At 44.9% G+C, this 72,089-nt stretch overlaps 1 protein-coding gene and 1 long non-coding RNA gene across 2 annotated transcripts; one reads left to right on the top strand and one right to left on the bottom strand.

Annotated features, from left to right (window-relative positions):
* The first annotated feature begins 30,498 nt into the window (after positions 1-30,498).
* LOC120666132 lies at positions 30,499-50,445 on the top strand. The gene is made up of 3 exons (XM_039945921.1): positions 30,499-30,826; positions 47,384-49,445; positions 49,714-50,445. The coding sequence occupies exons 1-3, from the start codon at positions 30,567-30,569 to the stop codon at positions 50,146-50,148; spliced, it is 2,757 nt and encodes a 918-aa protein (XP_039801855.1). The 5' UTR covers positions 30,499-30,566; the 3' UTR covers positions 50,149-50,445.
* Positions 50,446-53,937: 3,492 nt separating this feature from the next.
* Positions 53,938-54,375, bottom strand: LOC120665300. Its single transcript, XR_005671137.1, has 3 exons — positions 54,334-54,375; positions 54,086-54,259; positions 53,938-54,007 (listed from the first exon to the last, which is right to left on the bottom strand). It is a non-coding gene; the product is annotated as an uncharacterized LOC120665300 (long non-coding RNA).
* Between the last annotated feature and the right edge of the window lie 17,714 nt (positions 54,376-72,089).

Raw genomic sequence — 72,089 nt, 5'->3', positions numbered from 1 at the left:
GGGCCAAGCTCTTAAGCAGTCGGCCCAGGAATTCAAATCAATGTTTTGACTTACGAAAGGGATCCTATTTGCTTCACAGGAGATTAAATCTGTGGGATTTTCATAAGTTCGTGGGCCAAGACAAAAGGATTTTGGATTGGAAGGATGCGGCAGGAGGATGTCTGACACCTGAAGTTCAAAGATTCAGAAATTTACATGTGGTGTCATATTTCAGAATTTAATTTGTTGGAGGCTTAACGAGCAGAAGATAGTTAAAAGGGGCAGGCTGAATATTACCTTCAGACCACAGATTGCCGCATCTTCGATTGCATAATTTGTTGTTGGAGCTGCAGAGTCCGCCATGGTTCAGATCTGCTGACTTGGGATTTGGTCATTTTGCGGGTTCTGGTTCAAATTTTGGATGCTTTGCGAGTCTTTGCTCGAATTTATGGAGCAGGATTCTCGAATTACGCTCGGATTTGAAGTGTCTATTTCGAGTTGGATTCAGAGTGGAAGTGGTGTTCTGTTCTTATGCGGGTTGCTTCCAATTTTGAATTCCGTCGGCTCTTGGACATTAGTAAAGCCTGATGCGATGCCATCGGCTTTTCGGGGTGAGATTCGAAGCAAACAAATGAGATTAAGGGATAATAAACTTCATTAAAAGTTGGATTTTTATAGAGAAGCCGATTTGACAAAGGAAGAATCCTTCGGCTTTACAATACTACTTCTACACTACTACCTACATCAACCGCATGTAGGTACCTAGTACCTACGGCGCTTGGGGCTTTGAGTCGGCGCATCTCCGCCGTCGCTGTCGTCGTCGTCGTCACTGGCGCCATCAAAGGCGCTGCTGCCGCCGTCGCTGCTCCGGCCGCCGCCGCCGCCGCTTTCTTCCTCGCTGTCCTCCTCGGAGGACCCGAGGAATCGGAAGGGCTTTCCTCCCATCGGTTCGTCGCTGCTGGAGGAGGAGCCAATTTCCTCTTCCGAGGAGGAATCGGCTCCATCCCGAGAGGAGTCTTCTTCGATGCTGCCCTCCAACTCCTCCTGGAACAAGAGTTGGAGGTCTTCGCCTTCAGTTTGGGGCTCGTCGTCTTCGGAGGCGATCCCGAAGTCGAACTCCTCTGCATCCCAGTGCAGAGCAGCGAGCGCCTCGTACGCCGCCACCGGGTTGTACTCCGGCGTCGGTTCCCGACTCTCAGGAATGGAGTCAAGGGAGGAGGCAGAGAAGTTTGAAGAAGAAGGGGAAGAAGGAGGAGAAGAAGAGTAGCCGATGGAGTTGGAACCGGAGGAGGAGGAAGTCGCCATGGCTACTGGCTAATGAAGGTTGGGGTTTTCTGTGCTACTTTGCTTGGAGGAAGATGAGTTTGCTGTGAAGAGAGTCGATTCGGGATGAGATTAAATAGTAAAAAAAAATGGAAGACGGATAGGCAGATTCACATTCTACGAGGAGCCAGTTGCAGAGACGTTGTGTCTTCCATGGCGGTTGTTGTGCATTTTAATGAAGCATCAACGGGAAGGTGAAGCGGCGAAGTGGTTTTGGAATTATCATTGCCAAAATCAGGGGGGCATGTGTTATCGCCATAAATTAACAGGGTTAATTTATGCGCCGTAAGCGAGTTGGGCTTAAAGCAGAAGTGGATACTTGTTTTTAATAGTGACCGCATTGAGTGGTCGATAGTCAACATATAGCCTCAAACTGTTGTCCTTCTTCACAAACAGGGCTGGACATCCCCATGGTGAAGCACTCGGACATATAAAACCCTTGTCAAGAAGGTCTTGAAGTTGGATTTTCAATTCTACCAACTCATTTGGAGACATACGGTACGACCTCTTAGAAATATTGGCGGTACCGGGTTGAAGCTCGATAACGAATTCAATATCTCTATCAGGGGGCATTTCAGGAAAATCATCTGGAAATACATCCGCATACTCACACACAACAGGAATATCTTCAATTTTAATTTCTTTTGTGGCATAGGCACAAGAGTTGAAGCACTCTCATTGTGGCAGATCGAGTATAGTGGCTCCTTGATAAGGTGAATCTATCTCAATAGCTCGGGAAGAGATATCTAGTAGTACTTTATGTCTAGTCATCCAATCCATGCCCAAAATAACATCCATGCCTTCTAAATTCAACAAGATCAAATCTGTCTTTATCAAATTGCTACCCAACTTAATTGGCACATGTCTAATGATTTGATTGGAAGCTATCTTCCCACCAGGGGTTGCTATCATGCAAGACCTCTTGGTATGACAAAAATCCAATCCTAACCTTGCTCCAAATTTGGCACTTATAAAGCTATGAGTTCACCAGAATCAAATAATATGACTGCGGGTTTATTGTGGATAGAGAAAGTACCCGACATGACTGGTGCTCCTAATATCAAATTTAACTCATCTTATTTTCAAGCACACTAATACATATCCATGACGATCCAGACTAGAAATCCCTTAAAAAGGCTCATGTAACAATTTCAAATTCTAGGAATCAAATCATACATCATCAAACCATGCATGCACGACCTATTCCCCCTCTCAAGATAAACAATTGCCAACCATTGTTGGGCTTACGTGGTTAGTACGGTGTCATAACATAGATACGGCTCTCCCTATAATATCTAGTCGATAAATTCTAACCGTTCTTAACTTATCGAATCGCGGTTAGTGTACCTGCAGAAGTTTGACAGAACATATATATGCATTGAACCTTTCATGCCCGCACTCATGAAAGCGTCCCCATACATTACCGCTCACTATAGAAGCGGCATCCATGCGTCCAACACTGCATGGACAGTGCTCATACGCTACCGAGGCAACGTATTCACGGTACTTTTACTCCCAATATAATAGACCGATGGTCAATATATTGGCAGTAGCTCAAGTAGGTGTTATCGCCATAAATTAACAGGGTTGGGCTTAAAGCAGAAGTTTAAGAAGGCTTGTAATTCGGCTCCTGTGCGAGTATTTGGGCCATGTATCTTTAGATTCAGTTTAGATTAGAGTCCGTTTTGGACGCGATTAGGTTTAGATTGTTTCCCAAGTCTCCGGACTATAAATATGTACCTTATGTTATTCGTAAAAGAAGAACGTCATCACGTCTCGCAAAACAACAACTTTCGGCGCACCGCCACCCCTAATCTTAGGGTTTCATCCAAGTAAGCGCTATGCTACCCTAATCGTTTCTTGCGATCAGGGCAGCGTTGTTCTTGCTTTTACCTTGGTATTACTCGTACTGAAGCGTTTTTGATGGCGAGTAATGCTAGTTATCCTGATGTTCGTAGCATGGCTTTTAGTAGATCTATCATGCTTTTGTTGCTTATCATCTACGAATATCATGTTATATCTGTGCAAGTCACGTTTCAATCTTATGCTAATTCTTGTTGCATAGAATTACTTGCATGGAGATAACGCCCTGCTTCTTTTATATTTAGTAAATCTAATCTGTTGTGGTTTGCACTTTTACTTAAGAGTTGGTGTGATATCTGCTAGGTTAGGCCTTGCAAACGGGTTGGATGATCCGGTGGAGTATTAGATGCTTTGCCTTAGTCTTAACAGGGAATTGATCCAGGAATCGGCATTAGCTAGTTCTTAGGCCTCTATTTTGGTTAAGGTTTAGTTATTTGGTACGCTCATTAGGCCCAATTACGTGTAGGATGTTCCAATCTAGCAGTGAAGCTTTTACCGTCGTGGATTAGATTAGCTAGATTTAATTGAAGCAGCTTTACAGTTATTTGCTTTATTTATCAATATCCGGATACACACAGATCCAATCTGACACCGGGACTCGATCGGCTCTTTAAAGCCGATGCTAGAGTTGTCCCGGGGAGCCGACCACGGCTCGGACTTATATTTGCACGTGTTGTGTATGCAGGCAAATCGTCGCAAGCACGTTCGCACCTTCCTGATCGGGTATAGGTCAGGTGGCACGCCCTATGTCTTCAGAAGCCGCGGCGTGTGCCAGGATTGCGGGCCGTTGACGAGGGAGCAGTGCCTGCCAGCGCCCCGGTGACCTCCCGGCTCTTCTTGTTGCCTGTCGCTACTCGCCGGTGGGTTTTGACCGACAACAGTAGGTCACTACTTGAGCGCAGCGTTCGGTTCGCATCGCCAACGGGAAGGTCAGACTCCCTCAGCTGACTGAGTACACTTTACTCCCAATATAGTCAACTAATAGTTGGTATATTGGTAGCACCTCAAGTAAGCCACTGCTTGAGGGCAGCGTTCGGCTCGCATCACCGACGGGAAGGTCCGACTCCCTCAGCTGACTGAGGATCCTTACCTTCTTACCTTCGCATAGGTGCGTCGTTACAGAATTCAAAAAGTAGATTTTGCACAAATGTAAGGTTTGACAGAATGTAAAGTGCTGGAAGGCAGATATAATAAACCATACATAGATAGCCACCTGATAAATCCCATAATTTCCCTAGGGCTTTACGCTCTATGCACAATCCTTAACGAAACCAACGTAGTTTTATAAACACTTTGTTGGTCCAATTTTTATACCGAAATCAATTTTTAAGGTTCCAACACCTCTGGTGTACACTTGTAGCTTTGATACCAGCTGTGGCAGAACCACCTGAATTATCCCGGCTCAAGTGCGCTGGCCATCACCCTAAAGGCAACACTGGCTCAAACGCACTTCAAACGGAACAATTCTTGGTCTGTCGGGTAACGTCCCGATACAACCACCGGTTCTCGGATCGAACAAGCATACCCCGGACGATGGCGAGTCCAGAGATATTACAACCATAATTTTACAACACAGGCATAACAGTTATTACAATAAGTTTAAAACATTATTACAGATCCAAACTTAGTAAATCATTATACAAGACATAAGTTTAAGTTCAGAGTTTAAAAGCAGCGGAAAGAAAACACGACGGCTACAACACGTCGCAAAAGGACACCAAGCTAGCCCAAGCAAGGTATCACTCATCGGGGTCATTGCCGACCGAAGAAAGATCCCATTCTACGGACCAGCCAGGAGGCAAAGAGCAGGGGTAAGTCAGACTAGCGATCTGATCCTCAAAACTCATACCTGAAAAAGGTTTCAACAGCAAGGCTGAGTATACTAATACTCAGCAAGACTTGACCGTCAACGGATATACTTAATCCACCTAGCTAGACTATGCAGGGCTTTGTAAGGCTCTGGTTTTCCTTTTGCTGAAAAGCAATAAAGAGTAGGTCCTTACTTTCAAATTTTAGCTTCCAAGATTCTAGTTGATTAACCATTCTATGTAAGCAACTACTATTCAACCATGGTAGAACTTTAAGCAAACATCAAGATTGATCATAATAATGTTACTCTTATTACTCTGTGTGGCAAAGGGATCAAGTAGTCCCAAACCATGAGAAGCGGACGATTCGAATCGAATTTGTTGACCTGGCCAAGCAGACCTAACACACACGTTTGGAACACCGTCGGGTCGTTCCCAAACAACCGTTGACCTTTAATTCCGGCTTGTGGATAGGGTCACTATCCCCGACTATAGGGCACCAACTTCCTCCCTACACCCGTAGTGTTGCGCAACATAAACATAAATAAAACCTATCTCTAAGAGAGACTGAAAGGTATATCCACTCCCCGGTCCGATCGGCTACTAGACTTACCGCGTACCATATTTACGGCATGTGGCTAGTACGTTAAGAAAACTTAACCACCGCTACCACACACCGCGACCTTAGCAGAATTCATCAACTCAGACGGGGTCTCACCCAAGGTCATGATATCGAACACGACCCCGTCTGACGTCCTTATATTCATAGCAGAAAGTAAACAAGCAATTCCTATAGAGCTCGCGAGTGACATGCAATCACTCGACTTTTACCAGTCCTATAAGCTTAGCAATTATTCGAACTCAGGTCTAGTGTTCAGTACATAGGTTCCTAGGCTCATGCATCTAGGGTTTCAATTCAAATCCTAAGAACTGTAAATGCACAAGTAAGTAATAACAATAAATTGTAATAATTTGAAATACTGGGTTATGTCCGGGGCTTGCCTTCTCGGTAGTCGCTAGCTAAAACAGCCTTGGGCTCTTCCGAACTTTGGTCCGGGTCTTCAGTCCGTATGGCGGCGTTCACTTGGGCTTCTTGATCAACTCCTTCAGACTCCGGGATCAGCTCGTACGTCCCGTCCACTAGAACAGTCGTATCTATATGTGATGCAAGAGATGACATTACCACATACATATTTCACAATAAAGTTGTAGTCTAACACTAAGTAAACATTCTTATCATCTGGGCAAGCGTTTATAGAGTAGTTATCTAATAACTATTACTACACAAAACAACATGATCAACCTCATAAAATAATTTGATTATACTCACAAAGTAAGTGTTAGTTAGATTATAAAGCATGTAAATCATGATTTGCTAAGAAATGAGTAACTCAACCCACAAACAGAATTTAAATTCAGAAAAATTACCTCAAATAGGAAGTACAAAGAGAAATCTACCCTATAAGTTTCATACCATTTTATGCAGCCAAATAATCATAATAAATCATTTATTCAGACAGCACCTAGAACAAGATTAAATTCTATAGAACAAAAAACAACACTTATGAAGCTCAAACTTTTTCAAAACATGCTTCATAATCCTATGAACGTTCCATAAATGTTTCAGAATTTATCTAGACAAAAAACTGAAGTAATAATTTTGACAAAATTAAACCACATATGATAAAGCTAATTAGTACAGTAAGTTCTATAGTGTTCCTGGATCCTAAATTTTACAGACATGAATACTCGACCAAAGTTGAGTAACACAAAAATTCTCAGAATTTTCTAAGCAAGGAAACTATTTATCACAATTAAAGCCTACTTAACAAGCATTAAATCAAAGATATAGTTAGACAGCGCTAAAATTTCCCAAACTTGGGTAATAGAAAGTCTGTAGTGACATGTAAGCATGAAAAAAAGTTTCACACTCAGCACTTAAACATTTCTACCAGCACAAATAAATTAGCAAAACTATTAGATTTAGGAATCTTGAAACTTTGACCTAGTTAATGATGTAAAGAAGGTTTCAAATTTTTACCAGGTACTAGTAAGACTGGAAGACACAAGTTAGCCAAATCTCACATGAAATTATTGAGTATAACTCTTAGAACAATTAAAGCCTAATTATTCAATTCTTTTTCTTGGATTATAATATAGACCAAATCTGAAGATGTGCATATAACAAAACTTGTAGTTCTTGTAACAAGGATTCCAAAACATTTGGATTTGAGTTTTTCTGATTTTTCTACGAATTTCTAGGTATTTTCAAAGTTTAGCCTAAAAACAAAAGGAAAAGATATGAGAACTTGCAGAGAGGTCCTAGCAAACATACCCTTGGCCGGAGTCAGAGCGAGGGGGAGGGTTTGACCGGCCAAATCCCGGCGAGGCTCGTCGCCGGCGGCGAGGGGAAGGAGACTAGGGAGAAAGAGGATGTCAAGGCGCACCTAATGGTGTGCTTGGACGGGTCTGGGATGGTCGGAGCGAGGTGGTCCACTGCGAGCAGGGCGACGGCGGCGGAGAAGAACGGTGGAGCTCAACGGCGACCGTGCTGCGGCGGTGGATTGGGGGTGCGGAGGAGTCTGGGAGCTGCGCGAGACTCAGGCAGTACTAAAGGCGGGGTCAGCGCGGGCGGAGCGGTTGCAGAGGTGCGGGGCGACGGTGAGCTTCGAGCTCCCTGGTGTTCAAACGGGCGGCGGCGGTGTTCTGGGGTTTTTTTGTAGGGAACTGGCGAGAGAGTGAAGGGATTGGGTTGTGGGGCTTCCAGTAGTGCTGAGGCGCGCGAGAGATGGGGGTCCGGGGCACTGCAGCGAGCAGGCCACGGCGACGGCGAGGTGGCTGCCGCGGAGCTCGATCGGGTGGCGTGCCGAGGGGTGGAGGGTCCAGCGCGAGGGGGAGTGGGTCCAAGAGGTCGCTGGAGTGCCGCGTGGGGCGGTGGGGAAGCAGGAGCTGGCCTGCGGCCCTCCTCGGCGGCGGGCAGCGCTGAACTGCACCGGCGCGCAGAGAAGCAGAGAGGGAGGGAGGAGGAAGAAGAAGAAGGGTGGATCTATTTGCAAATTCAGAAAATTCTAGGGTTCCTACTGTAAATCAACAATAACTTTTAAAATAGGGCTCAATTGAAAAAGTAACCCAACAAGAAAGTTGTTCAACTTTTCAAGATCTACAACTTTGATGTTGTGCAAAAATTGATTTGACCAAAGGTTAAAGAGTTATTTTGAAAACATAGGAAGGATTTTGAATTTAATGGACTTTTGTCTTTTCAATTGCAAATTCACCTCAAATTCAGACTAAAAACTAAAATTTTCTGCCATGTAATGATTACACTGAATTTTACAAATAAACCCTCCACAAAAGCAATATTTGCTCTCCCTATTCAAATTAAGTTATAGAAAGGACCGTGCATTAAATCATATTTACATAAATAACCTTTTATTTTTACAATAAGATCCTTTTTCAAGCAAACTAAGCACATGATGCATAAAATAAATACAATTCTACTATGCAGACACCTAGGGTGTCACACGATGCGCGTTGGGAGGCAGGGCGCCGGGTTCGACACCACGAACCATTCCCGCGCCCACCCCTTGTTGGTGTCGCGAAGCTCGAAGTTGGGGTAGACGCTCCCCTGGCGCAGCGAGAAGGCGGCCTTGCCCACAATGTTCTGACGAACATGGGACGGGTGGCCCTTGAGGCGGTACAGAGCCCGCCACAATTTGAAGTGGGGAGCGATCCCCAAGTACCCCTCGTAGAGGTGGATGAAGATGGCGATTTGGGCGATCGAGTTGGGCTTGAGATGCGTTACCTCGAGCCCGTAGAAGTGAAGAAGCCCGCGGAAGAAGGCCCCCGCAGGCAACGCGAAGCTGTTCTCATAGAAGGACTTGAACACGACCATCTGGTCCGTGTCCTCCGACGGAGACTCCTCCCGTAGCAGCAACGCCACCCGGAGATCTGCTTATCCGAGAGGATGCCACGCTCCACCATGTCCCGGATGTCGCTTTCTTGGAGCGTACACTTCTACCAGAACGACAATGCCGGCGGAGCTTCTCCGGCACTCCCTGAGGTCGAGGATGATGACACAGCAGGTGTGGCGGCCATGGCGATGGCGGCGAGGCACAGGATAGGGGTGGAAATTGCGAGTTACGAGGAAGCCGAGAGCTCTGGAAACTCGCCGAGTCGGCAAGCTGGCGGAAAGCTCTGCAGCGCTTGGGAACAGGCTGGCCACTTCACGCCACCACCCCAGTTTAAATATCGGAGGCTGCACAACGAGCAGATCCGAAATCAACGGCCGGATCGGATCGGGACGAGAATCTTACGGCGGACGGAGCGGGATAAACGGTAACTTTCTTTTTACCGTTGCCCCTGACAGCTCCACTCCTCTGTCAGGCGCGTCAGATCCGCGCGGGGAGATAATGATTGGATGTTTACCGTAATGAGAATATGCTTCGAATATTCCTGAAACGACCCGATGTGTCTTTGCGACCCAACCAGGGCCACAGGGCCCGGACGCCGTGACTTCTCGGCGCGTCTCCGTGACTCTGCCAGTGACCCTGCTCGAGGGCTGGGCGCAATTTACGACCCGGTGTGTCTCCGCGACCCAGCCAAGGCCCCAGGGCCCGGACACCGTGACTACTCAGCGCATCTTCGTGACTCTGCCAGTGACCCTGCTCGAGGGTTGGGCGCCATTTATGACCCAGCGTGTCTTCGCGACCCAGCCAGGGCCCCAGGGTCCGGACACCGTGGCTACTCGGCGCATCTCCGTTACTCCGCCAGTGACCCTGCTCGGGGGCTGGGCGCTATTTACGACTCGGTGTGTCTTCGCGACCCAGCCATGGACCCAAGGCCCGGACGCCGTGACTACTCGGTGCATCTCCGTGACTCCGCTAGTGACCCTGCTCGGGGGCTGGGTGCCATTTATGACCCGGCGTGTCTCCGCGACCCAGCCAGGGCCCCAGGGACCGGATGCCGTGACTACTCGACGCGTCTCTGTGACTCCGCCAGTGACCCTGCTCTGGGGCTGGGCGCCACTTTTGACCCGGCATGTCTCCGTGACCCGGCCAGGGCCTCAAGTCCCGAACGTCTGAACTACTCGGAAAGTCTCAGTGACTCAAACCAGGGCTTTAGGATCAGGGAAGCAAGTTGGATTCACATGTTACGACTATCTCGAGGTAGCTAAGGACCGGTACCCCCAGGGTTTCGTTGTAATAAAAATGTTTGCTGAGTGCTCAGGCATTCGGACCAACAAGAGTTAAAGATCAGTTCTTTGATCCTCGAAATGCTTCTACGAAACCTTCCGAGGCTCCGGGCTACACCCAACGGGTGCGCCCAGGGGTGCATCCCGTTCTGGATCAACAACAATGACAGATATACTTAATGAGCACCGAAGGACTTCGTTCAGTACGACAAGGTTCAACTCGGCCCTCCAGCGCTCGGGGGCTTGACGGAGTTACATCTATGTATCTCCCTACCGAGTGGGGTCCCCGAACTCGGGAGACTACCCTGTTCGGTGACTCGGCTATGACTACTCAGCGTGCAGGACTCGGCTGTGCGCGGAAAGGATCTTTAGTAGATCAGGATGAGAGGCTCCAGCCAGAAGCCCGGATATCTAGGGATCTTAACCGACCTCCTTCCTTGTAAAACAACCCGAGCATACCTTCCTCTCCAAGTCTATATAAAGGAGGCATGGGAAGACCCATAGGGAGTTCCTCTTTTTCACAGCATTCCACAAACCCTAATACAACCCCAAACACAGGACGTAGGGTATTACGCTCATCGCGGCCCGAACCTGTCTAAGTCCCTGTGTCTTCGTGTTACCATCGAGCTCTTGGTCCTGAGATCCCCATCTTGAAACTCTACCGCAGGGTACACCCCTGGTGGACTGGCCGGAATAGCAATCCGACACTGGGCGACTCGACCGGCGGGAAAACCTAGCCTCCACCACCGTCAACCACCCCTTTCCAGCCCTTGCTGCCACCGGAGGAAGCCCAGGTGGCTCCCTAGGACGGTGGCGGTGAGGCTCACGCACAGGAGTGCCGCAAAGCCGCTGTGCGGGGAGGGAGCTCGGCGGCCGGGTGCGGCGCAAGGAGCACGAGGAGGCTACTGTTGGGGCACGGAGACTGACGCCCAGGACGACACTTGGGCCTGGCATGGCCAACGGTGTTGTGGCTCGGCGGCAAGCCGGGCGCGGGGTCTGTTGGCGGCGCTGGCGCTCTAGATCTAGCCTCCTGTGGCCTGGCGGTGGGACCGGTGCTTCGGTTCTCGCCCCCTAAGGCTGCGGTGGGTGCTGCCCATGCGGATCCGACCGGGACCCATCCGCCGGGAGGTGGCAGTGGCGGCGGCGGTCAGACGCTGGGGGCCAGGGCCTGGGTGCCCTGGCGGCCGGTGCAGGCGCCCTCAAGGCAGGGGGCGGTGCCCATGGTGGTGTGGCGGGCACCCATGGCTGCGGACAGGACGTCGGCAATGATGATGGCGGGTGCTTGTGCTTGCAGCGGCGGTTGGCGAGGGCCTCGACATGCGGCGGTGTCACGCAAGCGGTGAGGGTAGGTCCGGTCCCATGTGCGGTCTAGTCGGAGGGGGTGGGGGTCGACGCAGCTGTGCGGCTGCCGCGTGCAACCAGCGCGTCATTGCCCTCTAATGAGGCCTTCATGGAGCGGTGGGACAATGATGTTTGAAGGTGTTGGACGGCGAGGGGTCCAGCTTCATGGCCCGACATTGGCGCTAGTGGGGTCTTGGGCGAAAGTCTTGGTGACGGCGACGCCTTTGGGCGCCACTTTCCCTGCTGGGGGTGTCGTATATCCCCCTAGTGTCGACATCCATGGTGAAAACCCGGTCCATTGTGGATGTTGACGGTCCTTAAGTCAGAAATAAAGCCGTCAATTCCTGCAGCTTTTCATAACATTCAATCATCAAACATAGCTATAGGGCTTATTGCTAACCATTTCCAAGAGTTTTGGTGATTCTTGGTTTGCAGGGACACAAGTCGGGAATAATATGAAAACACGCAGAAGACACAACAGAAATACACAGAACATCGCTGCCTACGTTACACATCCAAAAGAGGCACATTTGACAAAGCAAACGGACCAACCAAGGCCAGGCACCGCGAATCCTGAACAAGGGGCCCACAAGGAGTACACCGGCCAAAAATGGGCCCAAACCGCCTTAGTCTGGGATTGGCCGAACCCATGGATGGGCCAACCCCTTTCTGAGGCAGTTCAAGCTCATCTTTGGCGGGAAGACCCCTCTTATCCACTAGAAGGCGGTTATTAGCGTTCCCACCCTTATCTCACCTAGGAACCAACCTATTAGGACTATAAAAGGGCCTCCACTCACCCCTCTCAAGTCATTCACCATTCACAATTCCATTCACATTCACTTGTTGGAGAAGCAGTGGTAGTAATTCCACTTGTATCTTTAGAGTAGGGAGTGTGCGAGGAGGAGGATCGGAGAAGAGCCGGACTTGTTAGCCTCTCTTCGTCTTGTACCTCGACGGGTACGAATCACTTGAATAATTATCCAGAGTTCATCTTCTGTTAATTTCTTGGTTCAGTATTCTTAAGTTATTCTTTTGTTTACAGGTTCATCGTCCATTCTCGTAACGGATACTCTGGTAGAGGGCCCCTGATAAAGATGGGTTACCCTGTACGCCGCTAGAGTAGTAATCGAAGGATTGGACGTGGTGTCTAGGCCCTAGATTACCTTTGTTTGCCTCGTACTCCACAATGTTGCGGGTAGACCACAGGTTGTGACAGCCCTGTCGGTCCGCTACGAAGCTGCTTCGTGGTTAGTGCACTCCCCCCTGTCCGAGTACGGTGTAGATCTACAAGCTGGAGGTCCCTAACAGTACCTGGGTCAGACAGGTGTCCGAAGTAAACGAGTAAAAGCCTAAGTCTACCTTACCTTGATCCTTATCTTTAGATAAATCACACTACCCAAAGCTCTCCTACCTCTTTTTCTCCTGGGTTACACTAGCTAGAAGATCGTTGCACCTCCGTTCCCTGTGAAAATACGATACCCTGAATACTCTCTAGGTGAAGTGCTACAACGGTATCTTCCGTGCGCTTGCGGATCTTTTCTGTGAACATTAAGAAATACCAACAATCATTTCTGGCGCTGTTGCCGGGGAATGGTTGCTGTAGTTATCTTCGAACCTAGTTTGCCCGTGTATCTTTTCTTTGACCTTTTCCTTTCTTTTACCTTTTCTTTTATTTTATCCTTTTACCATGTCACACCTTTCTATCCACCAATTCCCTATTTCCGAGGATGAGTTCTCAGAGCCATCAACCTCTCCAAAACCTTTCATGGTTTCTGGCTATGAACTTAATCCTGACATCATTGCCATGGTTCGAGGATGAACCTTCTCTGGTCTAGGAATTGATGATCCCTACCATCATTTGCTAGAGTTCAAGGAACTGTGTTTGTACTTGGTAATCCCAAGCATGTCACAGGAAACCTTGAGGTGGAAGTTGTTCCCCTTTTCTCTCATGAAGAAGGCAGAATAATGGTACACTCACAACGTGGGGAATGCGAATGGTGATTGGGAAGAGCTCTGAGATGACTTTTGTCTCTCGTTCTCTTCCTTATCCGACAAAGCATCTCGACGAGGTGACATCCTTGCATTTGAACAATTAGAGAAGGAGTCCATAGGTGCAGCTTGGGCTAGATTCTCACAACTTTTAGCGTCAAGCCCTGACTGGTCTATACTCGATGACATATCCTTGCACATCTTTTACACGGGATTAGACATGGACTCGGCCGACGATATCGACATCGCCGCTGGAGGTTCATTTATGCATAGAACTCCAACAGGAGGAAGAGAAATCCTAGATCACATCTTAGGAAACTCTTCTTTTGTTGCTTATCCTTCCGAGCCCCAGCAGGAGTCCCAATCGCCCCTTGAGAGCCCGTCATCAGCCAAATCCTACCCTTCCACATTCGAAGATTTGTCTTTTGAGCCCTCTCCCGAACCGCGAATATCGAAGGAAGAAGAAATTCAACCTTCGAAGTTCTCTTTTCAATTTGAGGGCGATCCTTATGAAGACCTTAGAAACACCTCGAATTAGCTTCGTTATAGGGGACCTACAACACCCCTTTATCCTTCCAGCAAATCCATGAACGAAGAATGGTCGAAGGAAGTGAGACGCTCCTCCAAGGCAATTCAACTTAGCTCATCTTCCACGACCTTCTATTGCTCTATAGGGGGAAATTCTGTAGAAGCCCTTCATGACTCCACTGCCGAGGCTTGCAACATGTCTGAATTCCTCATGGAGACATTCATAGGAAGCATGCCTCTAGACCCGACCGACATACTCTTTCGAAGTCCTTCAGGACTATTCTTTGAATGTCGGGGGATCGCACGGACAGTGCCGGTCAAGATAGACAAAATTGAGATCAAATTAGACTTTCACATCTATCCGATCATCGATTTTGAACTTCTCATAGGCTACCCTTTAGAAATGCTTCTTCATGAAAAATCATCGCAAGGGAGCCTCAAACATAAATCCGGGGAAACTGCTTTTGCCACTCTTATCTCTTGCACAGAAGATCCAAAGGTGGAGCACCATCTCAACCACGAGCCATTCAAAGAGATGATGCTCGTATCACCGTTCATCTCTCCAAATATTGCTTCTCCTCCCGATCCTTTAAATGAAGCACTTCTGAAGGAAGACATCAGGGAGGAATGGTCAAATGGAATAATAGACTTTGCTGAAGCATTTTGGATTGATTCACCCTCCATAACCATTCCATGTTCGATAAGGGGAATCGCCGTAGAGGCCCAGCTTATCCCTAATATGGAGGGTAATATCATGCCATGGCACTTGGCACACACCCTTTTGGGTAGTGTTTCTTTAAAACCATCCGGCAAGCTTTTTGAAAGTTGTCCCTTTGGACACATTCTTGAATGCCGGGGGGTCGCAAGTTCCGTGCCAGTCACAATAGACAAAATCAAGGTCAGCCTAGACTTTCACTTCTTTGATATCCTCGATTTTGATCTCTCAATAGGCTACCCCCTAGAGAACTTTCATCATTCACCTCTAGGGAGCCTTCATGAAAAGCTTGGGGGAGCCTTCACATTGGACTGTAGTTGGAACTCGGTGCAATGGAAATTCTGATCATTTCCGCGGCAGATTGAGTGTTTCTTCTGAGCATGGTAGCGACATTCTCTTGTTCCTTGAATCAAGTGAATCGTGAGCGCTCCAAACTAGTTTTGAATCAGTTGTGTACATATCATGTTTGGATATTCGTGCTTCTCATCTAGATCATCCCACTAACAATGCATACTGATATGTGAGGCGACAAATATTGTAAATTATTTCATAATGTGAACATCCCATCGCATCTATAGCTTCAATTCACTAGCGACATAGAGGACTCAGACCTATGGGCAACACCTTAAAACTAATTAATCAACATGCGTATATGTATTACATCACATCCTTTGCTGTTTTGTCGTGTGGGCTCTTTTAATTTACTCTGTTGGGTGAGATGAGAGGATGGTACATTTGGCTTTCTCATGAATCATGTAAACCTCTCGGAACAACTAGAGACATTAGGAAACATCTACGACCGGAAAATGGTGGATATTGCTATGTAACGTATCCTTCTTGTGTGTCTATAAATTGAGAAGTTGAGATGACTGAGTGGTGTCATGTTGGAAATTGGGCTGGTCAATTTTATTCAGGATGCTGTTGTTAATCTATTGAATACACTTTTTTTTGTAGAGTAGTGACTTCTTTGCTTTGCTCTAATTTGCAGCAGCGAAACTTTTCAAGTGTGTTTTTCAATAGTATAACTTATGAATTCAAGTTTTCATACATGGATCCAATGCGCTGCTTCCTGCCTTTCTCCATGATGGGAGCAGCTGACACAACACTGTTCCCACTGAATTTGTGCCCACAAATCAGAAATTGCAGTATCATGGAAGAACATTTTCACTAGGAATCTATGCATGTCTAATATAAATTTCTGAAAGAAATCGACAGCCAGATTTAGAAAAGTCCACATGAAGCATGAAGGTTCAATAGGTACAATGCAAATCCTGGCGATCTTTTGTTTGTCATACTTGTAATATCTGTGTTTGCCGTTAAACATTATGTTGAATTCCTTGTTGCCTATAAAAGAAACAATGTTGATGTCTTCTACCTGAGACGATGCATGGTTAAGCACATGCATGTAGCCTCCAACCATTGGAGATATGATTAAGCAACAGATCGATGGTGCTTGTGGGCAGACAAGGATGTCGACATAAAAAAGGCCCACGGTCTTTGTGGAAATAGAGGTGTAAAGCGCGTATTATATATATTCTGACGAAGTTCTCAAAAAACTATTATAACATCATTCTTCTCTGCTCTTCATATAAATGGCTACACTATCCAGTTTCCTCATTCTCCTTTCCACTGCACAATGTAAACACCGTATGATCGGCACACTTTTCTGATCCTGAGCTGCGTGAAACCGACATTGGTAGCTTGTTGCTTCTCTCATATTGAAATTTTCAACAGGCACAATACACTAGTAGATAATATGCATTTAGTCCCGGTCACCTAGGACTCAAATATGCGACCTCTCACCTCGTCTATACTTTCATTACCATCTCATCTACACAACAAATGTAACTTTGAATGAGATGTCTTTCTTTTAAACTAACGCGTGAACCCCTTTAGTCCCAGTTGGAGCCACCAACAGGACTAAAGGCTCTTTTGGTCCGGGTTGGAGCCACCAACTAGGACTAAGGTTCATCCTTTAGTCTCGGTGGGTGTTACGACCCGGGGCTAAATGTTCAAGACCTTTAGTCCCAGGACTAAAACGTAAATTTTAGTCTAGAGGTGGCTCCAACCGGAACTAAAGCTCCCCGCCACACTCTAGCCGTTGGACCTGGACTAAAGTCTTCATTGGTCCCGGACCCAATGACGGCCGGGACTAATGGGCTAGACCAATGACCCTTTTTGTACCAGTGATATATTTCTCCGGTGGATGAGCATGCATATATATATATATATATATATATATATATATGAATGAGTGGGAGTCACACGAAGGCACACATCTAACAGTGGTTCAACCATGGTTAATTACAACCATTGTGCATGCGCAAGTACTTCAGCTTCTGTTGACATTGTATCACTGAACAAAGACTTTCCTTTTGTCCTTTAATCAAACAGTTGAGACACTCATTCATAATACAACGTTAACTTGTTTTTATTTTTCTAGTGTTTCTAATGCAATGTGATTTTTATTATTTTTATATATATTCATAAACCGAAGGCCATCAGTTTATTGACGAGCGATCGAAAAAACTAATTTCATCACTACTAGTTTCATCCTGTGAAGTGAGACTTGCTGTGGACTTCCAGTAATCTCCATTTACTCGTGTATGCTCCAATCCAGTATTCTCCATTTTATCCAGGAACTTCCTGCAGGATCTGTCCGCCTGCCTGTGGCTTGCTTTATTATTTATATGTGCGTAATATGCAGTTTCACGTGGATCAATAATAATGAATAGATATAATAATATGAAAGCATTTGCCAAAGGACACATGTCACATGTGTTCATCCGCTTAGTGCAGGATGGTGTTGTTTGCTACTGTCTCTCCCCACATGCTAATCAAAGATGCTAGTTTGTGTTCACTGGTACTGGTTGCTATATAAAAAGAGCAGAATTGCATCCCAGCGTCCACCTGCGGTCTTCGTCATAAGATTAGGAATTCCGCATTATTGGCAGCAAGAAACACACATACAGAACCTGAAAGCTCTTCTTCCAACTCGCTTTCAGAAGCTGAAGTAGATGGATTTGGATGATGATGAAGCACCATATATGTAAAGCTTGTGAAGGAGCGGCATCAGGGAAGTAATAGTGGCTGTTCGGAGAATTGAAACTGTGGCATGCGAAAAGTCGTCGTGTTCCACTCCTAAAGATTGATGGCGGTTGATACTCAATGCATTGGAGTGGCATCCAAGCAAAGGCAATGATAACCTTTTTGTTGCTCTAGAACCGGTCCTTGCGAAAGGACCTGTAGTCTAGTAGTCTAGTGGTTACAAGAGTCTCGGTAGCACCTGAGGTTCTGGGTTCGACTCCTCTTGCGAACGAATATTCTGGAATTTAACAGCGTTGTGCATTCAGTGATAGGCGACGTTCCCTATCGACAGCGAGGCGCCCATGGTGATATCGTCAATTTCGAGGATTTGCTGACTCAATCTTCGAAGATACTTATAGGGGTAGGATTTGCGTACGTGTATTCATAGGTGATTGTGGGTGGGTTTCATTATTTTTATTCTAGCCACACCATGTCGGAAACTTTGGAATAAATAAAGAGAGAAACAGATGCTTCAGCATCAAATTGCGTGAGTTCAAAAGTTCGATGCAGTAAATACAACATTATTTCCATATTGCACTCCAAAGCTGTCGGCCAAAACCATATGATTTCGGTCAAACTGGTACTTTGACTATTTTGGCTCGAATTTATATAGCACATTTTTTTTAGATTACACAATACAACTCAGACACTCACAACGTACGCACACTCACCCCTATGAATGCATCAACGCAAATACTACCGTATGAGCATTTTTGAAGACTGAGCCATCAAATCTTTGAGATTAACGAAGTCACCACAGACGCCTTACTATCGACGGGAACGTCGACTACCATTGAAAGCACAATGACATTAAATCCTAGAAAACTTGCTCCCACGGTGAGTCGAACCTATGACTTGAGGTGCTACTGGGACTCTTATAACCACTAAGCTACAGATCATTTTGCTTATCTAGCACGGCCTTGCATTCAAGTAAATACCAAAATTTATTGAACATGTTAGATCAAGCCATATTGCTATGACATTCCTATAGAAATTTTCATTTCATTCACTTGCTGGAGGTCAAGATCATTGAGATAACAACCACCAACATTCCCCTCTTTGATTGAATATTTTTAATCCAAAAAAGGAAGCCCACACAGGTTACAAGGCAGGTGTGGAGTGATCCATGGAACTGTTTATTTCAAAGTGGGTCACCATGCTACTTTTCAGTCAAGATTTGATTAAAAAAATATTTTAACGTGGCCTATGAACCGATTCATCTACTGATGATATTTTATTACTGTTCTTGTCTCGTAGTACGAGCCAACATAGATTCCTTATTCATATCCGTGTCGGTTTATTTTTCTCGTTATGCATGGGCCAATATGGATGGCTTCCTCTGTAGATTGAGCTTCTGACAGTCTAGTCTAGCTTAGCCCTTGGCATTGCACAAGAACCTATATAACCTGTATATATATATCATCGTTTCTGTTGAACGTTACTATTGCTAGTATAAATAAACGATATCACTATCCACATTTGCCTTTCCATCACGCTTTGTGAATGCTGCATTGTTCATTGCACATTCTGATCCTCTGATTCCTGAGCAAAAAGTAGTAGGAGTACTCGATATCAATTGTAGCTGCTTCTTTGATTTTGAAATTGTCTCCTTGGGAATGAGTGGCAGCAGGAAGGCGTAAATGGCAGTGCCTCAAGATTGTTCGTGTGCGTACGAGAACTAGTGAACTACACAGCAGATGTTCACTCACCTTGTTCTATGGTTCTCCAAACTTGAGAAATTAAAGCTGAGCCACGTGCTTGTGCCACGAAGCCGCACACTGTGTGCTTAAAACGCTGTGGTTTCCTTAGGGCAGAGAACGAAATTATTTAATAAGGGAATACATATGTTTTCATTTCTGATAGCTAACACTACTAGAAAACAAGCCTTAGGTCCACCCCAAAAGTATCAGTATGGAGATGCATACCAGTACTTTTGGGGTCGATGGAATCTATGAATGAGCCTTAGGTACCGGTTGGTATTAGCAACCGGCACCTAAGGCTCTCCATAGATACCGGGTGGTAACTTTTATATTAGTACCGGGTGGTACCACCAACCGGTATCTATAGACGAGCCTTAGGTACCGGTTGGTAACAACAACCGGTACCATAGGCTCTTCCATTGGTTACTTTAAAAGAAAAATATCTCCTTCTCAATTAGAACCACTGTGTAGCTGAGATGGTAAAGGAGCAACACGTGAGGCTAGAGGTTGCGAGTTCAAATCTCAGCCAAAGAGAATATTTTGCATGAATTTTAGAGGCTTAGGTATCGACTATTTTACCCGGTAGATACCACTTTCGGGGTACCAGTTCAAAAAAATCGGTACCAAAGGGCATATGCAACCGGTGCCTTAAGACATTTTTTAGTAGTGTAAGCTGTTCTTTCCATGCCGCCCCGTCTGCAAGAGGCAAGACATGCTCAGCAGCCGGCTAGAGTACGTGCTAGCTAATATAAGGATAGCTAGAGCTCCAAATAATTAACTCCTGCCTTTGAATGAGCGGCATCAGGAATATTTGTTCAAAGGCTAACGTTCACTGCTGGTGTGAACTTGCTCGCTGCAAAATCTCAAGATTATTTGCAAGTTGACACCAAAGAAGTTGTTGTGTAACAAGATATCACAGGATGGCTGCATTTTTGGACATTCTTCCATCCCTTCCTACATTCTTCCCTTTTTCTCCTGTGTAGTTTTTATCTAATTGGACTGTACGTCTAGGTAAACCTGTACTTAATAAGCAAACCAAACAATAATATGATTTCGATATAGTGGTTATACTACATATAAATTTTGTCGTGATACATTAAAAGCATGTTTCACCTCAGGATTCTCACTAAGGATACATTAAAAGCATGTTTCACCGATGTTCGGACCTCCGAACCTTTGACAAGCGGATGGTCCGCGGGTGGAAGTGGATGATCCACTTGGTAATGTTTAATTGCAAAAAAAATTAAAATTATCAAAATGAGATTCGGACCTCCGAACGTTTGTCAGGCGGATGATCCGCGTATGGAAGCGAATAGTCCGCAGGTTGATGTTTAACTGCAAAAAAAATCAAATTATCAAACAAAGGTTCGTACCTCCGAACCTTTTACAAGCGGACGGTCCACGGACTGAACCGGACAGTACGCCTACTAATGTTTAATTGCAAAAAAAGTTGAAATTGTCAAATGGACGTTTGCCGAGGTTCGGACCTCTGAACCTTTGGCAAGCAGATGGCAGCGGATGGTCCGCTGGCTAATGCTTAATTGCAAAAAAAATTATAATTGTCAAATAGTTGTTTGTCGAGATTTGGATCTCCGAACCTTTGACAAGAAGACATCCGCGGATGGCAATGGATGGTCCGCCGACTAATGTTTAATTGCAAAAAAAATTAAAATTGTCAAACGGATGTTTGTCGAGGTTCAGATGTCCTAAAACGGATGGTGCGCGGGTGGACAGCGGACGGTCCGCAGGCTAATGTTTAATTGCAAAGAGGTAAAGAGAGGTAACGATAGCAACGGCCATCTCTGGGACGCCGCACGTGGCGGGAACGTGCACAACATTGCCGAGTGCTTCTAATATGGCACTCGGCAAATCTATGCTTTGCCTAGTGCTTTGTCTATAGCACTCAATAAATAGATATTTTGCCGAGTGTATTATTTATGCCATGTGTTTCTCTCGGCAAACAGCTTGTTTGGTGAGTGCTCGAGAAAATGCACTCGGCAAACCTCCTGACACTCCGCATATAACCGGTTTCCAGTAGTGAGTCTAAGGAGATGGTACCAAAATATGTGGAGCAACCAACAGTAATTTATTTTTTAAAATCATATTATGAATATAAATAAATAAGTAAATAAAAAATACTGGATGGTACGGTCTGGTACCTTCCAAACACCGTGACAAGCCTCACATCCATGTCAGTTTAGTTTTATCGGTAAGCATGAGCCAGTATGGATGACTGTTTAGAATGATAAGGCTCATGAGTCCTGACAGTTCACCTTAGCCCTTGGCGCTGGACCACAAGGGAAACGTGCAAAAAGGTACAAGAATCTGTATTGTGTGTGGAGCCTGTATATATCATTTCGATTGAACATTACCAGTAAGATAAACAAACGATATCACTATCCATATTTGCCTTTCCACTACGCTTTGTGAATGCTGCATTGTTCATTGCACATCCTGATCCATGCAACTGTTTATTTTAAAGTGGGTCACCATGCTACTTTTCAGTCAAGATTTGACTAAAAAAATTTTGTTACGTGGCCGATTCATCTACTGATGATATTGTCTTACTGTTCTTGTCTCGTAGTACGAGCCAACATAGATTCTTTATACATATCCGTATCGGTTTAATTTTGTCGGTATGCATGGATGATTTTCTCTGCAGATTGAGGCTTCTGACAGTCTAGTCTAGTTTAGCCCTTGGCGTTGCACAAGAACCTATATAGCATACGCGGAGCCTGCTGTATATATATCGTTTCTATTGAACATTACTATTGCTAGTATAAATAAACGATATCACTATGACACTATCCACATTTGCCTTTCAAATTTGCAAAAGTGATGGTTTCAAATTTGCGCTATTTGTTGTCTATGGACCAGCGCAACAGGAGAATAAACAAGAATTTTTAGCAGAGATGGCCAATGCATGTTCGAAAGAATCTCTACCGTATATTATTGGTGGAGATTTTAATATTATGAGACACCTGCAGGATAAGAGTTCCGGGGTTTTTGACTTTAAGTGGCCTAATCTGTTTAATTCCGTTATCGAGTCGCTGGATCTCAAGGAGATTGTTATGTCCGGTCGCCAATATACATGGGCAGGCCCGGGAGATGACCCTCTCTTTGAGAAACTCGATAAAATCCTAGTTAATACGAATTGGGAAGATAGATTTCCCCTATCCACGGTTGAGGCTAGAGATAGGAATATTTCTGATCATACTCCCCTTGTTCTTAGTACGGGTTTTTCCACACATCAGAATGGCCAGAGGCCCTTCAAATTTGAGAGGGGATGGCTTATTCGTGATGGTTTTTATGATATGGTTGTTCAAATTTGGCAATCAGAAACCTTCGGAAGTACGCTTTTGGAGAGATGGCAGAATAAAATCCATCGGCTTAGGCAACATCTTCGTGGTTGGGCCCAACATATCTCTGGGACCTACCAGAAAGAGAAGAAAAAGTTGCTCTCTCTCTTTTAGATAGCCTGGATAAAAAGGCAGAAAGTGTGTCTCTATCTGACCAAGAGATTAATTTTAAACACTTTCTAAAAGAGAGGCTAGTTCTTCTTTTAAGAGAAGAAGAACTCAAATGGTATGAAAGAGCCAAAGTGAAGACACTACTAAAAGGGGATGACAATACCATATTCTTCCATCTGGTAGCTAATGGAAAGCACAGAAAGCAACACATCTACCAACTAGAAAATGAACATGGGGTTCTAGTTGGAGATGATCAGTTGAAAGCGCATATCACCCAATATTATAAGGGTCTTTTTGGATCACCTGAGGAAACACATATCTCTCTCATGGAAGATCGAAATCATGATATTCCTCAGGTGACTCACGAAGAAAATGATGTGCTTGTAGCTGAATTTACTGAAGCCGAGGTTAGAGAGGCGGCGTTCCAAATGGAACATAATAAAGCACCCGGACCTGATGGTTTCCCTGCTGAATTTTATTAGGTCTTCTGGTCAATAATTAAAGATGACCTTATGGCTATTTTTTTGGACTTTCATAAAGAGGAATTAAACCTCTTTAGCCTTAATTTTGGGATTATCACCCTCATCTCGAAAAGTTCTGAAGCTACGAAAATTCAGCATTATAGACCTATTTGTGTGCTTAATGTCAGCTTTAAAATTTTCACTAAAGTTGCCACAAATAAGTTAAATAAGGTAACTCAGACTGTGGTCAGTCCGACTCAAACCTCCTTTATGCAAGGGCAGAATATCATGGAAGGTGTCGTTATCCTCCACGAGACCATCCCACGAACTTCATACCAAGAAAAGAAACGGGGTTATTTTCAAAATTGATTTTGAAAAGGCCTACGATAAAGTAAAGTGGTCATTTTTTCAATAAACTCAACGCATGAAAGGATTCTCTTCAAAATGGTGTAGATGGATTGAAGAAATGGTTACGGGAGGGAGCGTAGGGATTAAAGTCAATGATGATATTAGTCCTTACTTTCAAACTAAAAGACGATTACGCCAAGGGGATCCGATTTCTCCAATCTTATTTAACATTGTGGCCGATATGCTTGCACTCATTATTAAGAGAGCAAAGGCCGATGGACAAATAAGTGGGGTCATTCCTCATTTAGTTGATGATGGCTTATCTATTCTCAAATATGCGGATGACACCATCATTTTTCTTGATCATGACCTAGAAAAACAAAAAATATGAAACTTTTGCTTTGTGCCTTTGAGCTTTTGTCTGGGTTAAAGATTAATTTCCACAAGAGTGAAATATTCTGCTATGGTGCTGCTAAAGAGATGGAAGACGAATATACCACCCTCTTTGGCTATAATGCTGGAGAATATGCCTTTAGATATTTGGGGATACCTATGCACCATAGACAATTATTCAATTCTGAGTGGCAAAAAGTAGAAGAAAGATTTGAGAAAAAACTCTCTTGCTGGAAAGCTAAGTACCTGTCTTATGGAGGACGGTTGGTTCTGCTAAATTCAGTACTTAGTAGTCTCCCCATGTTCATGATGTCCTTTTTTGAAATTCCGAAAGGAGTTTTGAAAAATCTAGATAATTTCAGATCAAGATTCTTTTGGCAAGGATCTTCCGAAAAACATAAATATCGGCTTGCTAAATGGGACATCCTTTGTCGTCCTAAAGATCAGGGTGGCTTAGGCATCTTGGACCTCCAAATACAAAATAAATGCCTTCTAGCAAAATGGATTGTGAACTTGCTTAACACTGATGATATGTGGCAAGAGTTGCTGAAGAACAAGTATTTGCGGTCCAAATCTTTAACGCAGGTTAAGGCTAAACCATATGATTCCCATTTTTGGAGGGGACTTATGAAAATTAAAGATGAAGTCTTAACCAATGGCACCTTTTTGATCAAGGATGGAAGTGCCACGCGGTTTTGGGAAGACACTTGGGTAGGCAATATGTCTTTCAAGGATAGGTACCCATCTCTCTATAATATTGTGAGAGATCCTCATGCGATGGTGGCCAAAGTTATGGCTTCTCAACCTCTTAATATTTCTTTTAGGAGAATGCTGTGGGGACCTAAACTGAGAGACTGGTCTAATCTTGTAGCACAGATAGCACCTTTTAATCTAGTGGATGGGTCGGATTCTTTCAGATGGAACTTAACCAAATCTGTGTTATTTACGGTCCGCTCTTTGTATCTGCATTTAATTAATACTCATACCCCTTTCAGACATAAGAAAATCTAGAAGATTAAGGTTCCTCTAAAGATTAAGATCTTCCTCTGGTTTTTACAAAAATTGGTGGTCTTAACTAAAGACAATCTTGCTAGGAAAAATTGGAAAGGCAGCCTGAAATGTGTTGGCTGTAATTTGGATGAATTAATCCAATATTTGTTCCTAGATTGTCATTATGCTAAAGTGGTTTGGAGGATGGTGTATCTTGCTACGGGTCTAACTCAACCCAAATCCATTATACATTTATTTGGTTCTTTGCACTCTAATCAAAATACTAAGATTAGGGATTTGATTTGGGTTGGGGTCGCTTCTCTATGCTGGGCCATCTGGAATACCCAGAATGACATTATTTTTAATAGAATTAAATATAATTCTATTCTGCAGGTTATTTTCAGGGAACGTACTGGCTACGTTTTTGGGCGCAGTTGTAGCGTGATGAGCACAACAAGAACGTACTTTCATCATTGAGCACTAGAATTGAGATGGTCTCGTTGGAGCAGGCTCACGGTGGTTGGAAGCACTTATATATGCTGTGCTAGTTCGTTGTTCTTATTTGTGAACAGTTGTTGCTCTCTTTCATAATCGTTGTAATATTTGGGGCTGTGTATGTCTCTGGACGTAGAGGCCGGATATTTTATCCATTATCTAAAAAAACATTTGCCTTTCCATCACGCTTTGTGAATGCTGCATTGTTCATTGGACATTCTGATCCTCTGATTCCTGAGCAAAAAGTAGTAGGAGTACTGGCTATCAATGGAAGCTACTTCTTTGATTTTGAAATTATCTCCTTGGGAATGAGTGGCAGCAGGAAGGCATAAATGGCAGTGCCTCAAGATTGTTCGTGTGCGTACAAGAACTACACAGCAGATGTTCATTCACCTTTTCTATGAGGCTCATTGTTCTATGACCGCACCTTGTTCATTTCTGATAGCTAGTTCTTCTTTCAATGCCGCCCCGTCTGCAAGAGGCAAGACATGCTCAGCAGCCTGCTAGAGTACGTGCTAGCTAGTAATAATAAGGATAGCTAGAGCACCAAATAATTAACGCCTGCCTATTTATGAGCGGGATCAAGAATATTTGTTCAAAGGTTAACGTTCACTGGTGTGACCTTACTCGCTGCAAAATCTCAAGATTATTTGCAAGTTGACACCAAAGAAGTTGTTGTGTAACAATATATCAGAGGATGGATTCATTTTTGGACTTTCCATCCCTTTCTACATTCTTCCCTTTTTCTCCTGTGTAGTTTTTATCTAATTGGACTGTACGTCTGGGTAAAACTGTACTTAATAAGCAAACCAAACAATAAACATGATTTCGATACGGTTATCCGACATACAAATTTTGTCCTGATACATTAAAAGCATGTTTCACATCAGGATTCTCGCTAAGGATACATTAAAAGCATGTTTCACCGAGGTTGGGACCTCCGAACCTTTGACGGTCCGCAGGTGGAAACTGACAATCCGCTTGCTAATTTTTAATTGCAAAAAAAAATTAAATTGTCAAACCAAGGTTCGGACCTCCGAACGTTTGTCAGGCGGACGATCTGCGTATGGAAGCAGATAGTCGGCCGACTGATGTTTAATTGCAAAAAAAAATTAAAATTGTCAAACCTAGGTTTGCACCTCCGAACCTTCTACAAGCGGACAGTCTGCGGATGGAAGCGGACGGTCGGCCTGCTAATGTTTAATTACAAATTTTTTTGGAATTGTCAAACGGATACTTGCCAAGGTTCGGACCTCTGAACCTTTGGCAAGGGGATGGTCCGCGGATGGCAGCAGACAGTCCGTCGGCCAATGCTTAATTGCAAAAAAAATTAAAATTATCAAACGGATGTTTGCCGAGGTTCGAATGTCCTAATGTTTGGCAGGAGGACGGTCTGTGGGTGGACAGCGGACGGTCCGCCGGCTAATGTTTAATTGTAAAGAGGTAGCTAGCGGCGGCAACGGCCGTCTCATGAACGCCACACGCGGCGGGCACGTGCACAACTTTGCCGAGTGCTTTTAATGTGGCACTCGGCGAATCTATGCTTTGCCGAGTGCCTTGTCTATGGCACTTGACAAATAGATATTTTGCCGAGTGTATTATTTATATCGTGTGTTTTTCATCCTAGTCTCGGTTGTTTGCCAAGTGCCTGAGAAAAGGCAATCGACAAACCTCCTGGCACTCGGCATATAGTCGGTTTTCGGTAGTGAGTCTAAGAAAATGGTATAAAAATATGTGGAGCAACCAACAGTAATTTATTTTTACATCATATTATCAATATAAATAAATAAATAATATTGGATGGTACGGTCTGGTACCTTCCAACCACCGTAACAAGCCTCACATCCATGTGAGTTTAGTTTTGTCGGTAAGCATGAGTCAGTATGGATGACTGTTTAGAATGATGAGGCTACTGACAGTTTACCTTAGCCCTTGGCGCTGGACCACAAGGGAAACGTGCAAAAAGATACAAGATATATCATTTCTATCCATATTTGCCTTTCCACTACGCTTTGTGATTGCTGCATTGTTCATTTCACATTCTGATCCTGACTCCTGACTTCCTGAGCAAAGAGTACGTAGCGGCTATCAATGGATATATATAGCTGCTTCTTTGGTTTTGAAATTAGCTCTTTGGGAATAAGTAGCAGCAGGAAAGTGTAAATGGCAGTGACTCAAGAAGAAGCGTGTGGGTACGAGCAGTACAGCTGAGGTTCACCTTGTATGGTGCTCCATGCTTGAGAAATCTGAGGCACGTGATTGTTCTAAGAAGCCGCACACCGTGTGCTTAGAACGCCGTGGTTTCCTTAGGCGGAGAAGTTGCTTACTAAACGGATACGTAAGTATTCTGATAGCTGTTTTCTTACCAGGCCGCCCCGTCTGCAAGAGGCAAGACGACATGCTCAGCAGCCTGCAAGAGTGTAAGTGCTAGTAAGAAATATTTGATCTTAGGCTAAGTTCCACTCGTGTGTGTTTGCTCGCTGCAAAATCTCAAGATTATATGCATCGACAGCTAAGAAGTAGAAATTGTGTAATGAGATATATCGGAGGATGTGGTTGCATTTTGGACTTCTCGTCCCTCCCTACTTTCTTTCTTTCTCTACTGTCCAGTTTTTCATCTAATTTGAACATCTAGGTAAACCTGTATCTTAGCAAACCAAACAATAACATGATTTCGATATAGTGGTTGTACTACAAATATTTCGTCCTGATAGATGAAAAGTAGGTTTCACCTCAGGATTCTTGCTAATTAGGGATACCCAGCTATATTGTCTTGCTTTGGTACATTTAAAACGTGAACTCAAGCTTGATTTTACCCAAGTCTAGTTTGCGCATGCCAGGGGACAAAAGTTTTGAGATAAATAAAGCACGTTGGCCGTCAAAATACCAAGGATAATTTTTATGTTAACTACCTTTTTGCGAAAATTTATGTTAATTAGTATCCTAAACCATCTATACTTACGCTAAGTCCCACATTAACCACTACCGGACTGGCCGACTTTTCCGAGTGCCGAATACACTCGGCAAAGACCATTTTGCACTCGGCAAAGGATTTGCCGAGTGCGGCACTCGGCAAACCAGACTCGGTAAAAAAAGTGACGGCGAAGACATCTTTGCCGAGTGCCTATTTTCGGGCATTCGGCAAACTTTTCGAGACCAGATCAGAAAAACAGCGTTTAAAAATAGCAAAACATTTTATTTTTATCCGATAACCACACACCAGTCATCCAATGTCGCAAGTTGCGCTATTATTTCGCATTAAATCATGTGTATAGCCTTCTCTACCACTCCACCCCTCCATCACATGTGTCTAGATTCCGTTTTGATTCTCCACATATTATACTAATTCAAGATTAAATTGCTTGTTTGAGGCTCTAAACGAATTCAATTAAAAAAATTTTGATCTACAAAGTTGCATAACTTTTCGAGATCTACAACTTTGATGTTGTAAGTTTTCTGATCCGAGGTCGTTTGCAAAATTTGAATTTTAAATTTGAGATATTCAAACACAAATTTGAAATCCTAAATGAATTCAAATAAAAAAGTTGTGAACTACAAAGTTTCTTAACTTTTCGAGATCTACAACTTTGATATTGTGAGTTTCTTCATCCAAGGTCATTTGAAACACTCCAAAAATTCTAATTCAAAATTCATCCGAGACGCTTTGCCGAGTGTATTTTTATGGCACTCGGCAAAGCCTCTCTTTGCCGAGTGCCAAATAAAATACACTCGGCAAAAAAATTTAGAAAAAAATTTAAAAATACCAAATGGACCTGAAAAATTACCAAAATTTCACGTTAAACAATCCATATTGTCTATTGCTTATATAGGAAGTTTTGAACTCAAACAACAATTTGACCATCAATTTGACTCCAAATCTTATCGGATCCTTCTCAACTCTATGATTCTTCTTCGGTTTTTAAGCACGTACGTGACAAAAGTGTGCGAAACCTCCTCAACTTTTTCCCACAACCTACACATATGATATTATGACATCTTGCCAAATCTCATAATTTTTAGCCTTTGTTTACTATTTTTTATTTTTTAAAAAAAAATCAAAAATTGGTTGTTTGGCGAGTGCCCATCCCTTGGCACTTGGCAAACACCTCTTTGCCGAGTGCCAACCCCTAGGCACTCGGCAAACAACTTTGTTTGCCGAGTGTCTTTTTTTGCCGAGTGTTTTTTCGTTGGCACTTGGCAAATAAATTGTTTGTTGTTTGCCCGAAAAATTGCACTCGGCAAACCCCTTGACACTCGGCGAACTACGGTTTTTCTCGTAGTGAACCAGCGGAAGATCTAGCCATTCACGTTATGGATCCAACTTTAATGGTAAGGATTCGTATAGTATTTCGCAAAAAAAAAAGGATTCGTATAGTAGCCTACCTTTAAAGTAATAGTAAAGAAGAGAAAGAAGAAAGTTAACTGGTCCGAGCATGAGGCTTACGCAAAGCTGTTCTTTCCTATCAGCTTCGCGTCCATCACTATCTCCTATAAATTATAATGTTAAAACCAACAGTATGATTATAGTTTTTATGATGATGTTAGTCTAAGGCATATGCAGTAATATATAGACCGTGAACGAGTTTCTCCAAGTAGTAGATTGATGCTGCTACGAAGTACGAATAGGTGCAAAAAGGAAACAAAATGCTTAAGACAGCACCACACGGATGCCAGCTGTTGATGGCACTAGACAGGCAAAAAGAGAGACACATTCCTTGACAAAAGTGGCAAGCTAAGGATCGTTCGGGGCACCCTAAGGATTAGATATACGCCCTTGTCGTACAAGGTCTTACATGTCTTTGTAATTATATCCCCATCGCTGGATGCCCTTCATGCAGATGCACAAACCTTAAGCTCTCCCTTGGCTCAAACTCGCAAGACAGAGATGGCTGCAGTCACCGCCCCTATGCCAGCACCTAACTCCGGACCTGCGCCATCGCCGGCGAGCGGCGACCATCCATGGGCCGCAGCAGAGAAACGGCTCAACCGCTTAGTCCGCGCTGTTGCTCTCGTGGAGAAGATGGGCAACGGCCTCGGCACGCTGGCCTTCACATGGGCCACCGTCGTCGTGCTCGGTGGGTTCTCCACTGATCTGCGCCAGGATTTTTGGTATGCGACGGCGATTGTCTTCCTGGAGGCTTTCAGGTACCCCACTGTTTGCACGTCATTACGACATTGCTTGAGATCGATTTGTTCGTGGCAATGAATAAATACTATTCAGTTCCAAAATGTAGGTTGTTTTGGTAAATCTATATACAATTTTTCAATGTATCTTGGCATATATCGAGATATATAACAAAATCTACATATCTAGAGTTGCTAAAATGATCTGCAATTTGGAACGAAGGGAGTAAATAACTACCTAGATGCTTTCATCCATGTACGGGTGAATTGTTCTTCTATACATTAGCTTGTTGATTGGTGGGGGTGTTTGATTTGCATTGAGAGATCAGGATCCCGTTTTATATGAAAGATTAGGTGGTCCACATCCCATTATTTTTGGGGGGGGGGGGGGTATGACCATATTTGTCATATTTATGCAAATTATGTGCATACGAGGAATAATGCAACACCTCTATTCTAACGTCGGTTCGGACAGAACAGTGATGGACTATAGCCATGGTTTATATAATGTCAGGTACCTGGGCAAAATTTCATCAAATAGATGGGAAAAAAATAAACTAGGGGTGCAAATGGGTGACCCTTAGGTGCACCTCCTACCCTCTTTAGTTCAAAATTTTATACTAATTTTCCAAATTGAGATATGATTTTGGAGATTTAGTACAAAATTTTGAACTAGGGAGGGTTGGAGGGGCACCTAATGGATACCGATTGGCACCCCTAAAATAAACCATCATTTTACAAGAAAAAAAATATGAAAACATTGTCTGAAAATTTTGGTTTGTATCCCGCAACAATAAATAGCAATAGTTACAGAATCAACAAGTATTTGTAGAAAAATAGAGGAATATTTACTACCTCAACATTTCGAGTCACCCATTGCAACAATGTAATACTATGTACTCACTGTCGAGCCCTTTGAGGGCATACCGCGTACACATAGCACTTTACTTGCACTTTCCTTCTCGTTTGGTATAAAATGGTTATATGAAGGTATAAATTTATTATAAATTTTGTAAGCAAAAATGCATTTCCAAAATTAAACTAAGCTCCAGAAACAAGAAGCCACACAATGACACATGGCAGCATCTGAGCATGCCACATTGCATTATGATATCAGCATGACATCATTAGGAGGTCAGCAGGTGCTGACATCAACACCACCTCTGCTGACATTAATGTTGCCCACTCGGAGGTTAATGGGTCCCACAAGTTAGCTGGGTCCACTGGTCAGTGTCCCTCTCCTCAGTGACAGGTGGTCGCCACACGTCAGTTCCAATCCGGGGCCAAAACAGAGAGAGGCCGATTGGGATAGATTGGCCAGCCCACAAGGAGGCGGCCAATGGTCAAGCAAATAGTGGATTGTCCATGCGTCCAAGGTTGGCCTAGGCGTACGACACGTGTCAGCCTAGGTAGCTGCCTTTGGGGCTCCCATTATGTGTATGCACGAGGTCACGGAGCGTCTAGGATTGGCGCGAGGTTACCTCGTCGTGGTGAGAGCGCGACAAGGCTATGTTGAGGCAAAGGCGCAACCTTTTGGCTGGAATAGGGTGCGCGCCCTCCTCCATAGCTCCCCCTCCTTCTTTTCCCTTCTCTTCTTCTCCCTCGATCCTCAACATTGGTAGAAGAACGGAACAAGGGTAAATCCCGTAGCAGATTAGGGTTTCACTAAGGTGTGCTTGCGGTTTTGTAGGCGGACATGGCTAGGGCAATCCTCCGGTGCCGACATAGATGGTGTTGGTGGCGAGTGGGAGAAGAATGGAGCACGTGGTGTGCATCTCGTGGTCAGGTTTGTGATGTCTAGGGTTCGGAATGCTTGCGGGGTGGCCAATGCAACAAGAACCCCTCCTCGCGTCCTTGTCACTAAGACGAGGAGTTCCAATTGCCGGGCAATTATCCGGCAGTGGAAAAAAGCAGAACAGGGATGCAGTTGGCGCGTTGGTCCCACCAATAGGTGGCACAGTTATTGGGAAGGGATAGGGGAGAGCAGTGGAGCGGCCGAGCATGCTGGCAGTGCAAAGTGGGCCATGCATGCTACACACGCACGTGCAAGGCTAGGCTTCCGTTATTTGGGCCGAGCTAGTTTTGCACTAGGCCGAGGCAGCCTATTGGCTGGCCGGGTTGGCTCTAGTAGTTGGAGCAGTTGTTAGCGGGTTAAGGTTAGCGGGCTAGGTTGGTTTAGGGCTTAGGGTAGTTAGCGGGCTGGGTTTGGGTTTCGGAAAAATTAGACCAGGGTAGTTAGTTTAGTTTGTTTTAGAATTCAAATTTGAATTCACACTTGAAAAACAAAATTTAAATCTAAAATAAAATCCAAATAGTTCACGTTAACATATATTTTATCCTTAATTTAAATTAAAATTTAATTTACTAAAAATTTTACAAAGAGGATGAAGACACTCTTAAATTATTTCTACTTAGTTGCACGTGCACACAAAAATTTTAATATTCACCAAAAATTCATGCACAACATTTTGCAAAAATTATGGTATTGCCATGCCGTGTGTCTCATCCGGAACCACACGTGCTATGTGCCATATCTATAAACACTACTAGAAAATGGGCCATGGGAACCGGTTGGAAATGGCCTTAGGCACCGGTTTTCCAACCGGTTCCCGCCAACCGAGACCAATGGCCTCGCCTTAGGACACCGGGTATTTAACCCGGTGCCTTAGGCACCCATTGGTACCAGTTGGAAAGTCCAACCGGTACCAAAGAGGCTGCCACGCTGACGCAAGGTGGCAGCCCCTTTGGTACCGGTTGGTCTTTCCAACCGGTACCAATGACCTTTTCCTTTTTTTTTCTCAAATCCAGTTTTGTTTGTTATATTTATTACTGTTTATTCTTTTATAATTGCTAAACACACTCAAGCTCTACAGTACTATACATTCATTGGTCATTCGTGTTCGTTTTCAGAGAATATTTGAAACTAACTAAAAGTGAAATGCGAGCATATAATTAAGCTAATTAGATGAACTAATATATTTACAAATTTACAAACATCAAGACATAATGTTTAAAAATATTTACAAATGTACAAGTCATGTTTGTAGTCCAACTACTGGTCCCCTCAGGAGGTAGATGGAACTCCTCTATGGATGTGACCGTCGTGGTAGAACTCGCCTCTTGGATCCAAGATCTCGTTCAAAATGAATTCGGCGAGCTGCTCGCACATGGCGTTGATCCGATCAGTAGACTAACATTCATCCCCTATTTGAGACATCTATCATTTAGAAAAAAAGGATTAACATCATGTGCGTTAGTACAATTATGAAAATATACTAGTGAACTATTTGGACGTACTCTCGTGTCTTCATCAGTAACCTTCCCGCATGGAGTCATGATGTGCAAGTAGTCGCATACATAGTACCCGCACCAATCAGTTCCTTGTCGTTGTCTCGCACACTTAAGGAGAAACAAATAAATTACTCAATTTAGAACAATTTGGGATTATATACTTAACTAGACAAATCTTTATGAATCAACATACCGGATAATCCATGTTAACGTTTAGTTCGGGCCTCCATTGACCACGTCCTTTGTTATTTTTCACAATTTTTTTCCAAATCCTGCGCTCAAAGTTAAGTTTGATATTCAGAAATTGTTATTAACAAAAAAAAGATTTGATTGTGCTAACTGAACTTACCTGTTCAAGGGGTCTATGATACGTTGGATTGCGGACTTTGGATTTCTCATTGAGTCAAAGACTATAAGATTGCCGGTCTCTACGGAAAGTATGAGTAAAATCCAATGATAACTGCGGATATAGATAGGATATATACATACATGCATTAGACGACTTAGTATTTATTTAGTAATATAATAGAGGATTGAGTCAACCAAGACTTACCTAAAGTTGTATGGTATGAATATATAGGATTTGTAATTTTGACTAGTCAATGAATCGTACATATTTTGGCACGTTTCCTTGTAATTTTCGTTGAGCACTTTCTGGTTGACTAGCAAAGGAGACATGAAGCCGATCTGATGGTGCCATCCATGTTTTCGGTTTCTTTGGGTCTCCTGTCTAAATGATACAATAGAAATTTTATAATGCACACATATAATTATGCTCTTGTTAACAAAAAGTATTAATGTAGAGGTAAGTGATACTTACAAAACCCAAATGGTGATGATAGAGGCGTCGAGGGCTTGTCGATGGTAAATGTGATATAAATTTTCGAACTACACCCAGAAGTCCTCCTCCCCGCGGAAGAAATCATGGTCACGATACTTGCTCAAAACATTTTCCAATGGTCCTTCGACATTCGCAGGTACCATCTAAGCAAATTGAACATCTGGATGCCTAGACTTTTCTCCTCTTCCTCAGTGACAAAAGGTTTTCCATGCTGGAATGGAGTAAGAACGGGAGCGACAGGGATTTCTACCTCCACTTGCCCCGTTGCCTCCTCTAGTGTTAATCCAGTTTCAGAAAGAAATATCGCGGCCTGTAGGTCCACCTGGAGTTGTATGTCCATCGGGTGTAGGAGTGGCAACCCTGGCATCCGGAGGGGCTCGAGTCCTTTTTGTTGTGTGCCAAGCTGAGGAATGGTCTTGCCACATTTTTTCTTCAGATTTCTCACCTTGTGTGCTTTTGTCAGAGTATGATCATAGTCCGAAGGTAAGCTTTTCGGTTTTGGTGGGTTGTCTGGGTTTGCGAGAAGCTTTTTCCCTAGTTCTAGAGGCACCTTTTCCCTCAGCGGGGGGACTTTAGGCTTCAATTGTTCTTTTATATATTGAGCAGTCTCCTCTTCCAACTCCTCACCAGTTTTCTCGTAGGTTAATTTTCTTTCGACCATTTTCTGCTTCTTCTTTGAGGGTCCAGCTGCTGGGAGGCCGGATGCTGTCTTTTTCTTTCCTTTTTCTGTGTCAGGAGGAGTTGGAGTACTCGTGGCCCTTTGCGCCGGCGGAGACGGTGATGAAGGAGGTGGTTGTGGGGACGGCGGTGTGGGAGACCGCGGAGACTGGCGATCGGTCTGCACAGGAGCCGTTGTGCTTGCAGTAAGTTTGATATCGGCCTTGCGCCATAGAACGACCCCGTGCAGTGCGTCTCCCAATGTCTTCTCTCCATCCCCTCCAACGAAGTCGAGCTCAAGATCCTCATTGTTTCCAACTATCTGCTCGACTGGGACGGAGGTGTAGCCAGGGGGTATCGGCCTTCCATGAATTGTAGTAGAAGGATTCAGGTGCAGGGCTGACTCGTATGCGACATGAATGGATATATTTCTTGCTCGCACATGAAGCTCGCACGGTGTCAGCATGGTGACATCGTCCACTGGATACCTCTGGTCATCTACCGCCGTTGGCTCAATCTGGGGTTGCTGTTCCGCTTGTACGTCGGGCGCCGCTGTGGATGCACAGCTGCTGCGTCGCTGAGAGACCGGGCTTATCACAACATTCGGGTGCGACCCAGCAGTGCCCCTTTGGTTCAGAGTTAGCTGCACTGCCTTATTTACCCTGGCGTCCATCTGAGATTCCAAGGACGCAACCTTCCTTATCATCTCTTCTTGCATGGCACGAAGTTTCTCTTCCTGTTCGGCTTTGCTCTTTCGGTGAGTCTTGTAAGAGGAATCTCCGGCCCAAGCAACTTTCCACGGGACCACGCCGATGCTGCGGGCTCCTCCAGGGTGTTCCGGATTCTTTAATGCCCTTGTCAGCTCATCATTCTCCCTTTGAGGATGGAATGTTCCTTGTTGGGTCTCATCTATTGCAGCGACTAGATCGCGGGACACTTCTTGCATATGCTCGGGCACAACCAAATTTCCATCCAACTGGTTTAGTGTCACGCCATTAGTAAATAACCACCACTTGGATCTATCCGGCCAATCCCAAGTTGTCGGCCTGATGCCTCTATCCATAAGGTCCTGCTCCATCTTCTGCCATTTTTTTATTGACTTCTTGTACCCGGCAGCCCCAAGGTGGTGGATGTACTTCTTATTTGCTGCATTTACCTTGGCCTGTTTAGATTTTTCTTGGGATTCCTCTGATAGTTTGTATTGTTTGAACTCCTCCCAGTATGGTTTAACCTGAGGAAGATCTTCCCAGTTCGGCTCCTTATCCTTCTTGATGTAATTGATGTACAACTTCTTCTTGAAAGTTGCAAAGGCACATTTCTTCACAAGTTCTTGGTTAACTCCTTCAGAAAGAGTGAACATATCCTTGAGTTCTGCCCATAGCATTTCCTTCTGATGTGCAGGCATGGTGTGTTGCTGTTCTTCGGGTTTGCCCATTTTCATTAGTCTTGTGGTGATCGGAATTCTTGCCTGAATAATTACCCCACATTGGTTGACAAATTTTGTGCTAGCAGCCACTGGAGCCCTTGAACAGCCCTTTGCGTCCACTTCTGTGACGACCTGTCTTCCCTCCATTTTCGTGGTTGTCCGGCGTCTCCCTTTTAACTGACTGAACAAAGTCAATGCGGAGGTCGACTAAATTACAAAAAAGATATGTTAATTGCAAAACTAATCTACTGAAGTCATCATGCATATAGTTTCAAGATTCGTACTGGAACATGCTGCTGTTGATTGGGCGGCGGCACAAAGTCATCTTCTTCTTCATTGGCATCTCCAGACATATTCAGGAACGAATCAGCTGTCCGAGCATCTTCTTCATCGATTGGCTGGGTGGTGTTGGCCCTCGTATCTTCGTTTATTGCGTCCAACATGTATTGCTTGGCGACCTCGTCATCACGGAAGGGGTCCATCCTTAACTAAAACCGTAAAAATGTGTTAGAGTATGTGTCCATGAGTTACAGAAATACACGAGTTACATGATAAATACATGAGTTATATGCACGATGCACGATGCAAGGATCGCGTGAGCGCAAGAATCACTAAAATCGGAGTCAAAATGTGAAAGATATGGCTAAAACAAGATTCTAGGGACTTATTTGCAAGAAAAATCTAGAAAGGGCCTCTTTGGAATTTCTTTTGAACTAGGAATGACTGCGGGTTAATTTTGAAGAAACTCAGGGTCTCTTTAGAAAAAGCGCCGGGGCGGCTCTGGTTCGGCTAGGATCTAACAGATGCACGATGCAAGGATCGCGTGAGCGCAAGAATCGCAAAAATCAGAGTCAAAATGTGAAAGATATGGCTAAAACAAGATTCTAGAGACTTATTTGCAAGAAAAATCTAGAAAGGGCCTCTCTGGAATTTCTTTTGAACTAGGAAGGACTGCGGGTTAATTTTGAAGAAACTCAGGGTCTCTTTAGCAAAAGCGCCGGGGCGGCTCTGGTTCGGCTCGGATCTAACAGATGCACGAAGCAAGGATCGTGTGAGCGCAAGAATTGCTAAAATCGGAGTCAAAATGTGAAAGATATCTAAAACAAGATTCTAGGAACTTATTTGCAAGAAAGGTCTAGAAAGGGCCTCTCTGAAATTTCTTTTGAACTAGGAAGGACCGCGGGTTAATTTTGAAGAAACTCAGGGTCTCTTTAGTAAAAGTGCCGGGGCGGCTCTGGTTCGGCTCGGATCTACAGATGCACGATGCAAGGATCGCGTGAGCGCAAGAATCGCTAAAATCGGAGTCAAAATGTGAAAGATATGGCTAAAACAAGATTCTAGGGACTTATTTGCAAGAAAAATCTATAAAGGGCCTATCTGGAATTTCTTTTGAATTAGGAAGGACTGCAGGTTAATTTTGAAGAAGCTCAGGGTCTCTTTAGCAAAAGCACATGCTCGGCGGTGTGTATGTGTGTGTGTGTGTGTGCGTGTGTGTGAGCGAGAGACCGAGCGTCGGTGAGGAGACGACGAGAGAGCGTCGGTGGGGAGACAGCGAGAGAGCGTCGGGGACAAGGAGACAACGGGAGTTAGCGAGAGACCGATTGCCGTTAAGAAGTCGTTAAGAAGGAGAGAGCATCGTGTTTGATTTCATAATTAAGAATGAAGAATTCATAATACATAAATACATGAGTTACAGAAATACACAAGTTACATGATAAATACATGAGTTATAGAAATACATGATAAATACATAAATACAAGCAATATTCACTCTCTATTTAAATACATGATTAAATAAAGTCTCTCTAATAACTAAATTCTATAACTAAATTATACACTATAAATAATGAAAACATTGTACACTATACATAAGACTAATAATAGAAATTCTCTCTAATAACTAAATTGTACACTTGTAACTAAATTGTCTCTTTAATATTTTAAAAAAATGAGGTAAAGTCCATTAATGGGTTTAGAAAAAATTATCTAAAGCTAACTACACTTTATAGAGCTCATGTCTCAAAGCTCATAAGGAGAACAATTTTAGAACTTAAGTATAAAATAGCAGTTATGAATTTAATAAGGAAAATTGTAGATACAAGATTAAATCTAAAAAATTAAATTTACCACAGTGATGACCAAGTTTTATATTTCTATCATGTAGTACTGGACTTAAGAAGACTAACAAAATTGATTTAACTCAATTTGGAGCCCTACATTTTGTACTGTGATTTTTGCAAGGAAACGAAGAAATAAAAACAAACTTCTCCTTTTCTTTTACACTGCCGGTCACTTACATGTGGGTCCCGCTGACTCTGGGCCCCACCGGACAGCGAGACAGGGACAGGGGAACGGGGAGGATGACGACGGCGACGGCGGAACTCGCTCTCGGCGAGGTCTCTGGCAAAACCAACGGCAACACTCGACTCCTCTCTTCACCGCGAACTCGACGAGCTACAAAACCCTAAGCTGGACTGACAAGACGGAGCTCGTCGGCGACAATGGCGGCACGGCAGCGCGGTTCGACGGCGACCACGTGGGTCTAAGCGACGGCGAGCCAAACCAGCTAGTGCATCACGTTCAGAGTCGCGAGGCGAAGCTATTCCCCCCGAATCGCGGCCGGATTAGGGTTCCGGCGAGGCTTGGCCATGCGCGGCTGCTCGGCGGCAAGTCCGCAGCGGTGGCATTGCCGCGTTCCGAGATGAGGTGACCGGTGCGGCTCGATTCGTCCTAAGCCGAGCAACTAGAGCTCCTACACTGCTCGAAACACCCGGCGACGACGGAGACAACGCGGAGGCACGGGAGGTCCTCGCGAGCTCGAGGTCGCGGCCATGGCGGATGCGCGAACCGCAGCGAGGTGAGGTGGAAACGGGACGTCGAGGCGAAGCGCGAAGCGATGCGCGGGCTCGGACGGGGTCGGTGGCGCGCAGGGGATGGCCCGCCGGCGGCGCACAGGGGACGGGGCTGCGGCGGTGCGCAGGGGACAGGGGGGCGTGATGGGGCGGTGGTCGAGAAGTGCACAAGGGTGTCGAGGCAGACGGGTTGCGCGATGGCGTGGCCGAATGGTGGGAGCGGACGGGCCGGGCGGCAACGGAGGTCGAGCGGCGGAGGGCGGCAGTGAGTGGAGGAAGAAGGAGAGGGCCGGTGCTTTTATGGTGGAAGCCTTTGGCACCGGGTGATAAAGTCACCCGATACCTAAGGCAGCCTTAGGTACCGGTTGGGTATCCAACCGATGCCTAAGGAAAGCCTTAGGTACCGGGTGACCTCCCACCCGGTACCTTAGGTGACCAACGGGCGGGATCTGAAATTCCCCATTGGCACCGGGTGGGGAACGAAAACCGGTGTCTTAGAGTCTTTGAAATTTATTTTTCTAGATTTCTGGCGGGATGACATCTGAAATCCCTCGATAGCTCAATGGTAACTCTGTGTAATTTGTGCGCTGTGGCCACGGTTCGAACCCGCACCCAACCCCTTTTTTTTCCGAATTGCCTGCCTTAGGTACCAGTTGACAATTCTAACCGGTACCTACGGCTTTCTTTTAATAAATGCACAATAATTCTAATTACTACATGATAAATCATTTAGATGCATAACTAATTATTTTAATTGCATAATAAATCATTTAGATGCATAACTAATTATTTTAATTGCATAATAAATCAAATAATTACATAATAAATCATTTAAATGCACAATAATTCTAATTACTACATAATAAATCATTTAGATGCATAACTAATTATTTTAATTGCATAATAAATCAAATAATTGCATAATAAATCATTTAAATGGACAATAATTCTAATTACTACATAATAAATCATTTAGATGCATAACTAATTATTTTAATTGCATAATAAATCAAATAATTGCATAATAAATCATTTAAATGCACAATAATTCTAATTACTACATAATAAATCATTTAGGTGCATAACTAATTATTTTAATTGCATAATAAATTAAATAATTGCATAATAAATCAAATAATTGTCCAATAAATCAATTCATTGCATAAGAAATCTAATAATGTTCACAGAAAATATTACAAGACATAATCATTCAACTAAGAGAATATTAACGATGGTTCGCTTTACAATCGTCCCTTCATTATGATCATGACGTGCGTACGGAGCCTCCTCTTCGGCTAAAAGAATACTTGTGTCAACCTCCACTGCGAACGGAGTCATATCTTCAACCTTATTGTATTCTTCTTCATCTGTGACATCGTCGACTCCCACAATTTTCCTTTTTCCTGCCAGGACAATATGGCGCTTTGGCTCATCTCTGGCACCTACAAAACTTGATTTATTCCTGTACTTGTCCTTTCTCGGTTTGCTAGACATGACCTGCACATAGAAAACTTGAGTGACATCTTTAGCTAGGATGAATGGTTCGTCTCGATAGCCAAGCTCTTTGAGGTCTACCGTTGTCATTCCGTACGCATCGATATCGACACCTTTTCCTGTGAGTTTAACCCATTGACAACGAAATAAAGGTATTTTCAACGGCACATAGTCGAGTTCCCAGATCTCTTCAATGTAACCAAAATATGAGTTCGTTTGGCCACTAGAGTCGGTAGCATATATACGAACACCACTATTTTGATTGGTGCTCTTGTTATCTTGGGCTCTTGTATAAAATGTGTAACCATTAATTTCATATCCTTAGTACATCAATATTAAATTTGCCGGACCCCTGGCCAGCCAAGCTAGCTGCTCATGAATTTGATCGTTAGCCATGACTTCCTTCTGCAACCAGGTGGTGAATGTATCGTTATGATGTTTTGTAATCCATGTCTCAGACTTCAAAAGGGTATATGCTTCGCACAATTTGCATGTGCTCCTCCATGTATGTAGCCACCAAGGCTGATTGTTGCAGAACTGTGAGATGTGCTTTGCTCAACGTGGCATGATCTGTGGCATTTACTGATTTTCTTCCAAGTGTGCCCTTTCCAATCAGCCGCCCCTCATGACGTGATACTAGAATTCCAATTGGGTAGAGTTCTTCCACATAGTCAACACAAAACTCAATGACCTCCTCTGTGACGTAACCCTTCGCAATGCTTCCTTCTGGACGAGCCTGATTACGAACGTATTTCTTTAGGACTGCAAAGTATCGTTCAAAAGGGAACATATTATGAAGGAAAACAGGACCGAGAATACCAATCCCTTTGACCAGGTGAACTAGAAGATGCGTCATAATATTGAAGAATGATGGAGGAAATATCATTTCAAGACTGACCAAACTTTGGACAACATCCTCTTGTAGCCTGCTTAAACTCGATGGATCGATTGCCTTCTAAGAAATTGTGTTGAGAAAGGCGCATAGCTTTATGATTGTTGCTCGAACATTAGCTCGTATAATACCTCTAAGTGCAACTGGAATCAATTGCGTCATCAACACGTGACAGTCATGGGACTTTACGTGTGCGAATTTCTTCTCTTTCAAGTTCAGTAGCCTCTTTATATTTGAAGAGTAGCCTGATGGGACCTTGATACTATTCAAACAGTCGAACATACTTTGCTTCTCTTTCTTACTAAGAGTGTAGCACGCAGGACCTAGATAATGACGTCCTTTATCCCCTTTTTCTAGATGTAGGGCGGCCCGTTGTTTCATACATTGAAGATCTTGCCGCGCTTCCAATGTATCCTTTGCCTTACCGTAGACACCAAGGAAACCTAGAAGGTTCACACAAAGATTTTTTGTTAGGTGCATCACATCAATTGCGTGGCGGACGTCTAAGACTTCCCAATAAGGTAACTCCCAAAAAATACTCTTCTTCTTCCACATAGGTGCACGTCCGTCATCACTCTGCACTGATTTGCTGCTGGGTCCTTTTCCGAATACTACTTTTATATCTTTGACCATTTCAAATACCATTTTCCCACAATGGTGCCTAGGCTTGGTACGATGATCTGCCTTTCCATTGTAGTGAGCATACCTCCTCCTTAATGGGTTCTTGATCGGAAGAAATCGACGATGACCCATATACACGATCTTCCTACAGTGCTTGAGGTATATGTTGTCGGTTTCTTCTAAACAATGGGCGCATGCCCTATAACCCTTATTGGATTGTCCAGAGAGGTTACTTAGTGCTGGCCAATCGTTGGTGGTTACGAAAAGCAATGCACAAAGGTTAAAATGATCCTCTGCGTGCGCATCCCACATACAAACACCCTCCTCTTTCCACAACAATAGAAGATCCTCAGTCAGTGGTTTCAGATACACATCTATATCGTTACCGGGTTGCTTCGGGCTGGGGATAAGCACCGGCATCATAATGAATTTCCGCTTCATACACAACCAGGGAGGAAGGTTGTATATACAGAGTGTCACAGACCAGGTACTATGGCCACTGCTCTGCTCACCGAAAGGATTCATGCCATCCGTACTTAAGCCGAATCTTATATTCCTCGCATCATTTGCAAATGTTGGGAATGTTCTGTCCACTTTTCTCCACTGCGACCCATCAGCGGGGTGTCTCAACATATTGTCTTGCTTACGTTCTTTTTTGTGCCATCGCATCAATTTAGCATTCGTTTTGTTCATGAACAAATGTTTCAGACGTGGTATTAGAAGAAAATATCACATCACCTTGGCAGGCACCCTCTTCTTGACACGCATCCCCTCAACGTCGCCTAGATCATCTCGAGGGATCTTATACCGGCATGCGTTGCATACAGGGCATGAATCAAAATTTTCATACTCACCTCGATATAGGATGCAGTCATTAGGACAAGCATGTATCTTCTGTGCCTCTAATCCTAAAGGACAAACAACTTTTTTTGCCTCATATGTTGTCTCCGGCAAGGTGTTACCCTCAGGGAGTAAGTTTTTTATAAGTTTCAGCAACCATCGAATCCCTTGTCAGATAAACCATTTGATGCCTTCCATTGCAATAATTCCAATGTGGTACCCAATTTCTTTTGGTCTTGTTTGCAATCAGGGTACAACAATGTTCTGTAGTCCTCCAACATACGCTTCAGATCTCTCGTTTCCTTTTCTGTTTCGCAACCTTCCTCAGCTTCGCGCAGCATCTGACCAAGATCATCTTTTACAACGTATCCTTCAGTATCTTCTTCAGGCTCACCCATTGCAGTGTCATTGAAAAAGAAATTATAATTGGCTGCAAAGTTAGAAATCCTGTCCTCTTCTTCTACATTATTATCCAGCACAATTCCTCTTTCGCCATGCTTGGTCCAAACATAGTAGTTCGGCATGAAACCACTATTGAACAAGTGACTATGGATGGTTCTTGATGATGAGTAATCCTTCCCATTCTTACAAAATTTGCATGGGCAACGAACGAAACCGCCATATTTGTGTTTCTCGACCGCTTCTATGAATTCATGCACGCCATCCATGAACTCCTTTGAATGCCGGTCGGCCATGTACATCCATTGCCGACTCATCTGGGTCCACAATACATTTATATACATTATTGTACTATACAAATAGTTCATTCATACTACCAATTTATAACAATACATTTATATAATTGATAATGCATATAACTATAATAAATAGATACTATTCACTTATCAAATAAATTGATAAAACATATAAATACAATAATTTGATAGTATTCAAATATCAAATAAATTGATAACGCATATAACTACAATAAGATGCTACAAATAAAAATAATTATCACATGTATAAACTAAATCAAGTAATAACTGTTTCTAAAAATTAATTGCTAAGTTATAAAGAAAAATAACTAACCTTTTTTAAAAAAAAATCAAAAATTCCCCTCCCCTCACCTCACTCAGCTGCCATGAATTGTGAGTTCACGGCAGCTTGAGGGGGGAGGGGCTGGGGTATTTATAGGCTCGGGCCAAAGGCACCGGTTGGTTTCAATGACCCGGTGCTAAATTTTGTTCAATAGCACCAGGTCAAGGCACCAACCGGTGCCTTAGGCCCGAGCTTCTGGTAGCTGCCACGTTTCATCACCATAGGAACCGGTTATTACTATCAACCGGTGCCTATAGCGCCGCCTTCATTTGGTATCGGGTGGTGGTTCAAACCGGTGTCTATGCTGACGCATTGGAACCTGTTGGAACCACCACCCGGTGCCAACTGTCCTCCACTAGGTTGGTTCAAGGCCAAAGGTACCAGCTGCTGTTGCAGCCGGTACCGATGGTACCCATCGGTACCGGCTGCAACAACAGCTGGTACCTTTGGTCTGGACCGATGGCCCGTTTTCTAGTAGTGAAATATCCCCTTTTAGTGCACGGCCATACTTCTATTGTTACTGCCATATATCATGTCATATGTCACATCCTGTCCCACACGCTATATGCTCACACACTGACCATACCGCAACCGCGAGGGTCACGTCTAAATACCACTTGTAACACACCATCCTCCAAAGTCGAAATGTCGAGCCCTTCCGAGGGGCATATGCCTATGTACGAATAGAATACTACTTTTGTTCTTACTTCATGTAAAATGGTTAACTAAAGGTGCTATAGTTGAAGGATAAAGATTTAAAAATTGGCTCTACCCTTGCGTAGACATATGCATAGAGCAATATCCAAATTCGGTTGAGTGTCACAAATAAGCAAAAATACTATGTGCAACGAAGGAAACAAACTATAACCAACAACAAGCATCATTATGAGTCTTGATATTGAACTTATTTTGGCCTAATGTTGCGTGCTGAAATTTAAATGTCATGATAAGGATTAGACATTGTAAAGTGCATCCATCCTCAAAATCTCAAGGACCAATTGCAAAAAAAGAAGAACGGAAAAGAAACCAACAGATCCTAGTTGTAATGACTGTACATACCGAACTTACCGAATGTGGCTCGGCATCTGCAGAAAAAGCTATTTCTATCAAGAGATGAGCAACCAACCATCCAAAACACATTTGTACAATCATTATGTGCTTAAAACCAACGGTGCTAAGCTATTTATATAGTTGGTTCATGAAACAATCCAATGGTACAGATCTTATTTATACCGTCGGTTCATACTGCAACCTCATTGTAGAGTAACTCGAAGATCATAATGTCACCTGAGCCATTAATTAGACTACATTTTCGTACAATATCATCATATGAATCAAGAAGTTACACAATAATTTATCAAAAGCATCAATTTCTTACATAGTTCAGAATTTACACATAATTTATCACAAGCATCAAGGTATATACGTAGTTAATTGCAAACATTATACTGCATCATCATTAGAGTCGCACAAGTTTCAATTTCACTGAAAGGTCTTATTGCATTTGTCCCTAATATTATCTAGCTAGTCTGCATGCATGGTTGACATCAATAATAGCAAACCCAAAGCATCTCTACATGGATTATGCATTGATGAGTGCACGATCTCACGCATGGAATGGAACTTCCAAAAAATGTCCACAGATGGATAAGATGTATATGTAGATCAATTGAAATTTATGTAAGCATGATACAAGTCTTGCTTAAATGAACTCTACCATTATTAGCAAACCTTTTGCATTGTGTACCATATATAGCCGCATCATGGCATATGAAGAAGTTAACCCGAGCTAAGGTGCATAGGCTTTTCATTGCTCCCTAAAAGTCATAAAAATAAAGGCCTTGAACTTGAAGACAAAATTGTTGTAATATGCTCCAATGAAACTATAGAGTAGAATCACGGATCAACAAATGCGTCAAGTTTATGTTGCCACAAAAGCATTGGTAGTCAGTGATGTCACATCCACATTATGCTCTCATTTGTTTGGTTTCAAATAGCTATAGTCAAGTAAACGGAATCCCCTGATGCTTAGCACGCTCCAGTGCCGCTGCCACCATGGTTTTTTCCACCACATAGTTGTTAGACAAATGAGAAGCTATTCATGATAGGGTCGGGGTGGCACCAATTGAGGAGAAACTTACCAAACATCGGTTGAGATGGTTTGGACATGTCCAACGGAGGCCTCCTGAGGCGACGGTGCGTAGTGGGTTTCTAGAGCGGGTCAATAATGTGCCTGAACCGTCTTTTATCAATAATGTGCTTTGGATAGGAGCGCTTGGAGACTAGCTATCAATGTGCCTGAACCGTCTTTTATCAATGTATCTAAGAATGATGATTCCTCTTGCTTCTTAGAGGACCCTACTTCCAATAGGTTTGCAACGGACTGTGTCATTGAAGTTGACTGGGGTTTGCTAGATGAGAATATTAATAATCACAAACTGTTCCCAATTTCCTCATTTACACTAACAACCAATGTTACAAAATTGTTGAAGATGTTCAGATGACGAATTGTATGTCTTCTGGCATGGCCATAAGAACATAGCACTTCATGTGCATTTTAGATAGTGGCATAGTGTGATCCTTTTTTCTTTGAGCTCAAGTTGCCATCCATGTTTGTTGTGTGTAGGGTGTTTAGCCGTGAAAGCAGATCGGATGATCAATTGTTATTCAAGACAACAGGTGGTGTCAAACTGAAAAGAGTGGTACTAGGTAGTGGGGTACTGTACTATCTGAATGCAGTGATTGTGGTGGTATGCTTCTCCAATGCCCTAGTAATTATCACCAATCATTACTTTCCATTGGGACCAAACAAAACCCTGGCACTAGCAGCATTACTGGCGCTAGTGAGCAAGTTGGAGTTTTCCACATACATTGAAGGCGTGAGCAGCTCAGGGCGCAATAATGTATTTGCTACTGTTTTCTTTCGCTGTATCCCCATAGTTGCACTCGTTCTATTAGCTGTTGGTATAATATACTTGGGAGATCTCCAGCCAGGAAATGCACTGTTGCCACTGATGCCACTTTTTGCTTCTTGGATAGTATACAACCTACTAGTGCTTAGCCTCCAACACTATGAACAAAAATTTGTTCAGGTGACGAAGATGTTGTGCACTGTAATTTTCCCACTCTGGGTGGCCATATCTCTTGTTGTAGCATTCAAAACTTTGGGTCTCTTGATACTATTATCCACAGCACTGCTTGGAAACATCCAGATTCCAGTGGCTATTGCACGTATTGTGCTATCGTCGATGCGCCTTTTCAAGGTTAACGGCCATCACCAAGGAAGCAGTAATGAACACCTTATCCCAGCACTAAAGATATTCTACATCATGGTGTTCTTTCAAGGTATATCATACATTATGGCATGCATGTTGGAGACAGCATTTTCTTTCTTGTTTAGAAGATTACTGGCCAAGGCATGTGGACTCGGCGAAGAGCCAGAAATGAAGTCTATCAACCTTTACTATGAGCATGCTTATGACAAGTGCATGCAAGATGGCGTCCTCTCTCAGGAGGATATGAAGCTTGTCAGGTTTGCGGTTGATTCCCTGAGCTCCAACTCCCACGCCCAGAACCTCGCAGCTGTCCGAATTCTGTACTCCCTTCTGAAGAAAACAGAAACTACAAGAAGCAACACTGGATTACTTGTCTCAGAAGTCACAACAAGCAAGAACTCGGTTGGCACCTTGATCAGCATGTTGGGTTGGACAGAGCCAGAAGACCAAGGTATAAGGTTGTTTGCTGCTGAGGTCATCGCCAAGATGGCTGGTAATCTTAGGATTGTTGGCATCCCTGGAACAGTGCAAATGGTGTCTTCTCTCCTTGATTATGATGCTCGAGCTTCAGAAGTGTGCATCAATATGGAGGTACCTGGTTATCTGTCACCATCAAGAATACAGGCTCTCCCAGTACAAGTAACAGGAAACAATGTACTGGACACCCCAAAAAACTTCTTGCAGTGCATGAAGAATCTGATTTCAATCCCAAAAGAAGATGAGGAATTTTGGATGGCCAAGGATTCGTTCCCTTCTCAGGCACTGGAAATTCTTGAAAAACTGGCTCATGATCTTGACAATTGTGCTGAAATCAGCAGGGCAACAGGACTCATTGCAAAGATCATAGGGTTCATGAGCTACACCATAGACACTACAAACATCCCTGGGCCACAGAAACAGTTATGGACTACTTCATCCTTGAAATTGATCATCAAGCTTGCAAGCACCAATGGGGAAATTGGTATGGTACTCCAGCAGAAAATCTCAGAGCAACCCTTCCTGCTAAGTAACCTTGCTGAGATATTGGAGGACAGCTGCAGTAGCCAGTACCAATTGGAGCTAGTTATGGGTATCATTGCCAAACTTGCAGTCGACATGGAAGCAAGACAGGAGATTGGCTCATACCAAGTGTTCATCACTAAGTTGGTGAATGCATTTCTTGGTCGAGATCAACCATCATCAATGCGAAAAGTGGCAGGGGAAGCATTGTCAATGCTGTCAATGGGGAATGCTAAAAATTTCTCTGCTATCTTGGAGGCAATAGGGCCCAACTTTATTGATATGAAAGATATGCTCATGTTTGATGAGTACACATATGTTACAGCAAGTTTGCTGCAAAATGTGTGCGCTCTCTCCCAAGAGAAGCTAAGCCAATTAGGATCCAGCAAGCACCTCTCATCTTTGTTGCCAGTGGTGAGTCTTTGAGATATCTTTATAAAGAAATTCTAATTTCCTGTTGTCAATTTGTTTTAATCAATTTTGCAGTCGTGACAATAATTTGAATCTCCACATGCAAACCAGAGCAGGGTTTGTCTTGTATTAGAGGTCATGTCTATCTGCTACTTGTGTTCTGAAGCTATTTGATGGACAGTGATAAGTAGGCACAACTATATAAATATATAACGATGAATATTGACTTGAAACAATTAATAAAGAAAAAACTGGTTTATCAATGCTGTAGGTTTTCGCAAAAATGATGAATCGCGAGCTCGAGGGCAAGAAACTGGAGGCTCTGATCAGCTTGGCTTCACAGATCTGTAAGGTCTTCCCTCAATGCTTTGCACAAGAGCTGGAGTCTGGATTAGCTGACATTGTCCAAAAGTTGGTGGCTACACTCAACTCCAGTAAGAAACCGAGTCTTGAATATCCAAGGATGAGAAGGGTCATTATTGAGATGACAATATGCATATTGGAATCATGTCCTCACTATGCAACCGTTTTCCGAGAAAAAGGTATGCTGGCCGCACTGTTCATGGTGGAGAGGACCCCATCTAAAGTGGAGAAGTATAGGCTCTTCTCTGGTCATGTAGGGGTGGTTCCAGAGAGCGGCTTACCTCTCCTTACCCTAGTGGCTAGAGCAAAAGAGTTGGTTGCTTCTACAACACCAAGTCCATGAACTCAATTAGGAAGACAGGCATGATTCATCATCGTCACCACACTGTCCATATCAATATATTGATGGCACATGAATGTAAGTCGGGGGTATATTATTATGGATACTATCTAATATGTGATTTGTTGGGGGTATATTATTAGGGTGGTGTCTGCAATATGTTCTGTTGTTTGGTTAAGAATCGTGTCAGATTATTGTAAATGTAAAATCTGTCATGTGGCTCTTCTTGAAACAGGGCACATTGATTTCACTTCATATGCACTTTATATGTTCTGAGTGTTTCCTTGCTATTTGAACCTACCTTTTGTTTCTTTGAGATGAGGCCAGCATTCATTATTTGTAATTCCAATATTTATTTTAGCATGATTACAATGCATGGACAAAACTCTCTGAGAATTCGAAATATTTCGATGGCACATTATTTTGAAAAGGTTAGCTGCTGAAAATTCAGAAGGATAAGCCGCTGAAGGAGAAGATGATGAGACCCTGATTTAGGAAGATTGTGTTAACCATGACCAGATCCAATGACCAATGTGTAGTTTACCTGTGTGCCATTTTTCTCTGCGTTTTGCACCTGCCAGCGAGACACTTCTCCTATGAGTTTATCAGCAGCTGGCACGTTAATGTGCACTTTCCTGTGCATTTCTGTGCCAATTAACAGGGTGTTAATGTCTAATTTCTCTGTTTGTTAGTACATCATAACTGTCCAACGAAACCGTTCCCCACAAATATATTTCTGTTTCCAATAGTGACTACTGCCTACTGGTCCAGAAAAAAGAGTGATTGGAGCGAGAGCTGAGGAAATAGCAACTGCCGCGCATATCTGCTCTGGTTTGCAATGACATCAGAAAGTACTGTTTGTCCTTCGCTATCAGCTATGGTTTGCAATGCATGGCAAAATCCATGCTGGTTTCACTGCATTAATGACAATATATGTTAGTACTTAGGCATGTGCAAATTAGATGTTGGGGATGCGCCTTAGGTTTGCAAGGGATAGGCACACCTTTGTGTACAAAAGAGGCTCAAAGTAGTGGTTTAAGGGCTGGTTTGTGAGGTCTAGGGACCTATTTACAGCATCTAAGAACATGTTCGTAAATTTTAGGGACCTTCTTGTAATATTTGACCCCACCAATGGAATAAACACAAACAACCACCTCCTTCTCCCTATAAATAGCCCCTCATGGGTTGGAGGTGGGACTTTTAGCCTCTTGCTTACTTGCTCACTTAGCTTGCTCTCTCCTCACTCTATCTCATCTCTCGTCTGTTCGGGGGAAAAACCCCAACAGCTGGCGCCCACCGTGCTCGGCACGTCTTATTTTTCCTTTAGAGATATGATGATATTGAGGTGGAGTGAAGTTTAGTGCGCCTGAGCAATTCAATATTTGCCAAAAAAAAAACCATCGTGCAACATCACCCATGCCAACTACAGCCATAATGATCGAAGGTGCCTTATTAGCAACTTGGCAATAACCATTATCATGACCCCACCCCCGAAGGTCAAACCCAAAGCCAGCATGCGAAGGTTACCTATGTGAAAGGCCCGAGCACCGAAGCTGCCACGTTCGTCGTCCGTCGGCGACGCTGAGCAAAGCCGTCGAGCAAGCACCATGGCGTCAACCGCTCGAAGGTTCCAAGCTGCAGATCGACCTGACGTCCAATACCTCCGCACAAGAGCGATGTAGTAAACCCGTCGATTTGATCCAAGCTTCGGCCAACATCGTCAGCTTGCAAGTCGTCACCTTCGCTCGACAGCAACATGCCAAAAGAAAAAATTCATCGGCCTAGGCTCCCGGTGGTTCAGGGCACTACATTCAGCCCATATATACCCGAATGTTCTTGCTATTTCACTCATATAAATTCACTTGTCTAACACCCCGCTCGAGGGGCTCTTTCCCAGTATTCCTACCAGTTTGTTTGCAGAATTGTTTCATCGGTCTAAGCAAAGGCATGGAGATACCATGCATGCTCATGGCGCGGAGCTGCCAGCCAGCATGGCTGCCGTCCCAGGCTAGGACGGACTAAACATAAGACATCGAAGCTATCAGGCAAGCCGCCAGCGACCTCCCGGTGAACGCGGATCATGTGTCGAGCGCCAACCTCCACGACAAACGCACCCACACTGCTGCGGAACCTTCGCTCGGGACCTCCACACCAAGCTGCGGTCGGAACCTTTGCGCCAAGTTGCGCTTGTCACCTCCGCCACTACTGGATTCACTGGCTTTGCCGAGGCCAGTTTGCACTCGGCAAACTCTTTGCCGAGTGTTACACTCGGCAAACGTCACTCGGCAAAGCCTCCCACCGCAAAGTGATCTTTGCTGAGTGTCGGATTTCGGACACTCGGCAAACACTTTGCCGAAAGCCTTGGCACTCGGCAAACACTTTGCCGAGAGCCTTGGCACTCGGCAAACCAGCCACGTGGCGCCACCCTGGGCCGGCACTTTGCCGAGTGCCTAACGGTGGACACTCGGCAAAGATTCAAACTTTGCCGAGTGTCAGAGTGTCGGAGTCTGGCACTCGGCAAAGTGCCGGCCCAGGGTGGCGCTACGTGACCGCTTTGCCGAGTCTTGGATCCTGGCACTCGGCAAACGTTTGAAACTTTGTCGAGTGCCAGGGTTTTAGCACTCGGCAAAGTACTGTCGTGCTGTCCTGTGGAGGACCACTTTGCCGAGTGTATTGGCTTAATCACTCGGCAAAGTGGCATATTTTTCTTTTTTTTTCTTTTTTCTCTGTTTTTCGATACAAATACAACAAATATATATATATAAATACAGGGGTCATTACAGGCAGTTATAACGACAAATATATAATTGTCAATTGCAACAATAGCATCGATACAAATACACACAAGATAATGTCCATCACATCACATAAAGCGAGTCTGAAAGTCCATCACATAGATAGAGTCCGAATACAAGTCCATCATATCACATCACAAGTCTACAAGAGTACTACAAGTCCATCACATCACAAGTCCAATATGGTACTACAAATCACTCACGGTCACGTGGAGGGGGGTGGCCAAGATTGCCACGGGGCCGCCGGCGAGTTCTGGTCCGGAGGAGGGTCGTTCGATGCGTTCCACGACTTTTCTGCAAATATAAACACATAAATTGAGTAAGAATAATAAAGATATAATAATTAATATCTACAAACAAAGCATACTCACGGGAGTGTCAGAAGGTCCTGCAGGAAAGTAAGGCTGAGCTGGTAAGGCGAAGGGAGGAAAGTAAGGCTTCGCATAGTTCATCGATGCGCCAAGTCCTTACATCCAGGTGACCATGCTGTGCAACATAACCAACTGCTCCTCCCTCAGCTTCCGCTCCTGCTCCAGCTTGACCTCGATCTCCATTCGGCACCTCCTCTCCTCCTCAAACTTTGCCTCTATCTCGGTCTACAAGATTTAAACCTCCATGTTACAATACGAAGCAAAGTTTCATTTTAATCATAGAACGGAAACTAAATCTAAACTAACCTGTCTCTGGTGCACGCTGGCCACTGAAGTCTCAGGCCGTGGGCGTATGGGCGGGGTCGAGTCAGTGGTACTTGACCTAAGCTGCGAGAGACTGGGCGTACTCGCCGTGTCGACCAAGCTGTTGGCGATCAGGTACCGCTCGTGTTTCTTCCCTTGTCCCGCCCTCATGATGGCTTCTCCGGAGAGTGGCGCGCTGGTCGGATCCCAAGTCTCCCCGTGGAGCGCCCTTCCCACCTCCGTGTACACATTGATGCGCGCGTGGATGCTTAGGTTTGTGTAGGCCTCTGGTGGAGCCGCCGGGTTGTAGGCCATGTCCGACGTCGCCCCGCCCATGTGAGACATGGCGTACGCCGTGAAGTCGTTGCAAGACTGGCCTAGATGAGACTCCGACTGCCAAGAAGTCAACAAGATGATTAGTAAGAATTAAAAATATAGCTTTAGAAAAAATGAAGAAATTAGTGAACTTACCCAAGTATTCTTGTACTCGCCGAGGCTAAGGCTCCCTTGATGATGTGCCGGACCCGGCATCATCAAGCGGCGCTCTTGGCATAAGGCTTGCTGGCGGGCCCAATCCTCGCTGATCCACTTGTCCACCATCATAGACCAGCACTCGGCCTTGTTTGCGCACCAGTTCGGAGGCACCTAAACGTAATGAAGTGCGTGACATATTGTAATATCAAATACATGATAAATGAGTAGAGATGACATTTATTTACCCTTAAGTATTGGTCTCGCGTGAGGAAGATGTCCCTCGCGGCTTGTTTCTTGACACTCCTCTTCTCGAACTCAGCGCAGTACACAACGACGGCCTGGACACGCGCCTCATAGTGCATGTCCTTCACCAGCTTGTAGCAAGCCTGGTGAGCCAGCTCGTTCGCCCGGGCCTTATAGCCTTCGTCGCACCTGTAGAAATCCTGCATATATACCCATAAGATAATTGCAATCATTATTCCAAAAATTGAAATAGAATGCGACATTTCAACTATTTTAGTGCAAGGATGACTTACCCACAACTCCCCGACCACCCGCCTCGCTTTGGTGGTGAAGTTCCTTCACGATCAGTAGCGTTCGGGCTGGCCATGTAGTGGTCCCACGTGTATGCCGGCTCCAGCACCCCGGCTTGCATCACGAGCCCGGGGAAGTGCAGCCGGCACAAAAGACCCAAGATACCATTGGGCTTCCGTTTGTGCTCACTAGGCTGCACAAAAAACCACCTCCTGCAAGAGTGTTTAAGGTAAAATTTTAGTTAGTATTGCAATTTTAAATATATGTAATGCATAATAAATAAGTACTAATGTACTTACTTAGGCTCTAGTAGCCGAATCATCGGGCGTCTCGCTAGAGGTATCGGACGTCGCGGGAGTTGCGACGGTCCACGCAACCACACCACCTGCTCATCTCCTGCCGCCCCCTCCTCGGCCTCCTCCTCGTCCTCCTCCTTGTCCCCCTCCACGTGCTCCTCCTCCTCCTCGCTCCCCTGGTCCTCCACCCTCTCCTCCTCCTCGTCCTCTATAGGAGAAGGGGTCCTCTCCCTCCTCCCCCTCCTCACATTACCTCCTCCACCACTCCCACTACCTCCTCCTCCACCCCTCCCTCTCCGTCTCCCTTTCCCTCCCCCTCCTCCACCACCTTTGCGAACACTACGGCTCCCGGACCCTTCGGGTGCGTCGGACCCACTACCGCCTCCTCCACCACTGCCTCTGTATAAGGAGCTCAGCCAAGTCATCTTGTGACTGGCTGGCATCTTTGTTTAGTTACCTGAAATCAAAAGAAGTGAACGAATTAGTCAGGAAAAACAATACTTGGAAATAAATGAAAATAAAGAAAATATAACTACAAATTAACATAATATATATTAAATATTGCGAGTCCTACATGTTTTAGAAGTAGTCATCATAATCGGGATTAGCTGGATCGTAATCCTCATCATCACTATCAACTATGTCAACATAACCAGCAGAATCCGAAGGAGGAATGTCGTCTTCACTGTCTCTGCCTAAACGTAGTCGCTCTAGTAATTGTAAGTCCTGAATATTTTGAACCTCATCTCCACCTTCCTCGTCAACTTTCCTTTCATTGTCGACTTCCATTCCAATCTCGTCGGATAAGTCTATCTCAAAACTCCCTTGTAGCCCCTCTTCTTGAAAAAACTCTCTATTATTGTTGTAATCTTCGTTGTTTGGGAGAGGTAGTTTGCCGTGTGGCGATACTTTATACACAACATCCCAACCCCGAAGACGGTGGTCGGTTTGGCACGGGTATGAGAGATAATAAACTTGTATGGCTTGTTGAGCCACAATGTACACATCTTCGCCTTGTAACGTTGAATCCTGTCGAATTTCGACTAGGTCAACACTAGGGGTATGTCTTGTTAATGTTGGATCAAACCAATGGCATTTGAAAATGACTGGAGTGAGCGGTACAGAACCATGAAACTTGAGTTCGTATATTTTTTCAACTCTTCCGTAATACTCGACTCCGTCTTGACCTGGCATAAAAACGCCGGTATTAGTGGTTCTTCGATTGGGTCGACTCTGCTCGTATGTCATTGTGTCAAAGCGATATCTGTTCACGTCATAAACGTTAAACGACTTGACCCTATAGCTAAAACCATCGGCAACCTGTCTCAACTCGGCACTCATGGACGAATCAGTTTGGCCCTGCAAGCGTATGCAGGATAGTTTGTCATATAGTTCGAGGACAACGAAATGGAATAGAACTATGAATTCAAGACTACCTTCTGTTGAAACCAATAAATGAAATCGGGTTGTGAATTTCCCGCGCCATTTTTAAGAAGACTGTCCATTTCCATCGGGGTTAGAGCCCTTGAGCGATGCCAAAATAGTTGTTGAAATTCCCTGTATCAAAAATGACAAAGGGGGTTGGATGCTAAGTAGTGGAAACTTGTGAAACGGAAACTCGTAAATTGGGCACAATGTTGAGTACTTACGCAATATACGGCTCCACCTCGGAAAGGTTGGTCAACACGTATAACATGATACGGCGCCACTCTTCATGGTTCAAGGTCTTGTACCTCGCATCACTTGCACTTCCAAGTTGTCCTCGGAAGATGCTGAGACTCGATTCATTATCGCCAGCATTGTAACGAGGGGGTGGATTATGCATGCTGGGAAGATTGTCACCATAGTATTTGGTTGTGAAGTTTGACACCTCCTCCAGAATATATGACTCTGCAATAGAAGCTTCAATTTTACATTTATTTTTGCATTTAGTTCGAAGGACCTTCTGACATCTCTCAATTGGATAGCACCAACGGTACTGCACAGGCCCCCGTCCGTGCCTCGTACGGAAGATGTAGAAGCAAATGCTGCATCAGATTGAGGAAGGCGGGTGGAAAGATCTTCTCCAGCTTACATAGCAACACAGGGGCTACTTTTTCCATGTCCGAAATGATGACCTGAGATAACTCCTTAGCACACAGCTGGCGGAAGAAATTGCTCAACTCTGCCAATACTCGCCATATATTATCAGGGAGATAGCCTCGAACCATCATAGGAAGAAGCCGCTCAATCCATATGTGGTAGTCATGACTCTTCAGCCCGTTGATTCGCATCGTAGTCAAATTAACTCCCCTCCTCAGATTCGCTGCATACCTATCTGGAAATTGTAACTTTTGGATCCACTCTAGTGCTTCCTTTTTTGGGGGCCTCGTGAAGTTCTTAATGTCTCTTCTAAATGGATGGTCAGCAGGAAGGAATTGTCGATGTTTGTCAAACGACGAATACTTGCCCCTTTCTCAACCAAATGAACTGCATAGTTGCCTTGCATGTTGGGCATGGGAACTTTCCATGAGTACACCACCCGCAGAAAATGCCATACGCTGGGAGGTCATGCAGAGAGTAGTGGTACCATACATACTTTCTGAAGTTTGTCTTTGTCGCTCGGCCGTACGTCCACACCCCCTCCTCCCATGCTTTGATCAACTCATCGATTGGAGGCTCCATGTAAACACTCATTTTATTCCCTGGGTGCTCAGGAATAATCAACGACACAAATATGGTTTGTCATTGAAAGAGAACACCGGGGGGGGGGGGGGGGGGAGATTCAAGGGAATAACGAACACGGGCCAACATGAGTACGATGCGGCCATCATACCATAAGGATTGAACCCATCGGTTGCCAGTGCAACACATACATTACGAGCTTCTTTAGCTTTCTCATGATGAATCTCATCAAAATGAGTCCGTGACTCACCGTCAGAGGGATGCACCATTTTATCTGGGTTGTATCGAACACCTTTTTTGTGCCATGTCATCTATTTCGCGGTTTCCTCAGTCATATAGAGTCTTTGGATCCTCTGAATGAACGGAAGGTAACGTATGATTTTCACAGGAATCGTGAGTTGCCTCTTAGGATGACCGTCACCAGCATCCACCTCTAGGAATCTTGAGGCTTTGCATTTTGGACAGTAAGTTTCAGCCTCGTGCTCTTTCCTAAATAAGATGCACCCATTAGGACAAGAATGTATTTGCTCATATGGCATCTTCAGTGCACTAAGGATTTTCGTCGCCTGATACATTGTCTGGGGCAGAATGTGATCTTCCGGAAGCATGCTCCCAAAAACAGTCAACATACTATCAAAGGCGTCTCGGCTCAAGCCAAACTGGGACTTTAAGATCATAAGGCGTTCAATGCCGTCTAGCTGAGAAACCTTTGTTTGGCCGTGAAGAGGTTTCTGTGTCACCTCCAACATCGCGTAAAATGCCTTTGTGCTTGCCTCTGGCTCCTCCTCCTGCGGTCCTTCACCGAAATGTGCCTCCTCATAGTCGGTTAACATGTCTCCAATCCCACCAGCAGCATCACATTCATCGATGCGTTGCCTCACGACCTCGTCCCTCGTACGATGGGCATCACCGTGAAAGATCCACCGGGTATAGTCTGGCGTAAATCCATAATTGACAAGATGTTCGCCCATGACCTTCTTTGTCTTTCGTTTCTGGTTTCCACAACTCTTGCAAGGACACCACATGAATCTCGACCCTTCAGCTTGTGCTCATGCCCCTTCCAAGAACTCGTTTGTCTTCTCAATCCATTCATTGGTCATGCTAGCTCGAGTTACCCGGCCGGTGTACATCCACTCACGGTCATCCATCTTCCAAGATATCAACGACTACTATCAAAATTCGGTTTAGACTCTAGTAGGTAAAGATAGGTCCTAATCCCACCCGACCATGCGTAGATAAGATCAGCTTCCATGATCCACTCCTATCCGAGACAGAATTTCGGCAGCACCTCCCCGCTGTTCTCCAGATACACGTCCCGAAAGGGAGATTGTGTATCCCAAGAACAACAGGGAGGTGATGCCGAAACTCTGACTCGGATCGGAGTGGACCATAGAACCTGACCCCATCTACGCATCCTCGGGCTGTCCAAAGAAGCGTGGATAATTCGAAACAGATACGATTAAAGATATGCAGAAAAAACTGCATATCTCCAGTCGTATCTCTTCCGAACGGGACACGCCTAACTGGTTTACGCGATCTACGAACATAATTTACTAACTACATATCATTATCCAAATGAACTAAACTCTAATTTAGTTATCAATATTTCGGTTGTAAACTAAAATAAACTAAATAAATATCTACTTAACTAAATAAACAAACAAACTAAATTCTATATACACTAACAATATAAACATTTAAACTATAAACTAAAAATATTTAAAAAAAATTACCTTGCCGGCGTGGAGCTGCGGGCCGGCGGCGCTGCGGGACGGGGACAGCTCGGCCGGGGCGTCGCGGACCCGCGGCCTTGCCGGCGTGGAGGGGCGGCCGGCGGCGCTGCGGTCCGGGGGCGGACCGGCCGGGGCGGCGCAGACCCGCGGCAGCGGTGGCGCAGGCCGGCGTGGCCCCAGGCGGCGACGAGCGACAGCCCGGCCCGGGGCGGCACGGACCTGCGGCGGCGCCGGGGCAGAGCCGGGACGCCGGGGCCGGGGCGGCGGGGGCGCGGTCCGGTGGCGGCGCGGGTTGGCGGCAGGGGCAGGCCAGGGGCTCGACGGCGGCGGCGCGGCGCGGAAGGCGGCGGCGGCGTGAGCGTGCATGTGTGTGTGTCGAGTGTGTGGCGTGCGTGTGTGTGTGGAAACCGCAGGGTTAAGTCCTGGAACCACACTTTTCGCCGAGTGCCGGATCAGGGGCACTCGGCAAAGCCATTTAAAAAAAACAATTTATTCGCCCTTCGCCGAGTGCCAGATCGGCGGGCACTCGGCAAACAATTTTTTGCCAATTCAATTCTAACCTGCAAAACAAAAAAAAGATACAAATTAAAAATAAATATTATTTCATGCATAATAATTTCAAACTCAAATTAAGGTAATTAGAATTTCAAGTTTCATGATTTTATGAAAGAAAACCTATTATTTCATGTGTTTCTAAAGTCAAATTGAATTTAGAGTAAAATGCACTGGGGTCCTTAAACTAGTCGACCTGTTTTGTTTAGGTCCATGAACTTCGAAAATGCATTTTTAGGTCCACGATCTATTCAAATGTGTCACTTGAGGTCCAAAACGCCTCTGACCAGCATTGACTGCCTACGTGGACTGCCACGTCCGATCCAACGTGGCTGTTGGCCGCCACGCTGGCTCCGCTGGCTCGCCCCTTCTCCCTGGCGGCCCCTTCTTCGCTGGCGGCGGCGGTGGGCAGGCGGCGCAACGAGCGGCCGGCGCGGCGCTGCGGGCGGCCAGGGCGGGGGCAGCTGGCGCGGAGGCGGAGGAGCTACACCCGTGAAACGTCGCCCCCCCCCCTCTTTCCTCCCTTTCCTCTGGTGCCCAAGCCCTGACCCACTTGGACGGCGGCGACGCCGCCCGTGAGCGCCGCCGTCCCTCCTCCCTCCTCGCCACGCCGAGCTCGCCCCTCCTCCCTCTCCTCGGCCGGCTACGGCGGATCCCCTGTCCCCTCCATGTGGTGGCCGCGGCGGGGTGGACCGGCGGCCGAGGCGCGGCCGGCGAGCGGCCACGGCGGCGAACCACCTCCCCTCCGCTCCTCTCCCTATCCCTCCATGCCTCCCTCCTCCTCGCTGCCTCCCTCCTCCCTCCCAAGTTCCTCCTCGGGTCCTCGCGTCGGCCGTGGTGGAGCTCGCGCGCGCTGGCCCGGCGGAGCTCCCGATCAGCGGCCGTGAGTGGGGGCCGCACGGCGAACCACCTCTTCCTCACGCAGTCCGAGAGTGAGGTCACGGCCGCCATGGCCGAGAGCACGCGCCGCTGGGGCGCCAAGGTCACGCCCGCGAGCTGCTCGAGCTGTACGGCGAAGGCGGAGGTGCGCATGGTGGAGCAGGGGAGCTCCAGCTACGCGACTCAAAGGCAGTGCGCGCAGGAGCAGGGGCGACCTGCGCACTGCGGGGCAGAGCGGCGAAGGCGGAGGCCCGTGCGGCGGCGGGGCACGGTGGAGGCCCGCACGGCACGGGGCGCGGTGGTCGTGGTCGAGCGCAGCGCCTCCTCCCGGCAGCCATGGGCGGCGCGGCGTGGCCCTCCCCTGCTCCCTCAGGTCCCTGCATGGCACCAACGACTGAGCGGGAGGACCACGGGTGCGGTGGCGGCTCCTCCTTCGCGGATCGAGGCGGCGGCGCTTCGGGCGGAGGTGGTGGCGCTCCGGATCGAGGCAGCGCCGCCCGCCGCCTCGCCTCGCGTGGACCCAGCCGGCAAGTCAGAGCATGAAGGGGAGAAGGGGCGAGCCAGCGGAGCCAGCGTGGCGGCCAACGGCCACGTTGGATCGGACGTGGCAGTCCACGTAGGCAATCAACGCTGGTCAGAGGCGTTTTGGACCTCAAGTGACACACTTGAATAGATCGTGGACCTAAAAATACATTTTCAAAGTTCATGGACCTAAACAGAACAGGTCGACTAGTTTAAGGACCCCCAGTGCATTTTACTCTTGAATTTATATGAACAAATTTGTTTTGATGAGGTATGTATAAAAAATTTGGTGACTACCAACTAAATAATTTGTCAAAATAATGCAAAAAATTATGGTTCATGATTTCATGCAAAAAAACCCTATTATTTCATGCGTATAAAGATCAAGTTAAAACTAAAACTAAATATATTGATTTTCAATGTGTGCCAAAAATAATTTTATATATAGATAACTAAATCAAAAACTAACAAAATTTTCACAGGACACATGTTTTATTGTTATTTCTCTATATAAAAAGTTTCACAATGAGAATCATGTGCGACTTTCATTTCAACCACAAATCGAATCGGATACTACGCATCTCTCTTAAACTTCTTCGGAGATCCTCCGGCTTGTAAGCGGCGTACCTTGTCACTTGTCCTAAACGCTGTCAAATTTTTTCCACTCCATCCTAGCATGAAACCAAGAGATTTGCACAACTACTATAATTTTCAGACATTGTATGCTATTTTTGGTTTTTTCCGAACGTCCATGCGCACACTTGTGATCAAGTTTCCTGATAAAGATGCTTCAACTTTTAAGTTCTTTCGTGCATATGACATCAGTTTTGATTCAAGTACATAAATATCAAATTTCCATCCATTTATTTCGAAATTTCGATGCACTTCATATTTTAAATTAACTTCGACCGATTATTCCCCGCAAATAAAAAAATTAACAGAAAATAGTAAACCAATCAATAAAAGTATTTTATGTTACTAGAGGTTAAATTATCAAATTTAAGTAGAGACCAAAAAAATTTGAAGGCCCAAAAAATTTTTTTTAACCAATTTTGCCGAGTGCCTAAGCTCCAGCACTCGGCAAAAGAAACTTTGCCGAGAGCCAGGTCAGCGCACTCGGCAAAGATTCTTCTTTGCCGAGTGCCTGCTGGAGGCACTCGGCAACATGTCTCCTTTGCCGAGTGCCAGAAGGTGGCACTCGACAAAGACTTAACGCCGTCAGCCCCCTGACGGGCGGCGCACGGCGGGCGCGCGTGCTGGGCACGTGCGCAGGCTTTGCCGAGTGCCGCTGGGGCAGCACTCGGCAAATGAGACACTTTGCCGAGTGCCCTGCTTTGCCGACGGCCGGCACTTGGTAAAGCCCGGGCATGCCGTGTGCCAGATTTTTGCCGAGTGCCCGTGGCCTGGCACTCGGCAAACAACATCTTTGCCGAGTGCCCGTAGTCTGGCACTCGGCAACTTAGGGTTTTCCGGTAGTGCGCGTGCTTTCAAAAGCAGCAACAACAGAGTTATCGCCGACCTCCATGATGAGCTTGAAAACTCCACGACGACAACGACGACATCTACAGAGAGAACACTGAACCTTCGCGGCAAGCGCCGACCTCCACGGCGAACACGAACCTCTGCGGCAAGCAGCTGCAGCAACCTTCGCTTCGAGCTCAACTTCGTTGACAAGCAGCGATCCTCCGTGAGAAGCTTGGGGACCAGGCTCGGCCTCAATTTGTGGCGAGCACAAACCTTCGCGGCTAGCTCGGAACCTCCGCATGAACCTCCGCTCGGAACCGCCACAGGCTCTTTGACAAATTTGTTTACTTTTTACATCGAAGCTCATGCTCTTATTCCCGGAGATAAAAAAAATCATCGACCACCTTCGATGTTTTTTACAAAAATGCAAAGCAGTACTAATCATCTTGCTCATTTGAATTGTCCCTGGACAGCACTTAGCAAAGCTGAAAATCGAGCAGGCCGGTCACTACACTCGAGGCTGCTGTCCACTGCACAAAAACTGTGGCGTGGGCCAACTTTGCGGCAAGTGCCGACGCCCAATGAACCTCCGCAGCGAGCTAGGAAGTTCTTCTGCAAGCTGAACCCCCGCGACCTTCAGCGGCCTCCACGGCGAGCTGGAACCTCTCAGCCAACATCAACCTCCGCATCAAGCAAGAACTTTCGCAGCCAGCCCAGAACCTCCGCGCCGGGTTCAAGAACCTCCGCGTCGAGCTGAACCTTCGCGTCTACCACGGCCAACACGAACCTCCTTGGCAAGCCGAAGCTCCGCGGCGAGCTGGACCTTCGCGCCCGCCGGCGAACCTCCGCGGGAACCACACGCCAACCTCCGGCCGACCAGCCTGGACCTCCATGGCGAACATGAACCTCCTCGGCAAGCTGAAGTTCCGCGGCGAGCTGGACCTTCGCGGCCGCCGGCGAACCTCCGCGGCGGGAAGCACACGCCAACCTCCGGCCGACCAGCCTGGACCTCCGCGGCGAACACGAACTATCTCGGCAAGCAGCAACCTTCGCTTTGAGCACAACAACATTGGCAAGCAATGAGCCAACAAGCTCATGGCAAACGCCAACCTCCACATGCATGAGCTCAACGTGCATTATGCAAGCACCCAGGGTGACCTCTACCATCAACAAGCAAGCGAAGGTTATATATTAATCAATTATAAAATTAAAGTCCAATACTCGTACCAAAGGACCTCCGATCAGATAAGGAACTTATCCTTCCACCAAACTTTGCAAAAGTCATGTTGCTAAGGGTTCCGAACTTAGCACCAGGACGTAAAGTTAAAAGAAAAAAGTTATTCTACTTGTCCAACAACTTTGTTTTTGTGACAAGAATTAGCATTTTCTATGCTATCTATTAACAAGAGATAAAATTGCATGTTTGGGCCTAGCCCTCTACTTAAACTAACCTCTTTATCGGCAGGTTGTATCCTTCAAAAAGAGCTTTGCTTAATATTTATTTTTATTGTACTCGCATGCTCTAACTTCTTTTTAAGCTCATTGTTATATAACTAAGTTTGTTTAATATGGTGAAATTAACTCACTAACCCCTCTGTGTTGCAGGATGTATCCTTCAATAAAGTTTTTTTTACTAGTTGCTCTTTTTTCACCTTGTTTCCTTGTTCTCGCGGTTTCACCTCTTAATGCATGCATGTTCTACCTATGCACACGCATCTCTTTTTGCCGATTCTGCTTGCATGCATCAAGGCAGCGCTATACCTTTGCATCCAGAAAGCTAAGAGGCAAAAGCAAACCTGGTGTCCAACGCAACTCCGGCCTGCTGGCTGACGGTCAGCTGAACCCTCGCCGGTATCGTCGACCCCTATTGTGAGCTTGGAAACTCCGTGACGATAACGCCGACAACTACTACAGAGACCACAAACCTTCGCGGCCAGTGCCGAACCTCCGCGCCTAGCTCAAGGACCTCTGCTGAGAGCCTGAGAGCTCAACCTCCGGGACGAGCGGCAACCTCACGGCATGTGCATACCTTTGTTCTTCGAGTCCAACCTCCGCATGCAGTGGTGCATGAAGCAAAAACCTTCGAGCAGCGGTTCTCTTTGCATGTGCACAGTGGGATTTGAACACTAACCCATGCACCGAAGGTTACCTCTCTACCAAATCAACTATTTTCCTTCTTGTGAGGGGTCTCAATTCTCTTTTATATGTCTTTGGCTATCAAAGCTTTACAAAAAAAAACAGCTCTAGCTAGCTATATAAAGTGCATATGGATTTTAGGATTTATAGGTGGAGTTCTCTCTAAGCTAATATTTGTGCTTGCAGAATGTATCCTTTAAAATATTTATTTAATTCATTTTGTCATCTCCCATGCCCACCAAAAGAGGTGGCGGGCGCTGCGAGGGCGATGAGGGCGCTGCGAGGGCGGCGTCTGCGGATCGCCCCCGTTGGCGAGATTCATCGCCGGTGGGGTTCAATTTTGTCATCGGAAGAGGGGAGGTTAGCAGCTTTTCATTTTTCCATGTCAGATCAAGGGAAGTCTGTGGAGAAAGAAGGGGAGCCCGTTGAGGAAGAAGGCTCGCCGGAGGATAATTTAGTGTGGACGACGCCGACACAGCCCTCACTGAGCAATGGCGATCCTTTACACGGCATCAGGCCTGTTGGATCGACATCTCAGTTCTGGGGCAATGGCGACGAGTCCACGCCATGTTCATCATCACCGAGCTCCCTCAAGACGGCATCTCTGGTTCGGATCGCAGCGGAGGCAAGGTTCTCTAAAGAGGAGATGGTTGCAACTTCCGACATGGTGGATGATCCGACTGCTTGGGGCAAGGCCTTGGCGTTCTCTACGCCGGACACCATGGACAGACCGACGGCTCTTGCGAGGACTCTCGTCAAGGCTATGACTGCATGTCGAAATTCTGCCGTGGTGTGGCATGGCCCTCTACCTCGTACCGGGGTTTCGCCGCCGTTAACTCTCGGTAACTGCCCGGTTAAAGTGGTCGCGAGTTCCGGCGTCAGATTAGGGCTCCGCCGGCGACCAGAGGTAGGAGACGAGGTTCAAATTTCAAAACGTGATCCAGATTTTTTGGTGGGCGACGAGCAGGCGTTTCTAGTGGGCCGTGAGCTAACGTCGATGGGCCGCAATCCAGGCGTTTGGTTGAAGAGTGGCCCAGGATGGACTCGAGTAGGACTGAGATCATCCATCGGCCTTCTGTTGTCACGGCACGGAACCCTACTGCAACAATTCTGTGCAGACGGCGGTGCTTCCCAATCCCAGCCGCGCGGACGGAGTTCTTACGCGGAAGCTCTCATGCAAGGTGGTGGGGAGATGGCAGGTAGAGGCGCTGGTCAACAGAGAGGCGGGTTCAACCAGTAGGGTGGAGCCCTTCACGGTGGGGGTTTTTTTTCATGGCGATGGCAGAGGTATGGGCTTTCAGGGTGGCGGCGGTGCACAAGGTTTTCTGGGTGGCGGCCATGGCTTCCAGAGGCCACCACAGCAAGGACAAAGCTGGAGCAGTGGGCCACAAAGTCAACCAGGTGCTCCACCCCATGGTGAAGCCCAATGGATTGCGCCAGGCAATGGCAAAAATCATCAGAATTTTCAGTTGCAGCAATTCGGACAGCAGCACAACTCTGGTATGGTTCAGCGGCAACAGCAACCGTTTAATCCTGGTGCAGCCACGGGTCCTCCGTCTCGTGGTGCTAATCAGGGTTTTGCAACAGGAAGAGGTTGGCCGGGGCAGCGAGGACGCGGCCGTGACAGAGGTCGTGGCAGAAGTTTTGTTAACAGGTGTAATGGCCCTGAAATGCCTTATGGTGCACATGGTAAAAATCTTCAGGTTCCTCATGAGCAAGTTGTTGGTGCACAGTTCGGTCCTGGAGGGGGTTCGTTGGGAGCTAATGTGATGTCAGAAGCTAATCTTGGGCAGCTGAGTGGGACTGCTCCTAATATTAATAATCCTCCTCCACAGCCGGTTAAAGTGATAGGAGTCCAGAGTGATGTGTCGATGGCAGTACCGGTAGAGGCTTCATTGGAAGGACCTCTTGACAGTTCTGTGGTTGGGGAAAAGAGGAAGAAAAAGACAAGAAAAGGCAAGCAGGAAGCTTGGTACTTTAAGTGTTGTTCAAAGGGACATGTCTCAGCTGAGTGCACTATGCCTCTTTTTTGCAATATTTGTGAGAGCGAGGAGCATGTGGCAGCTAAATGCCCAATGAAGAAAAAGCCGAAGCCTGTGGCACTTGCAGTGGGCTATGTCATGGATGATCTCGGGTTCTATCGCATCCCTCATGATCCAATACAACCATCTAAAATGGATAGCATCACCGCTTTAATTAAGGTGGAAGGGGGATCTTTGACTGAGGAAGATCTTAGAGTTCATTTGAAGCAGCTGTTTTGTGCTAATTTTGAGTGGGATTTACAAGCTCAAGCACCAGATGGCTCCGTTTCCCTCAATGGTTGAGTTTATGCGTGCTATCAACTTTGAATCAGCAAATCTGAAAAATGGTATGCCGCTGAACTTTGAGTGTTTTGAGGAGGAAGAATATTTTGGTCATGAGCTTCCTATGGTTTAGATGAGGGTTCTTAACTTGCCAAAAGTACTTAGAACATATCAAGTTTTATGGGCAGTGGGAACATTGTTTGGGGCAACTCAGAAGGTGGACATGATATCGACAAGGAAAAATAAGTTTGGTAGATTCAATGTAGCCGTACTCAATCCCACCATCTTACCGACTACAATGGATTGCGTTATTGGGACGCGGTTTTTTGAACTTCAGTTTGAAGTAGAACCATTTATGCAATCTGGGGAAGCAACTAGTTCTGGTTCTAAGGATGGTCCAAATGGTGAGGATAATGGTAATGCAAATGGTGACACCGAGATGGAAGACGCCAATAAAAAGACCAAGAAGATGGATTTCTCCGCAGCAAAAGAGAATAAACAGCAGGAAAATTCAGCAGCGGGTTAGCAACATGATGTAGAAGGTACTTTGGATGATTTCGATGATGATGATCTGCTAGATGATGCTGGGAAAGGGCAGCTGGGTGATCCATTTTCAGACAACTCTCCTACGGAAGAGGTTCATGTCGAGGTTGGGGAAAAGGCGAAGTTTAAGGAGGGGATGTTGGCGCAGAGAACGCTGGTCCCGAGTTCTGAGGAGAGGGAGATGGTGATGGCAAGTTCAGAAACTGTATTTCAGAGTGTTGACAGTCAGCAAGTGCCTCCTTCGATGGCCTTGGGCTCTCTTTTGGAGAGGGCACTCATGGGGTTTAAGGAGAAACATGTTGGCTCTCGCAATACTGAGAAGGATACTCGGGTGGTACAGGATATCGGGGAGGTAACTCCTCAAAATACCATATCTGCAGGGTCTTCCCAATTTACACTGCTTAGGAGGAGCAAGAGACGGGAAGCGACAGCAGATGAGGATTCCATTGAGAGGGCATCCAGGCTGGTTGCTAAAAGGAATTTGGAGGTGGATGAAGGTAAGCATTATAGTAATTCCATTCTTTCTTTTTCAAATGAACACATTTCAGATAATATTCAGAACATTGGTATCTCAATTGGTAAAGATGCTAATGCTGTTAATTCTTCTATTTTGCACTTAAAGAAAGTTGAAAAGGATAGATTTAAGCTTCCTTCTACTACCCAAAACTGTCAGGATAGCCACTCAGACATAGATGATTCAGATTGTGAAATTGATCATTTGGCTCTTGGTCACCTATGTGGAGACCTAACTGAGGAGCTAATGGATGATGATGATCTAAACCATAATCTTTCCTGTAAAACTAGTAAAAAACTTTCAGTTGCAAGGAAAAAGGCTTCAGTTAGAAACACGAAGATTGGTAGAGTGAAGCTGACTCGTAAAGGACCGGTCACAAAAAACATACTAATTTTAAATAAGAGGTGTTTTTTGTAATAGCAGAGGTCTTTGAGACTTGGCTAAAATTAATTTTCTTCGTGATTTATCTTTGGAAAAGGACCTTGATTTTTTGCCTTACTCGAAACACACAAAGGAAATTATACTCATGACATGTTAAATGACTTTTTGTGGTGGTAGAGAGTTTTTTTGGCATTGGGTTCCGCCTAGGGGAAGATCTGGAGGTATTTTATTGGGGGTTGATTTATCTGTTTTTGTTGTTGAAAGTACACAAGTCGGTGATTTCTTTGTCAAGTTTATTGTTAAAAACAAATGTGATGTCTTCCGTTGGGTTTTAATGGCTGTCTATGGGGCAGCCCAACCTAAACATAAGGATAGCTTTCTTGCAGAGTTTGTCAACACCTGTAGTAGTGAGACTCTTCCACTGCTAGTAGGAGGCGATTTCAATATTATTAGAAGTCCCGAGGAAAAGAATAATGACAGATTTAATAGTAGGTGGCCTTTGTTGTTTAATGCTTGCATTGAAACTTTGAACCTTAGGGAGAAGATTCACATGGGAAAGCTCAGCAGAGGTACCAACTTATGAGAAACATGATAGAATCTTAGTTAGCACAGATTGGGAGCAAAATTTTCTTATCTCCACAGTGGAGGCGCTTATGAGAGAGCTCTCGGATCACACACCTTTGTTACTTGATACTGGAAACACAGCTCATAGAGAAAACAATCATCTTTTTAAGTTTGAATTGGGATGGTCAACTAGAGATGGTTTCCATGATATGGTTGCTAAGGTGTGGCAAAGAGCCTCACATGGAAATTCTCCCATGCAGAGATGGCAGAATAAAATAAGGGCTGTCCGAAGACGGTTAAGGGGATGGGCTAAGAATTTAGTAGGAGAAACTAAAAGGAAAAAATCCTTCCTGCTTGATCTGGTAGATTTGCTTGATAGGAAAGCCGAAGTTTAGTTATTATCACCACAAGAAGTCGAATATAAAAATCTTTTGCACTCTGAACTAACAATGTTTCTTAGAGAAGAGGAGTTGTATTGGCTCCAAAGATCTAAAGCGACTAGATTAGTACAAGGAGATGATAATACAAAATATTTTCAACTTCTTGCAAATGGGAGATATCGCAAAACCAGGATTTATCAGTTAGAACAAGAGGAAGGTGTTATAGTGGGAGACGAGAACCGTAAGACCTATATTACAAACTATTATAAGGGCTTGTTTGGATCTCCTGAGAGTAATCATTTCTCTTTAAATGAGGAGTTCACAGAGGATATTCCTCAAGTCTCCGATTTGGAGAATGAGATCTTTTCAGATACTTTTACTCAGAAGGAGATTAGAGAGGCGATCTTTCAAATGGAACTCAATAAGGCGCCTGGGCCGGATGGCTTCCCAGCTGAATTTTATCAGACTTTTCGGGAAGTGATCAAACTTGACATGTTAGCTTTATTTAATGAGTTTCATCAAGGTAGTCTGCCTCTGCATAGTCTCAACTTTGGGGTGATCACTCTATTGCCTAAAAAAGCTGAAGCGATTATGATTCAACAATATAGGCCCATTTGTTTGCTGAATGTAGGTTTTAAATTTTTTACAAAGGTTCTAACCAACAGAATTCATTTGGTGGCTCATAAGGTTATAAGATCTTCTCAAACAGTTTTTCTTCCTGGTAGGTTTATTTTGGAGGGTGCAGTTGTCTTACATGAGACAATTCATGAGTTGCATAGGAAAAAGAAAAGTGGGATCATTCTTAAGTTAGACTTCGAAAAAGCTTATGACAAGGTGAAATGGCCTTTCTTGCAACAGGTGTTGCGTTTGAAAGACTTCTCACATAAGTGGATCTCTTGGATCCAGCAAGTCACAGAGAAAGGGACAGTAGGTATAAAAGTGAATGATAATATAGGACATTACTTTCAGACAAAGAAGGGGGTTAGACAAGGTGATCCGTTATCTCCTATTCTTTTCAATATTGTTGTAGATATTTTAGCTATTTTAATCGACCGTGCAAAAGAGACTGAGTTAATTAGGGGTCTAGTCCCAAACCTGGTTGACAATGGCTTATCTATTTTGCAATATATGGATGATACGATTCTCTTCATGGAAAATGATCTAGAAGTGGCCAAGAATATGAAGCTCTTGCTATGTGCTTTTGAGCAGTTGTCTGGTCTTAAAATCAATTTTCAAGTGAGATGTTCTGCTTTAGTGAAGCTAGGGATCTAGGGTGGGAGTACTCTCAAATCTTCGGCTGTGATATGAGTACTCTTCCTTTTAGATACTTAGGAATACCAATGCATCATAGAAAGCTTAGAAACTCAGAGTGGAAAGAAGTGGAGGAAAGATTCCAAAAGAAACTGAGTGGATGGAAAGGCAAAATGCTCTATGTAGGTGGGCGGTTGGTTCTCATTAATTATGTCCTTACTAATTTGTCTATGTTTATGTTTTCTTTCTTTGAGGTACCTCGTGGTGTCTTAAAAAGACTGGATTATTATAGATCTAGATTTTTCTGGCAGAGCGATGGTCATAAGAAAAAGTATAGACTAACAAAATGGGGGTACTCTGTACTCCTAAAGATCAAGGAGGGTTAGGAATCTTAGACCTTGACCTACAGAATAGATGTTTACTCAGTAAATAGGTGTTTCGGCTTATTAATGAGGATGGAATTTGGCAAAGGCTCTTAAGAAATAAATATTTGAGACACAAAACCATCACACAAGTAGAATACATGTCGAGTGATTCTCATTTCTGGTCTAGCTTGATGAAAGTCAAGAATGATTTTTTGAGAATGGGCAAATTCATGGTGGGAGATGGGTCTCAAACTCGTTTTTGGGAGGATGCCTGGCTGGAGACCATTCCTTTTAAACTTCAATATCCAGATTTGTATAACATTGTACGGAAGAAGAGTGCAACAGTTTCAACGGTCCTTAGGTCGAATCCTTTAAATGTAGCTTTCAGAAGATCTTTAGTTGGGAATAACTTACAAGCCTGGCTTCACCTAGTAGCTAAAGTTGTGAATGTTCAGTTAACAGATCAGAAGGATACATTTTTATGGACGTTAAAACAAAAAAGTCAGTTTACAGTTCGATCTATGTATAGGGCTTTGGTGGCACCTTTGGCTGTTCCGTACAATAATATCATCTGGAAGTTGAAAATACCCTTAAAAATTAAAGTTTTCATGTGGTATTTACAAAAAGGAGTAGTTCTAACCAAAGGTAATCTAGCACGTCGACAATGAAAGGGAAGTATAAAATGTTGTTTCTGTAATTTCGATGAAACTATTCAACATCTTTTCTTCGATTGTCAATTGGCTAGAATTATTTGGAGGATTGTACATGTTTCTTTTAATATTACACCACCCATGAATATTCTCCATATGTTTAATGGATGGTTAATTGGGCTTAATAAGAAGCTTATGTACAAAATTTTGGTTGGAGCTTCGGCTGTCTGTTGGGCAATTTGGTTAAGTAGAAATTACATGGTTTTTAAC

Source organism: Panicum virgatum, chromosome 3N (assembly GCF_016808335.1).
Source record: "Panicum virgatum strain AP13 chromosome 3N, P.virgatum_v5, whole genome shotgun sequence".
Taxonomy (NCBI): domain Eukaryota; kingdom Viridiplantae; phylum Streptophyta; class Magnoliopsida; order Poales; family Poaceae; genus Panicum; species Panicum virgatum.
Note: the sequence above shows the minus strand (reverse complement) of the source record. Positions and strands in the feature narration are given on the sequence as shown.

Excerpts from the sequence above, each read along its gene's own strand:
- LOC120666132 (XM_039945921.1), top strand. The coding sequence starts at position 30,567 with ATGGCTGCAGTCACCGCCCCTATGCCAGCACCTAACTCCGGACCTGCG. Across the intron at positions 30,827-47,383 it reads GTCTTCCTGGAGGCTTTCAG|GGTGTTTAGCCGTGAAAGCA; the intron begins GTACCCCACTGT and ends TGTTGTGTGTAG. Across the intron at positions 49,446-49,713 it reads TCTCATCTTTGTTGCCAGTG|GTTTTCGCAAAAATGATGAA; the intron begins GTGAGTCTTTGA and ends TCAATGCTGTAG.